Source organism: Astatotilapia calliptera, chromosome 3, assembly GCF_900246225.1.
Source record: "Astatotilapia calliptera chromosome 3, fAstCal1.2, whole genome shotgun sequence".
Taxonomy (NCBI): Eukaryota; Metazoa; Chordata; class Actinopteri; order Cichliformes; family Cichlidae; genus Astatotilapia; species Astatotilapia calliptera.
The window spans coordinates 9,888,305-9,960,393 of record NC_039304.1 but is presented as its reverse complement, the minus strand read 5'-3'; the positions used below and the strand labels follow the sequence as shown (position 1 = coordinate 9,960,393).

General features: G+C 38.1%; 1 protein-coding gene across 1 annotated transcript; it reads left to right on the top strand.

Moving 5' to 3' along the window:
• The first annotated feature begins 45,771 nt into the window (after window positions 1–45,771).
• syt4 (synaptotagmin IV) lies at window positions 45,772–53,513 on the top strand. The gene is made up of 5 exons (XM_026161673.1): window positions 45,772–46,106; window positions 48,020–48,636; window positions 48,734–49,057; window positions 51,694–51,814; window positions 52,236–53,513. The coding sequence occupies exons 1-5, from the start codon at window positions 46,073–46,075 to the stop codon at window positions 52,553–52,555; spliced, it is 1,416 nt and encodes a 471-aa protein (XP_026017458.1). The 5' UTR covers window positions 45,772–46,072; the 3' UTR covers window positions 52,556–53,513.
• The last annotated feature ends 18,576 nt before the right edge of the window (window positions 53,514–72,089 follow it).

Here is a 72,089-nt window from a genome sequence, read left to right as displayed (position 1 = left end):
ATAGGTTAATTGATTAATCTAAATTGAAAGAGAGTGCAAATAGTTGTCTGTCTTTGTGTGTTCGACTGGTGACCTGTCCAGGGTGTACCCTGACTCTTGCCCTATGACAGCTGGGATAGGCTCCAGCAACCCTGAACAGGATAAGTGGAAGCGAATGGATGAATGGACAATTTGGATTACATGTTACATAATTTGTAAATAGTTTACATGCATTTTAGTTGCTAGGGATATTAAATAAAAGAAAAAGTTGTTTATTTTTGCGAGAGATACAGTGTCTCACAAATGTGACACAAGCCTTTGCATTATTTTTGAGTTTTTTTAGTCTGTTTCTTATTGCTGAATCATGAACTCTGACATGAGACGTGTGAAGTTTGTTTCTTTAGATCATGGCACAATGCAGTACTTTTAGGGATCTTTTAACCTGCTTCACTTTATCAGAGTAGTACTGTTCAAATGATTTCTTGATTCAACTGGTCTGCCAGCAATCAGGCCTGAGTATGTTTAGTGAAACTAAACTAATTTAATCACAGTTAAATCACGATTTAACAAGACGGGCAATTACTTTTTCACACAGGACCAAGCTGGTTTGGATTACTTTTCTTCCTTAATTAAAGGAGTCATCATTTAAATCATTTGACCATTTATTCAAGTGGCATTTGTCTAATTTTTTTTTTTTTTTGATGATCTGAAACAGCTACAGTTAAGTGTGACAAATATTCTAATGTGCTAAAACACTAGTAAATGAGGAAGGGGACAAACACTTTTTTACACCACTGTAGATATTTTGACAACAAACAATACTAAAAGTCGGTATATGTCTTTATTATGTGTCAATTTATATAAACATTGCTTCCACTTCTGAAAACAAGACATGTCAGAAAAAGATGGGAGTACCACAGATGTACTCCCATAATATCCTCTGAACAGTTGTAGCTAATAGCAAAATTCTAGGTTACTTTATGTCAAACTGTAATGAAGGATGACAGAAAAAGTTAAACCATAGTTTTACAAAGTACTATATGACAGGGGAACTAAATAGATTCTATTAGAGAAAAGGAGAGAAAAAGAAAAAAGACTGACATTTAAGTTACAAATCAGCTTCCTGTTCCTCAAGAAATTCAATAAGTTTCTTAGTTTTTCCCAGTTTCTTTTCACTTTCCTCAATTTTTTCGCCGAACTCCTCGTGCTTCCTGTTAACATAAGCTTCTGTTTGCTTCACATAATTCTTAACGTTCTCCATAAATTTATCTAGTGGAGGAAAATCAGCATCACGTGATGCTTGCATGGTTTTCTTCATCAGTGCGATCATCGGGTCCATAAAGCTCATGTATTCAGTCATCAGCTCTGTAGTGGAGGCCACTTCTTCCTCATGCTCAGCCTAATAGGATAACATTTAATCACTTTAATAACATTACACAAATTCAGTTTACTGTTGCCACATTATAATTTTTTTAATATGTAAACAAATCACTTTTACAGCTCTCTAATACACCACTACTCTTAGACAATGTTTGGCAAGTATGTGAGAAACATGTACTGACCTTCAGTTTTTCTATTTGTTGTCGTGTTTTCTGATAGGTTTCTCTGAGTTGTTCCTGAAAATCCAAAGTGACCATTGAGATGGTTATTGTTCAATAGATGTATGACTGAAGTTATAAAATAGTGCATAATGTAACAAATACTAATGATATTAATGCTATTATGAAACCCTGTTTTCTGTTACATTGCTGCTTTGGTGCACAAATGGCCTACACCATTTCTGTCTGAAATATAACAGTTTTGTGTTGTTGTTTTGCTTATTTTTGTACTGTTTCTTTTGTTATAATCAGATAGAAATGTCAAAAAGTCTGAATAACATATAAAGAAATGAAAAAAACCCAACACATTTCATAAGAAAACGTATTTGTGGTCACTTGCAAACTCTGTTGACTTGCAAATTACTTCAATAAAGTCACTCAAGATTAAGCAAAAACTAGTGGTCCTTAAGTGTAAAATTGCTGACTGAGCAATGTTGAATGTACCAGTTGGTCCTTGTCTATCAGGGCACTTGAAAGGCAAACCAGACACAGCAGGGTGAACATGAGAAACAGGCTTTTGGTGCTGCTGGAAACAGTCACTCCACTGCTTGAGGCTAAAGCTGCTGCTGCCATCACTGTTCTGTTTAAGTCTGTTTCTAAAAAGAAAATGTACAAGTGTTAGGAAAAAGAGGTGAATAATACGTTTCCAGACTGGAGAGTTTTAAATTCTAGCTTCATTATTATTTTAAATCAAAAGATTTAAAACATCAAGATGTGTAAAGAACACACAACTTACAAAGAAATGCTGAAACTACTGAACTGCAACACATTTTGTACAATTTTCAAATCATTTTCTAAAAGTCTTAAAATAAACTATGAGATGATCAGTTTTAATTTTCAGACTTACCTGTAACGTGAAAAGAATCTGGTGAATGAATAAATGACCAGAGCTCCTTTGTCCTTTTAAATATACACTGCTGTTTCCACCTCCCATTTCCTCCATGTGTGTGGGTGTGTTAAGGTGTGTTCCAGTGCTGTTTGTATTATTTCGCTTGTGTTTTTACGTCAGGCTTTCACTTTTGTTTCACAGATATTTGCCTGTTTTACTTCACAGGAATTCTATGTGAAAATGCAAAACCCGAATGCTTAAAAAACACCCTAGCCCATTTACTGCTGCCACATCATCTGAAGAATCAACTTATTGTTGAAGCTGAGAAATTTATTTGACACATGATGGTGGTGAAATTGCTTTCAAAAAGTTTTTTGTTTTGTAAATGTAAGGAGTAGAACATACAGAGATTTATTTTAAAATGAGGGGAGTAAAAGTAAAAAGTTGCTAAAAAAAATAACTACTCAATTACAGACAAAATATTTGTACTTTGTTACTTCCTACCTCTGCCTGTCAGTAATGAGTTATAGTAACATTTTTTAAACATACACATCACATAAGTTTTAATATAATACATAGAAATAGAACTACACATACATACAAATAAATAAATAAAAAATCAGCAGCTTTTTTTGGTTTTTGTTGTAAATCACAGTATTTGTTGACTCGAATATTAGTGCAAAATCACTCAAGAAGGAATGTAATACATTTTTTAAAAATGAAGAGGTGGCATCACAATATGCTTTAATAGATTACACTGGCACGCCAATACTGGCTCTCCTGTGTGTGTGCTTGGGTAATTTGTTTCTAGGTGTGTTGCACTATGTTTTCTCGTATCTATGTATAAGACTTCTTCCATATTTGCATTTGAAGCTCAGGGTTTCACATTTGATTAACAAATAACTTTAAATGCCAATAACTAGGTGTGTGTGTAGGTGTGTGTGTCTCACAGTCAGTTTCCTAGTATGTGTGTGTAATGTTTGGGAAATAATTACTGTTCATCATTGTTTAATCCACATATCTACTAAATCATTGGGAAGTAATTATATAGAGTGCCTCACTCATAGAAAAGGCAATCACTGGAGTTAAGTTACATGAGTCTTTTGAAGTATATCTTATAATCAAACTCCCATTGAAAAATATTATAACACTTGCAATAAGTTACACACATGTTGGTGTACCTCATATAATTCATCCCACGTTTAGGTTTGTTATGAGCATGCGTAATTAAAGCAGCATGTTTGTAAATACTTTGTAAGAAGCAGTGAAATGTCTGTCTGAATCCTTGAATTCAAAGTCAAGCGAGAGGACAACAAAGCCCTCAGAAAAGTTTTAATAGAATAACAAAATCCCAGAGTTATGATAGAAGGAACATAGATGCAAGCACAGGGAACAAGGATGGTGGCAGTGAAGGACATAGTGCCACCTAGGGGTGAACAAGTTGCCAAGATCAAACACAGGCATGGGCAAAGTCATGGATGCAAGGATTAAATAATGTTAGACTGTTCCAGAGTAAAGGAGGGAAATGGCTCCTGTTGTTTAAGTAAGAGTTAGAATGAGTCCAGACAGTCTGAATGTGAGAGTTTGTCTTTTGTCTTTTGTTGAGTCTGTGTGCTATGACTTAACAAAGTGTGAGGCATTGTTCCTTTGGCTCCAAGTTTGACCTTGCTCTTCTATAAACTCTCTTGTCCAACAGAATTAGGTCTTTTTTTTTTTCCCCTCTTGTTTATTTGAGTGCCCTTTTTGACTCCAATAGAATAAAAGTCAATAAACTAATTTTGAGATCTTTTGAGAGAGAATCAGGCCTTCCAGCCACACGTTTATGAGTACAGCAGAGTACACAAAAATACCTAAATGACAAAAACAGAATTAAAAAAAAACTGTGAAAGAGTGCAGAAGGCACTACATTACAACAGTAATGTATAACAAACAAACAAAAAAATGTTTATACCAATATTTAAATTGGTTATGTATATTCTAGCTAATCCACTTCAGTGGCTGACAACTGGTATTGAAAAACAAAGTTGTTGATTATATTTAAGAGATACAAAACACTTTCTGACACTCCTTTTTTGCTTATTAAAAAAGTTATAACTATGTTTTAAAGACTGAAAAAGAACAACAACAATGTTTTATTTACATTTTACACAGCATCTCAGCTTTTCTGGAATCGTTTTATCTCCCTTTTCGTTTCAAGATATTCCTTAGTCGCTGCTTTTGACCTGAGATTGTCTCAGACAGCCCCTGAGCAACAGGTGTAGACACTGATGGGGCTACAGCTTGATCTGGCACTCCCCTGTGCTAACTGGAGAGAGAGCATAGCAGATACAATACAACTAAACAAGCGACCGGCAAACACACCAAAACTTAATCACTGTTCCTTCAATTTATATCCCGGACGAGCCCTCACATTGTTATGTCCCCACGAAGAGGTCCAGGGGTGTGAGTGTGGGGACCAGTAACAAATGGGTCCGGAAATAGAATGAATAGGAAAACAGATAGAGTTGTTCTATTCATTCAATCAAGTTGTAGAAATGTCTGACAGAGGACTAGTGGAAACAGCATGCACATGAGCTCAGTATTGAGTGTAATGGAAACGGTTAAGAATACTTGTGTACATTTTACAGCATATTGTAGTTTTTAAAAAAAAAGCTTTGCAAGAATTTTAAGCAAACTTTTTCTCACTTTGTCATTATTGGGTATAACATATAGAATCCATTTTAGAATAAGACTTTAACATGACAAAATGTGGAAGTGAAAGTGAAGCGCCGTGAATGCACTGTATGTCCTCTATGTTCTGACGATCAAAAATGTTTCATCAGACCAAAATCTGCCCTCACTGCCATGGTGTGACAGTTACACATGGAAAGCATCTATATAGATGTTAACTGAGCAAGTCTGTACATGTACTGATTATCTCGTTGAATTACTGTTTTTCTGAAACAAAAAGTTGGTTGTGACGCTGAGAGAGCACAATCTATTTTCAAAATGATTGGACTGGTAAGTTTTCCCTTTGATTTACTTCAGACGGTAAAGTCTGCGCTTAGAAAGAAATCAAAGGAAAAAACAAGCACAAGAGTAACTACAAAAAGTGACCAGCAGGTGTCGTACTTTATCAGGCACCCTCTCAATTGTCTCAATATATATATATATATATATATTTAAATATGATGTTGACAGTAACAGCAAACATCAACTTCCTGGTATTGTGGTCGCCTTTAACATAACACAGATATTTAATTTTAACTGACTAATATTCACATCCATTTTTTAATACTGAATATTTTTTTCATGATTGGAACTAGATTAATTATCACTTAGATTTAATCACAAACTTGACTCTGGAAACAGACTCAGCTCTCAGATATGCAAATATGTCCATCCAAACTTTCAAGCATTGGAAAGTTTATCAGTGTGGCATTTTATTTAAAATAAAACTCTGACTATTCATGCTTTACATCCTGGGTCTGAATTTGAATGTAAAACAAAAGTTAAAAAAACCATTTTGTTGTACGCATGTATAATTTCTAAGAGAGTGGCGCTGTGCAGGGTGATTCAGTAAAAGGACTGGATGTTACAATCCCTGATAATGCATTGCTTTAAATGGAGAAAGTCTTGAGGGACGACTGTTATGAGGAAAGGCAGTCCAGAAACTTTACCAGCGGGACACATCATTGTGTGCCTCAACTTCTCAGGGTGTTTCGGTCTTTTAACCAAGCTAATCTGCCATTTTTTTTTACCTTCCTTGGTTAGGTTAAGGGATTAGAGATCTGATCTAGATTATCATATTATAATTTGGGACACATCGTCAGTAGTGGACCTTGGATTCATCGGGTGTTTCGGCCATTATCACTAGATACCCTCATTCAAGGAGGCCCTGCCAGGGTTGATCAGGCAGTGGGTGTCTCACTGTTTTATGTTCAATTGTTATTTCTCTACTACTTTCTTCTGTTTAGTTTTCTACAGTTTTTTTTTCTCATATCAATTCACTGCAACTGAGAAGTAATGCTAACCTCTTTAATATTTATGACAGGGAAAATTAAGGAAAATTATAATATTTTAGCTGAAAGTCTAAACTTTAGTCACATCTTGACTGTTTGGTTTCAAATCGTAAATACATGGAGGCAAAACAACAAAATGCAGACAAGCACAATACAAAACGTAAAGACCTCACTGTATAAAAAGTAGCTGCATGCATTCATTATATTTGTTATATCAGAGGCATTTCCAATTCACAGTCTACACATCGTGTGAATCCTCAGTTTGTTTGCCTTTTGTTTTGATTTTTGCTTTTTTTCTTGTTGTTGTTTGCTTGTTTTTAAGCTTTTGTGCTTGGGGAAATTAAATCTGCACATAATATAATCCAGATTCCAAAGCAGAGATTTCCTAACCTGGATTATTAAGCACTACTCAAGACTTGAAATAGTATTTAGGATGTAAAATGATGTGTAATATTTTAAGCACACACTTGATTTACAGTTGAAGAATCATTGGTCAAGGATGTCATAATGTAAAAAATGTGCCAAACATTAACTAAAAGAATTCAAATATGTATTATTTGAAGGAATATGTTTGATTTTACTTGGAAACAAAAAGAAAGGCCCACCACCCGCAGGAGGCGCCATAGGGGTCGGGTGCATTGTGTGCCGGGTGGCGGCCAGGAGCGGAGGCCCTGGCGGACTGACCCCCGGCTGCCAAGACTGGCAATAGGGACATGGAATGTCACCTCTCTGGTGGGGAAGGAGCCTGAGTTAGTGCGTGAGGTTGAGAGGTACCGGCTAGATATAGTCGGGCTCACCTCTACACATGGCTTGGGCTCTGGAACCAGTCTCCTGGAGAGGGGCTGGACTCTGTCTCAGTCTGGAGTTGCCCATGGTGAGAGGCGGCGGGCTGGGGTGGGTATCCTAATATCCCCTTGGCTTGCTGCCGGTACGTTGGGGTTTTTCCCGGTGGACGAGAGGGTTTGTTCCCTGCGCCTTAGGGTCGGGGAATGAGACCTGACTGTCATCTGCGCTTATGCGCCAAGTGGCAGTTCAGAGTACCCAGCCTTCTTAGAGTCCCTGGGGGGGGGGGGGGGGGGGGGGGGTGCTGGAGGGTGCTCCACCTGGAGACTCTGTTGTCCTGCTGGGAGACTTCAATGCTCACGTGGGTAACGACAGCGAGACCTGGAGGGGCGTGATTGGGAGGAACGGCCTCCCTGATCTGAACCCGAGCGGTGCTCTGTTATTGGACTTCTGTGCTAATCACAGTTTGGCCATAACGAACACCCTGTTCGAACATAAGAGTGTCCATAAGTGCACGTGGCACCAGGACGCTCTAGGCCGTAGGTCGATGATCGATTTTGTAATCGTATCAGCAGACCTGCGACCATATGTTCTGGACACTCGGGTAAAGAGAGGGGCTGAGCTGTCAACTGATCACCACCTGGTGGTGAGTTGGATCAGGTGGCGGGGGAGGACGCTGGACAGACCTGGTGCACCTAAACGCGTAGTGAGGGTGTGCTGGGAACGTCTAGCAGAGGCCCCAGTCCGCGAGATCTTCAACGCACACCTCCGGCAGAGCTTCAACAGCATTCCGAGGGAGACTGGGGACATTGAGTCCGAATGGACCATGTTCAGCGTCTCCATTGCCGAAGCTGCTGCATTGAGCTGCGGCCGCAAGGTGGTTGGTGCCTGCCGTGGTGGTAATCCCCGAACCAAATGGTGGACACCAGAGGTGAAGGGAGCCACCAGGCTGAAGAAGGAGTCCTATCGGGCTTGGTTAGCCTGTGGGACTCCGGAGGCAGCCGACAGGTATCGACAGGCCAAGCGGAATGCGGCTCGGGCAGTGGCTGAAGCAAAAACTCGGGTGTGGGAGGAGTTCGGAGAGGCCATGGAAAAAGACTTTCGGACTGCCTCGAAGAGATTCTGGCAAACCGTCAGGCGTCTCAGGAGGGGAAAGCGGTGCTCTACCTGCACTGTGTATAGTGCTGGCGGAGCGCTGCTGACGTCGACTGAGAAAATTGTCAGGCGGTGGAAGGAATACTTCGAGGACCTCCTTAATCCCACTGACACGTCTTCCGAGGAGGAAGCAGAGTCTGGGGATGAGGGGAATGACCCGCCAATTTCCGGGGGCGAGGTCACAGAGGCAGTTAAACAACTCCTTGATGGCAGAGCCCCTGGTGTTGATGAGGTCCGCCCTGAGTTCCTGAAGGCTCTGGACGTTGTAGGGCTGTCCTGGTTGACACGCCTCTGCAATGTTGCGTGGAGATCAGGGGCAGTACCTGTGGACTGGCAGACCGGGGTGGTGGTCCCCATCTTTAAGAAGGGGGACCGGAGGGTGTGTTCCAACTACAGGGGGGTCACACTCCTCAGCCTCCCTGGGAAAGTCTATGCCAGGGTGCTGGAAAAGAGAGTTCGTCCGCTAGTCGAACCTCGGATACAGGAGGAACAATGCGGTTTTCGTCCTGGTCGTGGAACACTGGACCAGCTCTTTATCCTCTCCAGGATACTTGAGGGTGCATGGGAGTTTGCCCAACCAGTCTACATGTGTTTTGTGGACTTGGAGAAGGCATTCGACCGTGTCCCTCGGGGTGTCCTGTGGGAGGTGTTGCGGGAGTATGGGGTGTCTGGCCCATTGCTACGGGCCATTCGATCCCTATACAACCGTTGCAAGAGCTTGGTTCGCATTGCCGGCAATAAGTCGGACTCGTTCCCGGTGGGTGATGGGCTCCGCCAGGGCTGCCCTTTGTCTCCGGTTCTGTTCATAATTTTTATGGACAGGATTTCTAGGCGCAGCCAAGTGGCGGAGGGCTTTCGCTTTGGTGGCCTCAGAATCTCATCTCTGATTTTTGCAGATGATGTGGTTCTGTTGGCTTCATCGGGTGAGGGCCTCCAGCTCGCACTGGAACGGTTCGCAGCCGAGTGTGAAGCAGCGGGAATGAGGATCAGCACCTCCAAATCTGAGGCCATGGTTCTCAGCCGGAAAAGGGTGGAGTGCCCACTCCGGGTCGGGGATGAGTTCCTGCCCCAAGTGGAGGAGTTCAAGTATCTCGGGGTCTTGTTCGCGAGTGATGGGAGAAGGGAGCCGGAGATCGACAGACGGATTGGGGCTGCAGCTGCAGTAATGCAGACGCTGCACTGGTCCGTCGTGGTGAAGAGGGAGCTGAGTGTAAAAGCGAAGCTCTCAATTTACCGGTCGATCTACGTCCCTACCCTCACCTATGGCCACGAGCTGTGGGTAGTGACCGAAAGAACGAGATCGCGGATACAAGCGGCAGAAATGAGCTTCCTCCGAAGGGTGGCTGGCCTCTCCCTTAGAGATAGGGTGAGAAGTTCGGCCATCCGGGAGGGGCTCAGAGTAGAGCCGCTGCTGCTCCACATCGAAAGGAGCCAGCTGAGGTGGTTCGGGCATCTGACAAGGATGCCCCCTGGGCGCCTCCTAGGTGGGGTGTTCCAGGCATGTCCCACCGGGAGGAGGCCCCGGGGCAGACCCAGGACACGCTGGAGAGATTATATCTCTCGGCTGGCCTGGGAACGCCTTGGTATTCCCCCGGATAAGCTGGAGGAGGTGGCTGGGGAGAGGGAGGTCTGGGCCTCTTTGCTTAGGCGGCTGCCCCCGCGACCCGGCCCCGGATAAAGCGGATGAAGATGGATGGATGGACAAAAAGAAAAACAAAAAAATTAAGAAAATTGAATTTCATGAAATGTAATTTCACAAAAACTGAATATGCACAACACAGATGTACAGGGATACAGATGGGAACAAAAAAAAAATCAGATTGTTGTTTGACAGTTTTATGAAGCTCATCATTCATTTCTCTGCACCCTCTAATCTTCCAGAAGAATCAGTTTCATGTCTAAGTGAGCTCTGAGATTCTTTAATAATCGCGTCCCAATTGCAATTATTTCCCGCAGTTCTGGAAAATCAGCTGATAATGTTTCCAGTAGTTCCAGTTTAGGAGTAAGGAGATCAACTTTTTCATCAAAAACTCCTGAGAGAGTTACCATGTAGGAGTAGTCTTCTGCCTGAAAAAAACAAAACAAAACATTTAGCACGAATTAAAACATGTTACATTCTCCTTTAGGTGCTGCTGTTTTCAATAGTTACATGAGTTACAGTTCAGTGTGTGGTGTAACACATTAAAGGTATGCTGATGTCAAATGCAGTGCTGTTTTTAATTTATAATTTAGAATCTACTCAAACTGCATATTTTCTCAGCAAACATGTGAGTAACACGGAGACTGACTGACTTACCTTCAGTCTCTCTTCTTCTTCTACTGCTGTCTGGAGGATTTTCCTGAATATTTTCTGAGGTTTAGCAGAAAGAAGCAGAGCATAGTGAGAATGCCAGCTGCTCAACAACACAATGGAATTAAAGGAAGCAACAAATAATAATGAAAGAAAATATTAATTTACCAGCTGGTTCTTGTTAGGAAGTGAATTTGTGAATTCAAATAGCTTTGTGATGGCTGCATTTTTATAGTTTTCTTCTGCCTAATGAAAAACAATAAAATAACATTTTTTGAAACATTTAAATTTATTACAGTATATTGTGTTGAAAAGACCGTAGTCATAATATTTGCATGACTGTCAATGTATCACAGATAGATATTTTAATCTGAAATATAGTTATTGATAGTTTATATATATATTTTTTTCTAACTGCCTACACATGACAAACTTTCAAAGTTAGCTTGTGAGCAACTTGGACCCACTTTGTGTCTGTTTCTTCTTTTGCACTCAGCATTTATATTGGAATACATAAAATAACAGCTGCTTAAGCTTCTATGAAAACCCCTTTTAAGTCCAGAAACACTTCAGCAGTTAACAATTATTTGCAGTGTTTATGTGCAAATAATCATTAAATTTACCAGTTTGTTCTTGGCCCAGCTTGCGATGCAAATGAAGCACAGTATCGAGTAGATCGCCAGTAACACGTAGAGAAACAAGCACGTGATGACACAGACTCGCCCTCTTGTTCTGGTAGCTGCTTCTGCCATCACTGTGAGAATTAACACAATATCACTAAGGACTGTGGCAGACAAATTCTAAATTTGCGCTGGTTAGATCTGGCCCAGTCTGTTCCACCGAGTGAGTCTACCTCTGGTTCATGTACACCACGGCGTGTCTCACTGAGTAACAGATTTGACAAATATCGCAATTAAATCTGCGTTATGTGCTAAATTAACGTTGTTTAGTTGAAAACTCATAGCAGACCAACTCCCCCTCATCCCTGTTTCATCACAGTCACCAAAGGAAGATTACAACTGACTGCACCCCATTTTTGAAGCAAGTGAATAATTGTAATGTAATCCTTGATTGTATTCAGTAAAAAAACATCCAAAGGTACAATGCTGAGCTTACCTGCCAGGTGAATGGAAGAAGACCTGCTGCACTGTACAGGTGACGAATGAAAACAATGAGATGACACGTTGCAAATGCTTTATGTACTCTGGTTATGAGCTGCCCTTTCACTTTTGTTTTCAAAACTTACCTTAGACTCCTTTGGTTTTAAAAATGTGTTTAGATTTAAACTCAGTAGTTCTGCTACTATGCAATAAACAGTAAATGTTGATAGGTAATTCCTCATATTTAATTTTCCAAAATGTAAACAAATACAGTGTAAATGACACATATGTTGTTGCCACAGTTCAGCTAGGTTTAACACAGTATCCTGAACTGTCCATCAAAGTGAGAAACACTCCAAAAATCAAAAGTCAGTTGATTCAGAAGGATTCAACCTTAAGAGCAGAGAGTTGCCCGCGACAGCATAAACCTGCTGAAGCAAATGGTGGAGACCCTGTAGAGGCTGGGCAGCAGGATGATGTAGGCAAAGGTAACAGAACACCTCAGGGGGCTTGGCTGGCAGTCGCTGGGAATATTGAGAATACAGAGCCCTTCAGGACACCAGGAGCAGTGAAGGTGAAGTCCCTCAGGGAGTACCAACAGAGACAGATTGGAGACTGGTGACAAAGTAGACCCGAGATGATTTGGCAGGTGATAAACAATGACAGAGGGTGGTGGAAACCCATAGGTGACACTAGTGTTGGCTTGGATTTCACAAACAGTGTTGAACCCTCAGAATCTACTCTGCTGGATAGTGTAGTGGTAAGACCACACACCTTTGGAATGGAAGTCGCAAGTTCGATTTCCTCCCAGTATCCAGTAAGGGTCCTGGCTAGGCCCCCCATGCCAAAAAAACACCAAGCCCTGGAATGGCGCGGCTACATCTGCAGCCTTTGCGCAGCTCGGGCAAGACACATTTCACATTATGTTGTACTCTGTATGATTGTGTATGTGACCAATAAAGCTTGTTTCATTTCATTTCATTTCATTTGTTTCGTTCTACTCACAAGGCAAGAGAATCCCCAAGTTCAGGCTCTGTCAGCACAGCACTCTCAGGGGACATGGAAACTATCGGCTTGGGTCCTGTCAGTTGAGGCCGCAACACTGGATATGCAGTGACTTCAAACTGATCGCCAGCACTGGACTTCATATCAGATCACTGTCTGACACGTAACCCAGAAGGAGTCACAAGGAATGATCCTGCCAACAAAGCCAATAAATATTTTGGAAATCTACAACAAATAAGGACTGAGAGACTCTAATGGTGTCTTTCTATCTTATTTATTGAACATCTGCCACTGAACCACACAACCAAAGAGGACAGAAAATATATGATTTAAGGAATACTTGTTTTTGAGTTTATTCCTTAACCTTAGGATTTTCCCCCAAGGCTGCTGTTTATCACTATGTACTAACAAAAGAATTTCATGCCTAAATTATGTAGCACACCGAGCAGAAAAAGACTCCAATATAAAAAGAAATTACAAGTGGATATTTACACAACAGCGATTAACTGTATTAAATTGTATTTTTCTTCTACACTTGTTTTTATAGGAAACAAACAACTCTTCATTTGCTGTAAGTACAAATACTACAGTACATTCCAAAAATGAAACTGAAATTGATGGACACATTTATAACAACATGCAATGCTTTACTCTTTTGGGCTGACATATTTGAACAGTCACAGTATTGCCTTGTTGAACAGCCGGTCTGTCAAGTTTTGATCACAAGCCAAGGCTTTATGCAGCTCTCATAGTGATACAAATACTGGCTAGATTAGATCAGATACTGTGTGTATAAAGTGATACAATATGTACATTACCATCTCCGTCTAAAACCAAAATCAAATTTAAAAGAAAATGTGTGGTAATTAGGCTTTTTTGAATCAGATAGTGGAATGCATGACATGATCAGGAAGTATTAATCTAACATGTTTTTAGAGAGACACTGAAGCAAATCCCCAAGGCCATGTGGAGACTCCACACAGAAGACTCCTACCCAGGTTAGAACCCAAGACCCTCTTGCTGTGGGTTAACCACTGCTGCCAACAAATACAACTGTGTGTTTGTATGTTCTTTGACAATAGTTAGTGACCATACTGTATTATGAAGACCGTGTGGAGGTAAAGTATGGGGGCACATACGAAACAAACACTAATCCAATTTATGTGCTACAAAAAAGGGGTAAGAATTTTAAATGGATAGGGTTGCACTATTCATTAAACTATCTGCCTTAAAATGTTACCATTTAGATGATCTCAGCACTGCAATGAAAATGTACAACGCACTAAATAATCTACTTTTAAGCTGCTTTCAGAAGTTGTTTGAACTGTGGGAAAAGGCATGCTTATCAGAAGTAAGTGTCAGGACAAATATTAATAAAATATGTATGTCTGAAAAAGGGTGTAAATTTCAGTAGTTGTGATGAAAAAGAATAAAGAAATAAATTTTAAACTAAAATAAAATGAAAGTATAATTATCAATAACTATAAAAATAGATGATATAAATGTAACTATATATAAAAAAGTGTCCTGTCTTTTAATGACGTGAGTGTTATAAATAGTTTTTTGAATGAATGCAAACAGGCAAACTGCCCACCTGATCACTGTCAGTGTCCTCATACATGCCCGGCATCACTCTCACATTCTTCTCTGCCATTTCTGACTTCCTTGTGCAATATTACAGTTCCTCCCTATCATAAGCTTTCTCCATAATCACCAAAGACAGAGTTCAAGTCTTTCTGGCATTCTCTATACTTCTCCATCAACACTCCAAAAGCAAACATTGTATCTGCTGTGCTCTTCCTTGGCATGAAGCCATATTGTCATTTATCCAAATGCCATGGTTTTTTATATTCAGTAACTTTTTGTCAGCTGATATAGTTTTCTTAAAATCAAAAAGAAAAAACAAATTTCAGATTATTATGCAGGTGTGGAGCAATGTGACAGGCACCACTTTAAATGAACATTCAGCACTTCATAATCTGAAGGTTTTAAACAAGTCTCAGACGGCTCAGTCAGCTTATCCTCTCAGTTTGAGCTGCTTCCACCTGGCTGGAGATACAAATTGGAATAATGTGGGACTAAAGGCTTTAAGAATTCCTTCACTACTGAATGATGTAAATGAGAGACGGTATAGATGTGTTGTTGTTGTTGTTGTTGTTTTTCTTGTGTCTGTTTGATGTTAGGCATTGTGTGCTTGTTTGCGCTTGGCTGTAATTGCCAAGTTACCCTTGGGGAGAAAAAGCTTATCTTCACCTTAACCTTCCTACAAATATGTTCAAAGATGACTTGACATTAATCACTTCTACAATTTTAAATGCATCTCTTTTAACAGGCTGGTGGCTGTAATAAACCCCAAATTAAAAAGCCTAATATACAGTTTTACTCTCTGCAGCTTCTCTTCTCCTGTTATCCCCCAAACCCCCATCCCCTTAGAGACTGTGCCTGCTCTCAAACAGGTATAAAACAAACTACAAATCGGCAAAAAACAACTTGAACATAAGAAATCATAAAGAAAGAATAATAGAGTATCCATGTCTGCACCAAGGTGTAAAACTGTGTGATCATATGCTCCTCACATACAAGGTTTTGAATAATCAGATCAGGTTGCAGCAGAGAGCAGCGAGCACTGCAAAGTGTCAGCAAGAACTGTGAAAATGACAACACAGACATTGTGAATAAAATAATATAAAAAGCTGAAAATGAGCACTCTGAGCCTTGTGAGATCCTTCAGGGTTCCCGGTGCTATTTAGCAGATGCTCACTTTCATTACTTACCAGGACACCTGAAATTATGCCAAGTCAAAATGTGTGTCATTAGTTCTGTCTGTTGTTGACACAACTACCAGAGCATGAAGAGAATGTAAATGTTTTTATTCTGTATTATTTTGCATTGACATTGTTTTCAAACAGGTAAAACAAATATTTTCAGAGACTATTTTAGTGCAAATTAAAGGGATGCAGCACTTGTAAATAAATACTTATGTATTTACAGTTCAGTGTGCTGCTCCCCAAAGTTTTCAATCAATGTCTTTATTGTTCTCAGTTTCTTTTCCATGGATGCAATTTCCTCATCAAGCTCTTCATTTGTGCTGTCTAGTTCAGCTTTGGTTTCTTCCAAGGAAACCTTAAGGCCCTCCATATCTGTGTCAGGATCTGTTTTACCAAGCAGTGCGTCAAATTTCTTGATCACTGCTATCATTGGGTCCATGAGAGCCAGATATTCATCTACCAGCTCTGAAGCTTTCAGCATGTCTGACTTGCACTCCTAATAGGAAAAAGAAAATCTTCATGGCACAAGATCAATAAATACACAACAAAGTCATGCTTCAAAGTCATGCATGATGTTATTCTTAATGCACACAAGGGACAAACTCAGTATATTTTATATGCAGTGAGAAACTTTTACTGACCATCAGTTCATCCATTTCCTGTTGTGCTTCCTTGTAACTTTCCTTGAGCACTTCCTGGATCTTAACAGGGAGCAGTGACATGTGGTTACAGTTTATAATGGCTGACAGAAACTTAGTTTCAGCAACAGACGTGATTGTGGTGACTCACAATCACATGCATTAGATAAAAATAAAAGATTGGACTTAAAGCAAACATCAGTTTACCAGTTGGTTCTTGTTTGTCAGTGATGCTGAAAGGCAAATCAGACACAGCAGGGTGGACATGAGGAACAGGCCTTTGGTGATACTGAAAACAGCCACCCCTCTGCTTCTGGCCAAAACTGTTACTGCCATCACTGTTTGGAGTAAATAACGTGAATTTTTTACACTGTAAGAAAACAAATAGAATAGTTACAAAAAAGAAACAACATTTGAAAATTCCAGGGAATATATATTCTAATTGAAAAATGTACAATGTTAGCAATACACAAAAAATGGTAATAGAAATACTCAGTCGAATCTGCCACCCTCTGATTAGTGAAAAGTTCTAGAATAAACTATGATGTTGTAAATATTAGTTTTCAGCTTACCTGTGATGCAAATACAAGCTGATAAATGAAATGAAGAGATGGGACTTTACACAGTGCTTTTATGCAGACCTGCAGCCACCTCCCTGATGGCGCACCTCTGATATGTGTTTACATTGAGCACTTTCTGTTGTTTCACTTTCACAGAAATCTTCATGACGTATTAAACTAATTGCATCATTGTGTTACAATACCACCAATACACAGTCTGGGTTTCCAATAAGTACAGTTTTCAGTCAGTAATTTGTAATATGGTTATTTCAAACTTTCTCTAACAGTAATAATAAACCTATTAACTATCTATGTATATAGGTGCCTTTAAAAAAGAGATGAAGTTAAGAGTATATATAAAAAGAGAAAGTCAGACTTTTTCAGACCTAATAATGTATTTTTTGTAATTTGACAATTTAGAGAATGTTACTGTTCATGCTGGTTTTAGTAGACCTAGGATAGAAATATATAGTAGTTTTATTCCTATCAGTGCCTGAAGAGCAGAATGTTTTTTTTCTTATCATCATGTAGAATAAGATTTACACATGACCAATTTTGTGATTCAGACTGAGGCACAAATATTGTGAATGTGAGAGAATATTGCTTTAATCCAGCAGCAGACGATACCTTTATGTGATAATCCAGTAGCCTTATCACCTGGCAGTGAGGCATAAACAGACATATTTCAAAAGCCTGAGCCTTATGTTTCAGAGTGGTGAGGAATGAGTATATATTAAATTAATGATATGAGTGTATAAATTGGTTAGCCTTCATCATGTGACTAATTGACTGGTGTGCTACACTTATGATATATGATATATTTTATCAGTGAGTAAGCATTGGACAAATCGTTGATTATTAAACATGAGCTTTATTTGCAGACAGGGTTTATTCTTCCTATACATTATTATTAACTGTCAGCTTTAATGATACTACTTAAGACAACAAATTATAACAATGTTATAATAATGAGAGTGAAAAACTTCACACTGAATCTGCACATTATGGAAGAGAAGCTTTATGAATACAGTGGAATCAGCGAAAGAGACAGACAATATGCTACAGTTCATCTTTATGCCCCTCTAGTAATACTAACCACTTCATAATTCCACTTAGTTTCTCTTCATTGTCCTTGAGTTCTGCAGCTTTTAACTCAAGGTATTTGCCTTTGTACTTCTTGGTAGCATCCATGAGCTTCTTTAGGTCATCCATGAAATGCCGCAATGGCGTGAGCAGTTTAAACTCTTCCACTGTATTTCTCATTTTAAATAGGTGGTCTATTAAGCGCGTAGCATCATCATAGATTAGTGGAGTATAAATTCTATCTAGCTTGTTTTCAGCCTGACAAAAAAAAACCAAAGCAAAATCAATACATATATCCTTTTTATATCATTTATATATCAAAGATATAAAAAGATACATTGATGGATTTTATTTATAGTTATTTGTTTTTTTTTTGGCTTTGCTAATTCCATAACATTAGAAAGATTTATATTAGCAGTGACAGACTCTCATCCATAACATGAACATTGACACTGACCTTCTTTCTCAGTACTTCTTCCTGTAGTTTCTCAACATTTTCTCTCAGTTCCTCCTGTATATTCAGAGGGAATGTCAACAAACATGTGAAGCATGTGATTATGCCAAAATGGAAACAAAAACAGTCATTTTGCTTGGGTGGTCCGTGACCCAATACAAAAACAATGCAATTTTAAAAAAACAAAACTAATCAATAATTTTACCAGTTGATCCTCATCTATCAGTGAATTTGAAAGGTTAGCTGGATACAGCAGAGTGAAAATGATGAATAAGCCTTTGGTGACTGTGATCCCACTCACTTCTTTGCTTCTAGGCAAACCTGCTGCTGCCATCACTGTTCTGAAACAACAACAGAGAGCAAACTTACAAAGTAAACTTTTTCTTACTATGAGTCACGATATTAGAATACAATTTGACAACAAAATCTTTTCTTAATACAGCGTCACAGATCATACCTGGTATTGGAAGGAGAAGCGATGAATGACAAAATAATTGGATGATACACCACACATACGTTATATAAGACCTGGTGTTACCTCCTCTATGACACGGCTCACTTATGGGTGGGAAGGTCTGTGGGTGTATCCAGCTATATTTGTATTTACTTTTTTTGTGCATAATTATTTGTTCTTGTAATTTTATTAATTCAATATGAGTACAGTGAGCCAGTGAAACACAAACAAAATACTACAATAAGTTCTAAAAGTAAAAGAGAAAAAGCAGGTGGGTATCCTTTATGTTCACATACTTGAACTGTCACATTGTAACAACAAATATTGACACTGTCATAGTTAGCCACATGATGTTTTTTTTCCGTTTGAACAGAGTTTAAATGATCAAACAGACAAAGTGTAGCTGCGTAAGGGCCACAGACGCCTACACAGAGACCTCCATAGATTTTGAAATTTTAAAGGTACAGTCAGTTTTTTTGTAAGTTATGAAAACAAAGTGTCTAATTAAGTTTTCAAAAAACAAACAAACTGGTGGATCCTTATAAACTTAAAATTAATCAATTAAAAGTACAGAAGAGCAGACATCGGGTTGTGGAAGCCGCTAATGTGCCCTGGCATCTTAAATATACTGGCTTTTTATGCATGTGGCTAGAGAACGACAACACAGGGCTGGCCCCTGGCATAAAGTGCCTTTGTGGTTGTTTAGGTTAGCCCTAGCATCGCTAACCAGAAGTTAGCCCCAGTAGTGGCTGGGCAAAATTGGAACAACTGCATCATAACGCTACATCTCAATATGGACTTTTGATTATCCTAACACTGAATAAATGGCTCCTAAAAGAATATCTAGGTGCTCAAAAGAAAAAGAAATAAAAAGAAAATCGGAGATGGAAAAAATAAAATAAATATAGGATAAAGGTAAGTATTATTTATTGACTCTACCGGAGTGAATTTGACGATTCTTATTTCAAATGGTCAACTTCTTATATCAAAGTCGTGTTTGAATATATGTAACAGTAAATAGCCACAGTACCTGACCTGCTGGCTCAACATAATAGATGAGATGATGACTCTGAAGCATTTCTTCTGAGAACATACTTATTTTATGACAGTTCGTTCGCCAACCCAAGTGGATTTGTAACGTGCGGTGGAGATGAAGCCAACTGCGGAGGTGTGCAGGTGGATGGCAAATGAGCAAAAGCTTCTAACTTTGCAAAAGTACTCATTTATTTAAAATATCAAAAATAAAAGTGCTACCTCTACTACACATTACTTTTGAGCACACTAGTCCGTGTACACACGGAAGAATCCATTACAGAGAGATGGTACGAAGAAGAGCAAAAAATCAGCTCAAGAGGACGAAGGCAAGGAAGACAGCAGGTCCGGATGGAATCTGCTCCAGACTGCTCAGGGACTGTGCAGACCAGCTCTGTCAGGTGGCCCTGTACATCTTCAACCTGAGCCTGAGCCTGGAGAGGGTTCCTGAACTGTGGAAGACTTCCTGTGTGGTTCCGGTGCCAAAAATCGCACACCACAGGGAGCCCAACCACTTCAAGCCTGTTGCCTTGACTTCTCATCTGATGAAGACCATGGAAAGGCTCATCCTGCACTACCTTCAGCCACTGGTGGGCTCAATGATGGACCCCCTGCAGTTCGCCTACCGTTCTGTAGTCGGGGTGGATGACGCTGTCATCTACCTGTTACACCGATCCCTCTCTCACCTAGAGCAGGCGGGGAGCACTGTGAGGATCATGTTTTTTGAATTCTCCAGTGCTTTCAACACCATCCAACCTGCAGTACTGAGAAGGGAGCTGGAGGGAGCCGGAGTAGGCAAACAGCTGACTGCATGGACCATCGACTACCTTACCAACAGACCACAGTATGTGAGGCTCGATGACTGTGTGTCCTAGGTGGTAATCTGCAGCACGGGGGCACCACAGGGCACGGTTCTCTCACCTTTCCTGTTCAGCCTTTACACTTCAGACTTCTGTTATAATTCGGACGATTGCCATCTACAGAAGTTCTCAGATGATACAGCCATCATTGGATGCGTATCAGACGGCAATGATCAGGAATACAGGGGGGTCATCAGCGACTTTGTAGGCTGGTGTGAGACCAACGTACTCCAAATCAACGCCAGCAAGACAAAGGAGATGATCATAGACTTCAGGAGGAAGTCACCCCCTACAACACCGGTGAACATCCAAGGGAAAGACATTGAGATAGTGGACTCTTATAAGTACCTGGATGTTCACCTCAACAATAAACTGGACTGGACTACAAATACAGACATCCTGTATAAGAAGGGCCAGAGTCGACTCCACCTGCTGAGGACACTGAGGTCCTACGGAGTCTGCAGGACATTAATAAGGACATTCTATGACACTGTGGTAGCATCTGCCCTTTTCTATGCAGAAGCCTGCTGGGGGAGTGGATGCACGGACAGGGACAGGAGCAGGATGGACAAACTGGTGCGGAGGTCTAGCTCCGTGTTGGGATGTCCCCTGGAGTCTGTGGAGGTGATTGGCGAGAAGAGGATGTTAGTAAAGCTGACATCCATCATGAACAACCCACATCACCTACTGCATGAGTCTGTGAGTGGGCTGAGCAGCTCCTTTAGTCAGAAACTGAAACACCCTCGCTGCAGGAAGGAGCGCTTTCGCAGATCATTCATCCCAACAGCAGTTAGACTCTATAACTCCTCAATCACGATGTCATAAGTCACTGGACACTGTGAACATCCACGGTCACCACTTCATGCATAATGGACCTTCCATGTGTATGGACATGTGCAGGTATATATGTATGCATATGTATATTTAGTGTGTTCATGTGTGTGTGTACATGTCTATACATAGGAATAGTAGTGGTACAATAGTTATGTCAAGCTATATAGTTTATGTCTTGCATATTTCCAACCATATCCTTAATCACATACTGTGTATGCTACCATTGTATATAGTGTATTGTCTTACTTTTTTTTCATTGATTGTACTTATTTGTATTTTTGTATTTCCTTGTGATATCTGTACCTGCGCTGAGGTAACGCAAAAATTTCCCCGTCGTGGGATCAATAAAGTCTTGTCTTATCTTATCTTATCTTAAATAAGGGGGTGACACACCAGTCATGAGACAGGAGGCGCCATTATGCAGCGATACACTGCATTACAACAGCAACTGTTACAAATTGTAGACAAAAATAATGACCAAATAACCTCGTAGTGTTTTCTTGTATATACGGCAAATCTTTTCACCTGACAAACAGCAACTAGAAAGTAATAAATTTATCATTAATTTTTGCTAATGTCTTTTTCATTAGAACAAGATATACTTGCTACTCATTTTTTATTCATATTGATTTTTCATTGCTATTTATTTGTTCTTTTCAATGTTATGTTATTTTTCATTTTCTTTACTGATATACCTTTTATACAAGTTACTTTCTTTCTTCACCTAGCAGTGTGGTGGCTGTGCTGGAAGTGTTTTGGGGCTTCATATAAAATCTCAGTTAGGGCCATCGAAATCTTAGGGCCAGCCAGAAGGCAAAGGAGAAAAGAACTCATAAGCATTTGTGAGCTATGGGGACACTCAATGTAATTCTAGGCTAATCTAATTACTTGTAGCAATAGGAAATGAGCTGGTTGTCATACTGACACATGGATTTTGAAAAAACAAAAAAACAAAAACTAAAAGTTTGTCTTATGTGGTTATTATAGCTAGGATTATGCAGGGGTTAAGAAAAGAGAATTCAGCTGAATGATTGGAGAGTACAGTCTGCAATCTGATGACATCTAGTGGTGAGATTTTACACAATACAACAATCAATGAATTATACTTTTGTCTAATAAACTGTTATGATAACTGCTTTAAAGCCACTTCATATTTTAACAAAATCTTCACTGCTTTTTTTTTTCAAATTTAGTATATGTAGTGTAATAATTTAACTACCGTAGAATTGAATTCATAATAAGTTGGTTCACATTCTTTTGAACTTTCTCTTGTAATTTTATGTTTTGTTTTGTTGCCTTGATATGTCAATATATGAAATTTGTCATTTATCCAAATGCCAAGTTATTTATAATCAGAAACCTTCTGACTAGATTTGAGAAAAGCGGAAATGTGACAGTTGAATGGCGATAACAGTGACAGGAGAATAATGTAAACTTTAATAAGTCTGACCTGAATTCAGTGCCAGTTTTGGTCATTAAGCACAGCTTGGACCAAATCAAAGTAATGCTGCAGGTTTTACATGTTAAGTTGAAGAGAATCAGGAATGAAGTATTATTATATATTGTGTCACTTATATATAATTGTAAATAAGAATTAGTTAACAAAAAACACAGTGCTATCAATATAAATTGTTAAAATGAAGTAAAAAGGAGTTGGCCTAGAATCAAGTTTTCCACAGGTAATACATCCATCATATTTCAGATTTTATTTAAAGTGTATAAATGAATGAAAATGAATCACAGTTCAGGCAATAAATGATGTCCACCTCTTTCATGAAAACATAGTATATCTAAACAACATGTATTTATTTTGAAGATATTAAATAGAAACCGTTAGAGTTCATTTCGTTTCTCCTCTAGAAATTTGATGATGTTCTTTAGTTCTTCCAGTTTCTTTTCATTGTCCTTCATTCTTGCTTTATTGTGATCTTCCGCCCCATTAAACCAAACCCTGGATTTGTCAATGAAGCGACTAAATTTGTTCATCAGTTCCAGCAATGGTGGAAAATCCTCTGCCATTGATGATGTCTTTATTAGTTCATAAATAGAATAAAACTGCTCTATTTTTTCATCATATTCTCTTGAATTGGTTGCTTTACTGTACTCGTAGTCTGCCTAATGAAGAAAATAACGATGTTTAGTTTATATTCTGTTGTGGAATGTAGTTTCATGTCCACATTTGGCTGACAACATGTGATCAACATGAAACTGACAGACTAACCTTCATTCTGGCTGCTCTTTCTTCTAGTTTCCGAAGTTGTTCTTTGAGTTTCTGAAATTTGCAGAAAGAGGTTTTAAGTGTGTCAGTTGCTTCGCCGCACCACATACAAACATCTCGAACTGAATAAAAAAAAAAAATCCAACCATTAATGAGCTTGTGGTGACTTGTAGTGACAGATAAACATGTATTGGTCATATGACAAAAGAAGCTAAAAGATTTACCAAAAGTTCCTTATTGCTCAGTGAATTTGCAACATAAACCAATGACAGCAGAGAGAAGATGAAAAAAATCAGTCCTCTGTTTCTGGATAAGGCTGATCCTGCCATCCCTGTTTGAAAAAAACTGGTATCAGTTTGAAAGAAAATAACTAAATATTATTGAAAAAAGAATTCAATGGATGTGTCCTGTTTATTGATATATTGTATAGAATATATTAAATGTAAACCATCTCACTGTAGAGTGTTACTGATCTTACCTGCCTGGTGAATGGAGTAGGAGTTGCTTTACTGTACAAGTCAGGGCTGAAAACACAGTGAGACGACACGCTGCAAATGGCTTATATTCTCTGGTGTTAGTTCACTAATGTCACATCTCATGTGTGTGAGCTGCCCTTTTGCTTTTCTTTCCACAGAAATAGTGTCGGTCAGACCCACTTTACAGGAATTAAGGGTCATCAGTTACTCTTGTGACATTTAAAGAAAAAACTGACAGAAGCCACCGACAGCAAAGGCACGAGAATGTGGTTAACACATTTTAACCACAAAGACAAAAAGGAAACCAGTCATGATACAATGGTAGAACTGTCATTTTTGTTAAACAAGAGAATAGCAGAGTCTCAGTTTTTCCAATAATATCAGTGAACCAAATATGATGTAAGGTGATGTTAGGTTTGTATACTGTGTTCTACTGTTGTACTATTCATGCGTCACTAATTTTGTGCCACTTTTGTTAGTCGCTACAATCAACACAGGAAGTTAGTAATAACATATAATAAATGTAAATAGGTGGTTATCAGAATACAGTTTTTTCTTAGAGCTTCTACAAATACCAGGATCCACAGTTATTTTAACATGCACATCAATCTGATTGTCACTGATCATTTCAAATCATTTGAAATAAAAAAATATTTTACACAAAGCTTTACTGAAGCATCAAATATTATGCTGTGTATTGTTGCTTGTATCTTTCATGCAACGGGAGTATAACATAAACCTCGCTGATACTTTATTTATATAACTGAATACAATATCTAGTAGATTATAAGCTACTTTAAATAAATAATTACAATATCAGTATAATCCAGTTAATACTATGGAATAAAATTGCACAAACACACAAAAGTAAACAGGGACAGAGGTTTCATTTATTTAAATTTGAAAAATCCATTAAGGCTAGCACTCACTTACAATGTTGCTGTGCATTTAAAGCAACGAATTTTTCTTCACCTACTTCCAAGGTGCATGGAGAAGACAAAGATCTGATGACGTGGAAGACTCCAGCCACACTTATAGTATTAGGGAACAACTTTATTAAGTGACCAAACCTTTTTTGTTTAAACATTTTGTGTTTAAATAAAAACAGGAAACAGAAAAAAATCCAAGTGGACCAATCACACCTTCACAAATAAACCAGCTGACCAAATTAACATTTAACAAGGTGGCGTTGGCTAATTGGTTAATTGGTTAAGCAAAAGCCGAAATAGGTTCTGGACTGAACCACTACATATTGAAAGGGGAGGAAGGAAAAAAATCCCTGCATATATTTAAAGCAATACAAAATATAATGCGCATAAATGATAATGGGTCCAAATGAACATTAGAGACGTTTTTGTGAAACAAGGGAATAGTCCAGGTTTCCAGTATTTTCAATTTTCAGTTTGACATTTATTATATAGCTTTGGAAACATTCTCTATTATTTAGATGGATATCTTAACGATATCTTAACAGTTTTCAAATGAGCAATATAAGCATGGGAATGTAATAAATCATTTAACCATCCATATAAACACATTTCTTTATGACATGTAGCAAAACATTGTAAGTCATTGACTACTGCCAGATTTACTGATGCAGTTCAACACACAATCTATGTGTTCAGTGGTTTTTGTTTATATTAGCTCTCTAAAATGAAAATGTCTACAAGCTGATCAAGTCATCACACTTTGTAGCACACTTGTACACAAAGTCTTCCTCAGTGAAAACATTTCAAAGCCACTTTTCAAAAAATTTCAAACTAAAGCTGCTTAGTATAGAAGAAGTTTTACACAGGCAGTACATACAATAGCAGAAACAGACCAATGTGTTGTGTCTGTAATGATTAATATGTTACAGTTCGCCTTTGTGCTTCTCTAGGTGTGTTATCCGCTCCATCACAACACTTAGTTTCTCTTCATAGCCCTTGATTTCTGCAGATGTAGTTTCAAGGTATTTACCTATGTACTCACTGAATGCCTCGAGGAATGTCTTTAGGTCATCAATTATCTCCAGCAGTGGTGGAAAATTCAACACTGGTGCAAAATTTTTCCTTAGCACTTCAGACAAAGACTTCATTATGTGTGGCATATCATCTAACAATTCTGGTATGTATGTTCTGTCAATCTTGTTTTCAGCCTGAAGGAAAAAATAAAGCCAGAGGAACAAAAAAAAAAACAAGAAAGAAAATAATTAAGTCTATTATGTTACAAAAAAGCTTTGCATGATGGAAAATGTTGATTTGCTTTGGTGGTTTATAGTTATAGACCCTCCAGATTGCTCCTCCATTTCCACAACATGGATACTGACTGACTTACCTTCCATCTCAATGCTTCTCGTTGCAGTTTCTGAACATTTTCTTTCAGTTCCTCCTGCAAATAAAGAGGAAACATCAACAAACATGCACGTGAAGCATGTGATTATGCCAGAAAACCCCCAAAACACTGTACATTTGAATGTAATGACTTAGTTGTAGAAGTGCTCAATTTAGCTGTTCGTTTGGAAAGTCAACAATCGCTTTACCAGTTGGTCCTGCTCTATTAGTGAACTTGAAAGGCGGATCAGACACAGAAGAGTTAAAATGATGTATAAGCCTTTGGTTGTTATGACACCACTCAGTCCTTTGCTTCTGGACAAATCTACTGCTGCCATCACAGTTCTAAAACAACACAACGAAGTAAAGTCTTTAAATTTCACTGGACATGATGTATTAAAAATCTGCATACACTATCTTCTCACAGTACAGTGTTGCTCTTCTTACCTGCTACTAAAAGGAGTCATGAATAATAGCATGAATGTTGAATGACAACACAACACAAAATGCTTTATAGACTCCTTGAAAAGGCTAGCCTGTGGGCGGGTAGGTGGGCGGGTGTTTAGGTGCACTGTGGTTCTGTCAAAGTATGGATTTTAACAACGCTTTATCTAATAAGGAAGTATAACTTTTGAGGTTAGAAACCTCTTTTGAACCAGAGTCTTGGACAGGCAGCTTTTAACAGGCATGTTTAATGATTCCCGTTTAATGTTAACTGAAGAAAACTCACCTGACCAGGGAGACGCATTCAAACTCAACATAAAAGGCCATGCTGCTAACTAATGCAAATGCAATGAAGAATTAAAAATAATAACAGTTTGCTTTTTAAGTTTGTGCTTTCTGTTCATTATTATTATTATTATTATTATTATTGTTGTTGTTGTTGTTGTTGTTGTTGTTGTTGTTGTTGTTGTTGTTGTAATGACAGACTTTCACCTTTGGCACTGACTGTATAAAAATGGATTTATATCATATGTTGAGCCTGAAGGGTTTAAAGTTCACAGTTAGAGGAACTTGGAAATTAGGAAAAGACTGTTGCTGTAAATCTTCATTATATGTGTGTTACAGAGGATGGGACAGTCTCCAAAATCAGCGTGAGGTCCATTAGTATTTATAGACAAATAATCAGAATAAATAATTCTCTACTAGTTTGTCATTCATTTTTGGTCACACTGAAGAAAAAGTAAGTCTTGTTAATACTATGTTTCAAAAGGGAGGAATGAATTATGATATGAAACCCTGGATGATCTTCTTTTGGCTTATAACCTAATGACTTTGTGACAACATATTAGACAATGAATTTCTGGTTTTCCATCAGACCCACCCTTCAAGCCTCATATCAAGACTTGAAAATCAGACTTCAGAAACAAAAGATTTCCCATTATGACAATTATTTCAGAGATTCAAAAAAGGACGCGTAACATGATTTATTAATTTTTTTTACATAATATATTTATTAAAATTGTATTATGATGTCAAATCATTGGACAAGAGCGGCAAAACTAAAAGAAGTTCTCTGGGAATAAAGATAACTTTTATTGCATCAAACATTTACTTATTTAAAAAAGTTGCAGATAATTTCATAAGAATATGTTTGGAAAATTATATAAAAACAATATTTTTCCACTGAGACGTAGACAGAACGTAACTGTTACAACTCAGTAGCTTGTTTCTCTTGTTCTTGCAGCAAAGCCAGTCTCTCGTCTAAATAAATTCTAGCAATCTTTAAGGCTTTCCTTGCAATGTTAGCCATTTCCATCAGGTCTGAAGAATATGGCAATGTCTTCACTAGTTCCAACTGAGGAAGAAATTGCTTCTTTTTTTCTTCAAATTCCTTTGAGGCAGTCAGCATGCTGTACTTGTATTGTGCCTGATGGGGAAAATACAACTTTTAGCATTTAAATTCATTGTTCAGTCTTACTTTGTGCCACATAGACTCCTGTTTCCTACACATCCATGTATTAGACTTATACTGATGTCATATCGATTTTTTTTTACTTCCTAATTTTATGAATTCATGTTGTATATTTCTAAACAAATGTAATCTGCAGACTGACTGGACCACCTTCAGTCTCTCTTCTTCTTTTACAGCTTTGCGGAGTGTTTCCTTGAATAGTTCCTACAATTTCCCAGAAAGAAGCAGAGCACAGTGTGTGGGCTAATATAATGAAAACACACATGAAAACAAGTAAATTCTTAATTTTCTCAAAATTAACTGTTAGATTTGAACATTAACAAAAGCAAAATTATTCATTTACCAGTTTTTCACTGTTAGCCAGTGAATTTGAAAGCTCGAATAATTTTGTGATTGTTGCATTTCTATGCTTGTGTTCTGCCTGAGAAAAAAAATCACAGTTACATGTTAGTTTATTAGTTACAGTTATTAGAGATGCATGACATATAAAACTTGGAGACTGACCAACCTTCATTCTGTTTGTTTCTGCTATTGCTATCTTCATTTGTTCCTGAAATTTGAGACAATGGAAACTGCTCAGCGAAGTATAAAGCCCATTTCATTTAAAGAAAAATGCTGATAACTTGCAGTGTATGTTAACAAGTTAACAAATAAATTGCAAGGATGTTATGCAAGGATGAATTCACCACATAGTCCTTGGTTTTCAGTGAATTTATGACGCGAACGAGACACAGTAGAGAAAAGATGAAAAACAGGCACTTGTGTTCTCTGACACAAGCTTGTCCTCTGGTTGCGGATAAGGCTGCTGCCATCGGCCCTGAAGTTAAAACAGAATATCAACAATAATGGAAAATGGAGAATTGTAGTTGAATACGTATGCTGATATTTTTAAATATTTTGATCAGACAGAGCTAAATGTAGGATGTCGAGACCGGCTTCACCTTTCATGAACATGAAATCAAGTAAACATGAGGTACAGTAAGTGGTACGTGCTGTGCTGAACATAAACACACAACCAGAATGCAATCTTTTACTCACTCAATCAGACACACACACACACACACACATACACTGACATGCTGTACAATGCTATCGGTCTTACCCATTTGTGACTTGAAGAAGAAGTAATCTACCGTAGGGGTAAGGAATGACAACACGGTGAGATGACTCGCTGCAAATGCTTTATGTTCTCTTTTGTCACTTCACTTATCATCATCTCACATGTGTGAGCTACCCTTTCAGTTTCATTTTCAGTGCTTTACACTTTTTGGGAATAGACAGCTGCCAGTTATTATACTATAAAAACCCTCCAAAAGCTTTCCACTCTAAGCTCTTCTTTCATTGTATAAAAAGTGACTAGGAACCATTTTATAAGATTTTAGGGTAGGGTAGGTAATTAGCAATGTTTACTAACTTTTAGTAAAATTTGTTATATCCACCCATGAGAAATAGCTTTTGCACAAACCTATTTTGAAATGAATTCTCTGTAGTAATAATGTATTGTAAGCTGATAAAAATATACTAATAATAACGTATTAGTATTTGTTAAATATGAGTAAATATTATTTTCCATTTAATAGTAAAGATATATTTGATCAGTAAGGATGTTTCCCAGTCATTCAGTCAGGAAAATATTGTGCATGGATTTATTTTAAAGCAGTTACACAAGAGAATGCACATCTAGAGCTCAGATTCAGTAACAATTGCTGGTCATTTCCAAACTGTTGCAGTTGAAGGAAGAGGTTTCTGGAACAAAACAGAGCTTGTTATAATTTCTTTAGAGTAAACAGAAACTATAACAAGCTATAACAGCATACTGTTTAACATTTAGAGATTGTTTTTGATTGAAATTTACACCTTTATGGAGAAACATAGTCCTTGTTGTCCAGTCCAAGCTTGGCTGCAAAAGGCAACCCTGACTTTTGGATTATGTCAGTGGTGTTACCATGTGTTTGGTATCATGTTTCTGAAAGCAGTTAGGAGGAACTGTGTGGCAATGTCAAAGTTGGTGCCACTTTGATATTGCTTTCAGATCTCTTTTGGTTACAGCTCTCAGGGTCTGGAGTTTCTACATGTTCCTAAAAACAATAGATGCCTCTTTTGTTTTTAGGGATTTTTGTCTCTGCAATCTGCAAGACTGGAAACACAGTATTCACATTGTTGATTGAGTACATTTATTAGTGCATCATTCAGTGATCTACATAATGTCGTAGGCTTTATCATGCACATCTGACCTAAATGTTATTGAACATAACTGGAAATTAAGGAAATAACACATGCAATGGATTTTTTTTCTTTCTTTCTTTCTTTCTTTCTTTCTTTCTTTCTTTCTTTCTTTCTTTCTTTCTTTCTTTCTTTCTTTCTTTCTTTCTTTCTTTCTTTCTTTCTTTTAATAAAACATGCCTCTTACACAGTTACGTCCAAGTTTTTGGACAATGATATATTTTTTTGTAATTTTGCCTCTGTACACCACAACGGTGGATCTTTAAAAAAAAAAAATACACGTGACAGACTTGTATGCTTGATTTAACCTTTTAGAGTCCAGGGATTCACCAATTCACATGACTGATTTAAGATGGCCTAGCAGTGACATGGAGTATTCGTAGAAGTGTTAAAATGAATTCTGAAGTGTAGAAGTTCAGCCAAATACTGCATAACTGAGCAGAGAGTGCTTAACAGTGCAAATGGACAATGACCCAATGACCCATTATTTCTTTACAATCAGCACCAGGGGGCAGTATTCGACTGTGTTAAATGTGTTGCTTTTCAGAAGAAGCTGTTTGCGCTTCTTAGTACAGCAATTCAGTCACATATGCAGGCATGTATGTGCGTGTATATATAGACCAGAAAGTCCTTTATTTAGTTTAGCTGATGACAAATAAACACATCATGAATAGTATCATTCATCATGACTGACAGTTCATTGTTTTTAGTGTACAATGTGATTAAACTGTAGAATAAACTTTGCAATCCTGATTGATCATTAGACTGCGATTTGAAAGCTTTTGATCTCTAATCTGGAATCCAACCTGCTTCAGAGCGTCCCAGGTTCACAGCAAAAGTTAAAATACACCCTGTAAGAAATGAACAACCTTGATAGCAGCAAACACCCAGCGTTAACCCTGAAGTTTCATTTTGCTCTTAGTTTTTGAGTAATGTTTTAGTTACACTCTAGTAACTTGAATTTTTTAGTTTTTGTGTTTATCTTAGTTATTTAGATTCAACTTTTTGTTGAGTGTTTATGTTTTGTATTTGGTTTCCTCAGTTTTCCTTTTTTTTATCCTGTTCAGTGTAATTTTTTTTTGTCTTTCTGTTTAGTAGTTTTTTGTTTTAGTTGTCTATTGTGTCCTGCTTTGAGTTTTGGCTCCTCCTCATGATTTTCTTGATTGTATACACCTGTGTTTCACTCTCCCGCTCGTATGTAGTTCTCCTCAGCGCACGTGTGTGTGTGTGTGTGTGTCCTTGGTTCCCTTAATTCACTCCCTTGTTGTATATCTGGACTTTAAAGCAAACAAAAACATTGGAGAACATTTAACTTTTTAACATTTCAGTGTAATGTTTATTTCACAGATACATATATATCTACAACACAGATCAACAGAGATATGGATGGAAATATAAATTGTTGCAGTTCAATTAGATTTTTCCTCCTATTATTTTATGGAGTTTTTTCTGGCTTCTTACTGTTCTTGCAGCAAAGCCATCTTCTTGTCTAAATAGGTTCTGCTATTCTTCAGTGAACGCATCACAATGTTTAGCATTTCCCGTAGTGGTGGAGAATCATACATCTTCACTAATTCCAGCTGAGGAAGAACTTGCCTCCATATTTCATCAAATTGTTTTGAGGCAGTTCGAATTTTGTGCTCGTATTCTGCCTGATGGAGAAAAATACAACTGTTATTGTTACATTGTGTTGTGTACACTCCTATTACCTACACATCCTTCAGTTGCAGTTCTGTCAGTATGCTGTGTGTAACATCACTAAAGGCTTTGCAAATGACAAACTGTCTTAGTCAACATGTGAATAACCTGGAGACTGACTGACCCACCTTCAGTCTCTCTTCTTGTTTTAGAGCTTTGCGAAGTGTTTCCTTGAACATTTCCTGAAATTTCCCAGCAGGGAACAAACCATAAGGATTATGAGCTCAGTGAAAACAACTGCAAATGTAGGAAGGTCTAGTAGTCAATGAGGTTGTCGTGATATAAAAATACTGGAGTTTATGATAGAAATACATTTGTAATTGTTTCACATCAAAATAAAAGGTTAAGAAAATATGAAATTACCATCTGGTCCTTGTTAGTTAGTGAACTTGCAAGATCAAATAGTTTTGTGATGGTTGCATTTCTGTACTTCTCTTCTGCCTATAAAAACATATATTAAATGTCACTAAGGCAGTGTGATGCAAAATGCAATTGTTAATTTATATTTTTAAACATAACCTTTCTTCCTACACATATGGAAGACTTTCAAAGCCAACTTGTGAGCAACTCAGAGACTGATTGACCCACCTTCTGTCTTTCAGCCTCTTCTAATGCAGTTTTCATTTTTTCCTGAAATTTGAGAAAATAACAGCAGCTGAAGGATCTATATAACCTTTTGCAGATAAAGAAAAATTAATGAGCCCATCATTACGTGGGGTAAATCTGTAAAAATAAGTCTATAATTCGATTTATATTAAAAAAAAAGGAAAGTATTCAAGAATTATTCACCAGTTGATCCTCGGTCTTCAGCGAACTTGTGACATAAGCAAGACACAGCAGAGAGAAGATGAGAAACAAGCCTTTGGTAGTTCTGGCTGGTTCTCTGGTTCTTGATAAGTCTGCTGCTGCCATCGCTCTGAAAATGACAAGAGCTTGAGACAAAAAGGAAACAGAAAACTGTGGGTACATAAGGTTAATTCAGTCTTACTGAACAATGTTAATGAAATTACCTGTTAGATCAACTGAGCAAGAGCTGCCGTGCGGGTGAAGAATGAAAACATAATGAGAGGACATGCTGTAAATGCTTTTATATACTCTTGATATCACCTCAATCATATTACAGGGTGTGTGTGAACTGCCCTTTCACCTTTGTTTTCAAAGGAGTAGTATTTGTCTGAACACTTTACTGGAATATGTGGTTGTCAGTTAACATAAAACACTATAAAAACACTCCTTTAACTTCCTGCTTCATGCACTTTCTGCCCTCCTTTTACATTTACTATCTATATGGTGTACACAGCACGCTGGAGCTTTCCATTCAGCAGGGTCCACTTGTCCAAAAGAATGAACAGTCTTAAAATTTTGAATGAATCATAAATGATAATGTGTCTTGTATCAAAGCTGAAAGCGCGTTGATGATTATATTCTGAGTACAATAGGGCAGACTATATTTGTCAATGATTGGCAGACAGTAGTTGTAGTTGAATTCGAAAATCATTTGCACTGTTTTTCACTACTGAAAATGATGCAATGAATAGAAGATACAAAGACAAGATGGAAGAGTAAGACCACAGTGTGGAAGCACAAGTAATTAAGAGATTAAGATTCAGATAAAGTGACGTTCAGCAGACTTTGACAATGCAGTAAAAATAAAATAAATAAAGGGGATTTTGTGTCTCCAGTTGGAAATAAACAAGCAACCTTTCATATGTAAAACAAATGTGTAAACCACTACACTATGGAACCACATACTATATATATTGAGTATTTTCAGATAGAGAAGGAAAATCAGTTAAATCAAGCATGGACCCATGCTAAATGTTTTGTAATCATCAGTTTATGTTAATCATTCATCTTTCAGGCTGCAGTGCAAAAATTCTAGGTGAATGAAGTATAGTAACTACAAGTAAGTTTTCTATGCTTGAGTTTGGTATGACTTAAAGTACCACTGTAATATAGGAGTATTGCAAAATGGCAGCTTTCCAGAAAAAACTATAATGATATTACTGTCATAAAATATATCAAGCTGTCCAGTAATACTGGACAGGGCAGCACGGTGGTTAGCACTGTTGCCGCACAGCAAGAAGGTCCTGAGTTCAATTCCACCATCAGGCCGGGGTCTTTCTGTGTGGAGTTTGCATGTTCTCCCCGTGTTTACGTGGGTTCCCTCCGGGTACTCCGGCTTCCTCCCACCGTCCAAAGAAATGCAACTTGTGGGGATAGGTTAATTGGATAATCCAAACTGCCACTAGGTGTGAATGTGAGTGTGTGTTGGCCCTGCAACAGACTGGCGACCTGTCCAGGGTGCACCCCGCCTCTCGCCCTATGACAGCTGGGATAGGCTCCAGCGCCCCCCATGACCCTGAAAAGGATAAGCGGAAGTGGATGGATGGATGTCCAGTAATAACCCTGAGGGGTTAAAAGCAGCTTAAAAGAGGCTGATGCGTGCATAAATCTCTACAATTCAGATAAAACATGTGAAAGCTAGTGTTGCTAATTTAACTGGGTTTTATTACCATTGGGTAGTAACTTGGAGATGATTAAAGTAATTTTACAGGGTTTCATTGACAAGTTAAGTAGAATTAACGTTAAAGTACCACAATGAATCACCAACAGAGCAATTAGTTTAAAACAAGACAGTGCCATTAATGAATAACTATAATATCAACGACTAGATGTAAAAATCAAGCTGTATCAGCTCAATGAGCTCTGGTATCAGTTTTGCAGAGAATACACCCGTCACGTGTTGAGGCTGCATACATAGTTATTTCATGTAATGGACATATTAATTTAAGTTTGATCTACTTTTGTGAAATACATAAATTTCATACTTGTGAAATTTAAGTGTATAAATAAGTAAAGGTTTTATTACTTAACAGAAAACAAACAGTCAGGAACAGTAAAAGCAAAATAAAGTTAAAAAATGTTTAAAATAGAAGTTCTGACCACCTTATTAACCAGAAATATAATAATAACAACAATAATAATAATAATAATAATTACTCAGTATTCTAAACCAATGTGTAAACACAATATTTTATATTATATTTAATTCAAAGAAGTTACACGGAAACTGTTACAGTTCATCATTTTGCTCCTCTAGGAATCGTAGGACGTTCTTCAGATTTTCCAGTTCCTTTTCATTTTCAATTACTGCCGCAGCGAAGCTGTCGTCTTGCTTTTTTAACCAAACCTTGGTTTTGTCAATGAAGCGACTCAAACTGTTTGCCAACTCCACCAGTGGTGGAAAATCCTCTGACCATGACGATGTCTTCATTAGTTCCATAAAAGAATGAAGCTGCTTCATTTTTTCATCCAGTTCTTGTGAGGATGTTGCTTTTCTGTATGCCTGATGAAAAAACATTTCGGACACAGATCAGATTTACTGGTATATGTATTGTGTGCTCTCTCACTGTACGTCAACATCAACAAAGATATGACTAATATGCATTTCTTGTTTCAAATTCCACTGACATGTGATCAACATGAAACTCACTGACTTACCTTCATTTTGGCTGCATTTTCTTCTGCTTTCCGAAGTTTTTCTTTGAATTCCTGAAATTTCCAGAAAGCGGTTGTAAGTGTTTCAGTTGCTTCAGCCCTACATAAAAAAATGCCTACCTCAATGAGCTCATGGTGACTTGCAGTGACACATAAAGGTGTAACTGCTGTAGTGTAAAAGCAGCTTTAGCAAGAATTCATTTACCAAAAGTTCCTTGTTGCTCAGTGAGTTTGCAACATAAGCCAGGGACAGCAGAGAGAAGATGAATAAAATCAATCTGTTGGTGTTTCTGACGCCAGTCACTCCTCTGTTTCTGGACAAAGTTGATGGTGCCATTGCTGGAAAAAGAGATGTATCAACTTGAGAAAAAAATGACAGAGGATTATTGATGAAGGAAGAATCAAATGGATTTTTCCTGTTGTTAAATTATTGATATAATATATAAAATCTACTAAATATTAACCATCTTACTGTAGCGTGTTACTGATCTTGCCTACCTGATTAATGGAGGAAGAACTGCTGTACTGCACAAGAGAGGGCTGAAAACATAATGAGGTGACATGCTGTAAATGCGTTATATACTCGTGTTATATCTCAGGTGCGTGAGCTGCCCTTTTACTTTCATTTTCACTGAAGTAATGTTTGATCCACTTAACGGGAATAGAGGCAGATTAGTTATTAACATGACATTTAAAAAAGTTGCTATGGAGACGCCCCAACAGCAATCCACTTTTAATGATAGATGATAGTAGTGGATGACAGAAAAAGCTTGAGAAAGTAGTTAAGGGCTCCAACTCAGTCTTACAGCAGAAAAAAATTAGAGCATTCTTTTGCTTCAATGTCTTCTGTATGACTTTATCAGTCTTTCACATTACTATCGAGTAATTTTGGCCCTACGTTCTTGATAGTGGTGCGTAATTGAGGCTTGGGGGTGTTAGTTTATGCACAGCGGATTGATCTGTGGACTTTGACTGGTTTTCTTTATCCACCATTCTGATGTAGATTTGCTGTTGTGCTTAGGATAACTGTATTGTTGCATGAGCCAACTTCAGCCGAGCTGTAGCTGTCAGACATATGTTCTCACATTTGACTCTGGTATGACTTGGTATAAGCAGTTCACGGTCGACTCAATGACTGCAAAGTCAAAAACAAAATGTATCACCTCTCTGCTACTGTGCTACACAGTCGGCACGAGGCTTTTGTTCTCATATGCTGTGTTTGGATTTCAACAAACATGACAATGTACATTCTGGCCGAACATCAGTAAGAGATTCTTACAGTTTCTCAAATAATTCTCTAATAAAAAAGTTCCTTTTTCAAGTGTATCCTTTGGATCACAAAGAAAAGAGGCATGGAGGCCTTCTTGCACAGTGGTTAATGAAGTGTAAACTAACTTCAGGAGAAGCTGCACAGTCATACACTACTCCTCCTCAACAATGCCACAGTGGAGGGGTTCAGCAGCACCAAGTTCCTGGGGTTGCAGATAATGGATGCTCTTGTCCTGGTCACTACACATTGGAGCTCTTGCAAATAGAATTCTGCAGTGAATGCATATTTTGAGCTGCACAAGGAAGGCTTTTGTGTTTTTATGTTCTGTAATGTGATTGGGGAATAGCAACGTACTAAACTCGCCTTTTCCTTTATTCGCAGCACTGAACATAAAACTGGGTAAATTGACAGTCACTTTAATAAATGATTGCACCATAAATGTCTATAAGATAGTGTTTAATAGAAATATGCACATACACAAAAGTACAAAAGCACATAGCAAGTACAATAGCAAAACTTACAAATGAATGGTGTTTGTTTAGTGAGCTAGTTTCACCAAGTACATAGAGTATTAAATGACTTGTTCAGCAGATAAAACTTTTTCCGTAAATGTTTATAATCAAGTTAAGAGAAGATGAAAATCCAGTAATTAGTGAACAAATGATTATAGAATGGTCTTTAGATGAGTGGATAATTTAGTGGGTTACTATGAGTGTACATTGTATTACTGGGCTCTGTGATGCAAGGGACTCGCTGTTGCCATAGTGAAGAAGTGTGTGTCTATGTGTGTAGTTTTTATGATACGACTAAAGAACAACACGTAATTCTAATACAATATATTGTGTATACTAAAGTTTATTCTTGTGTTACTCATGCATTTTCCACCTAACATCACTAATTCATGAACTCATAGAGTCTTACAACAAAAAATTTACTGGTTATCTGGAAAGTAGTCAAGGTGTCTCTTTGTTTAAAAAGCAGCTGAACATTAAACAAGCTTAATTTTTCGGCCTTTTTGTATTGATGCACATTTCCAGAGTTTATGACCACGCTCCTGAGAGTAATCAATATTAGAGACATTTTTATTTTTTAAAAACAGAGCAGTCCAGGGTGCTAATAATTTTAGTGTCAGTTTGTCATTTTTATTCAGTGTGGTGATCTTTCTCTATTAATCAATAAAATATCTTACCAGTGAAATAAAAAATATATGTAAGAGTATAGAATGAGCAATTCAAGCATGGGATGTGATAAAAAAAAAATTCCTATTTATGATAAAGGTCTTTGTAATGTAATGCAATACAAATTCAAATTCACAAACAGATTTGCTCACTGAATCAAAAACATCCAAGACTACTTTAAAAGAACTTCAAAGTCAGGCTGAGACAGGTTTTAGAGATACAGTGAGTACAATATGTGAGAAAGTCAATGACTGATAACTTACAGTTCATTTTGCACTTCTAGGTGTGCTATCTGCTCCATCACACCACTTAGTTTCTTTTCATAGTCGCTGATTTCAGCAGCTGAATTGTCAATGATTTTATCTATGTAGTCCTTGCCTGCTTCCATGAATGTCTTTAGGTCATCCATTAAATCCAGCAGTGGTGGAAAATCTTTCACTGGTTCCTTCACTATTTCAGACAAAGTGTCCATCATGCGTATAACATCATTGAAGATTTCGGGAATGTAGATTCTATCTAATTTATGACTAGCCTGAAAGAGAAAAAGTAAAACACAAAAAGAGTATATATATATATATATATATATATATATATATATATATATATATATATATATATATATATATTACAGGTATTTTTTTAGAATATATAAATAATAAAATACTTGATTGGCAATTTTGTTTTGCTTTGCTTATTTAATAGGAATGTTTATATTAGCATTAAGAGACTCTCCAAATTACTCATCCATAGCATGAACGCTGATAGACTCACCTTCCTTCTCACTGCTTCGTGTTGTAGTTTCTGGAGGTTTTCTTTTAATTCTTCCTGCAAATCCAGACAGAACGCCAACAAACATCAAAATAAAGCATTTGATTATGACCTCACAAAAAGAAAATATATATATTTAGAAAACGTGATCATAAATCTGAGTGTGATGGCTTAGTTATGATTAATTTATTCAAATGACTTAATTAAAACAAAAAAGTTATTCTACCAGTTGTTCCTCATCAGTCAGTGAACTTGACAGGCAAGCCAGACACAACAGACTGAAAATGACAAATAAGCCTTTGGTAGTTGCAACACCATTCCCTGCGTTGCTTCCGGCCAAACCTGCTGCTGCCATCACTACTCTAACAGGAAACCAGTATAAAAAGAGATATAAGGAAGATTTGCAAACTGAACTGAATGATACGATGGAACGAATCCTTTATTTCGTTCTAGTGTCACCTCCTCCCTGGCACGACTCACCTGTAGGCGGATATCTAGGTCTGTGGGTGTGTCTAGCTATTTTAATTCCCAGAAGCCTGCTGTTATATTTTACAGGAAATTACCACCTTAATTTACCGTGAGCCATAAACACACAATAAACACATAAACCACAATATACGAAAACAAATAAGAAACTGTCAGAAACCACATTTTATTTAATTTTTAATTTCGATATATTTTACCATTTTATGCAGAACAAACACCAATCCAGCGTATGTCCTACAGAATATATTGTTTTATAAGAATTGTAATTGCACAGGGTTTTAATGTACCAGCTGTCTGACAAATATAATCTTCAAAAGAATCTTCCTGCAAACTTTGTTCAGGGGTTATTTGAAAATAAGGACAGGCATAAGCTAATGGACAATAAATCAGGAAAAATATTTTTTAAAAGTTGAGGAATTACAAATGTGTAGTTGACTTTGTAAATTAAAAATAATTTTTTTACATAAAGTGATAAACTTTATTTGTAAATGGTGAAAGTGGGAAATTATTGTTATTATTAAACTTCATTATTAAAGGCTTTTTCATTTCAAAAAGTGGAATGCAAAATTATGTCAGGTTTTTGACCTATTTCAGTACAGTACAGTGTACTGTAGTTCTTTCCATTTAATTAAATTCTTTAATTACAGCCCTTACTCTGATTACTGTTAAGCTGTGGTTTTTACTTTTGTTTCTTTTCCGGTATTTTGACGCTTTAGCTCTTGTGATGTTTAGGTCTTTTTTGTTTGTTTTGTTGAGTGTTTATGGATTTTATTATCTGTGTTAAGATTCAATTGTTTTCCCTTTGTATGCCTTTCAGTTTCTTTGGTTGGTTGTTTTGTTTTGTTTTGTTCTTTTCAGTAGTTATAATATAGGATATTTCCTGTTTTCCTTTAGCTGGCTGCCTATTGTGTCTTAGGGAGTTTTGCCTTCCCCTTGTGATTGTCTTGATTGTATAAACACAAAAATCCCCTATTCAAAATTGTCTTGTGACTACCTAATTTGCATGTGAATTGTTCACCTTAATAGCAGCTTAGTGACATCATTAGAATCATTAGAATCCCTTTTGTCATAACTCATAAGTAGGCAAGAGAAACTTTAAGGTTAACCATTTTAAGCTTTCATGTTTACAGCTATCAATCAACATCGACTAAGAAAAATTTGAAAAATTTTATTGAGCTACTAAAATGTCTCTGAAAAAAACAGCCAAGAAAAAAGGCTCACCCCATCGAGTTTGATTAATGTAGTGAGGAAAAACTACACCTGGAGAAAACTCATGCAGAGGAGAAGTACACTGCAGTGCAAGCTCCACGACATGGAGAACAAAAATAAATGCAAAGGAAAATAATGTTTGATGAAGTGCTGGGAAGGAATACAGAGAAGCTAAAAGAGAAAAATGAGCAGGAGGTAATACAGTGACGCAGTACAAACTTCAATATATGGAAGCTCAGCTGGAAGGTGTACACCAAGAAATGCAGATCATGATCCAAGACATGGAGAGGAAAAATCAAGGCTTGCACACAATGTTCAATAAAATGCTCCAAAGAAATACACAAATGCTTAAAAGAAAAAGAACAGCAGGAGGCAACTCACCAACTGCTACAGTGCAAACTTTATAAAATGGAAGTTATAGGCCAAGAAATACAATGCAGGGCAAAGTCCCAGAGAAAAATAGCGAAGGCATACGGGTCATGTTCGATGAAGCAATGCAGAAGTACTGAAAGAGAACAGCAAGAGGCAACACACCATCTGATGCAGTGCTAGGTCCAAGACATGGAGTGGAAAAATCGAGGCTTGCACACAATGTTAGATGAAGTGCTCTAAAGAAACAAATTTGAAAGAGAAACAACAGCAGGAGACAATACACAAACAGATGCATTGTTTTAAAACATCACTGCTGGAAATGACCATCTAGCAGTCATTAAGAAAAGCTCAATAACTTAAACTGATTTTTATTTCACATGACTCCGGTATTAAGATCAGTCGACAGGGTTGAGTTTGATAACAGGAACCAGTTCAAGAATAATTGGAAAATAAAGCTGTGGTGTGAATAAGGCACAGCGGGACCACAGATCCGTGTTTTGAGCCATCTTTATTTTTACATTTGTCACACCACCACAACAACACTCTCAACCAGGGGCGGACTGGGCATCTGTGGATTCTGGAGAATCACAGAACAGCCGGTGCTCCAGGAAGGCCGGCGGGCCGGACCACCACTCTCCACGCATGCTTTCAACACCTGTTTTTTTCCCCCACTAATCTCTTTCACACTCCAGTACTCTAGGGGGGACCACTGCACCTCTGAGTTGGATGCCAGCTGCATTGGCTGTGGCCACCAGGCAAGGAGAAGAAGAAGTGGAGTAGGAGGCAAAGACGGTGGAAAGAAACGATGCAAAACGCAGCTGTGAAGAGTACAAGGTCAGGATGGTAGGGGTTGGCTGTGATGGTGATGAAGAAGAGATCACAGATGTACTAAACAAACAGTGCAAATCTTGTAAGGAATGCCCAGTCTGTTGTTATCTGATTCTGAAACGATACAACCTCTTCACAGATGCTTATCATATTCTTGGCTGGGGATAAAGGTACCTCCTTACTTTGCCTGTGACACAGGTAGCAAGTTTCTCTGTTCTAAAACACATAAAAAGTAGAATAAATTTTATTAAAACTTTTATTAAATGTGTAGTTGTAGTTATTTTTATACACACATTGCAAATGTGCTCATTAAGAGTTGGCGCTCAGTCCTTTTAAGGTCATAAGCTTCGTCTGGCGTGAATGTCCAGACGATATATTGTGTAAAGGTGACTCAGAGCGCAGAAAGGTCAATGCAAACACGCTTACAGACACAAATAACAGTAGATGAGTTTTAGGTCAGAGGTGAGATATATTTTTGCTTGTAACTGCATTTTGTGCCTGCATAGCAACAGTTAGGACAGGATAGGCTAAAGATAAGCATAAGAAGTGTAAATCAACAGGAAACATCTGGAGGGTAAAAGATGGTTAAAAATGCCATGTATGGCAAAAATGTTGCTGATAACGGGAACTTGTTTAACTGACATTAACTGTAACTAATGCATGTTATATTATTTGCTGACGCAAGAAGGGGCAGAACCCTGACATACAAAACCAATTTGAAGTGTGTTTTTTAGTGGAGATCTATGCTGATGATGTCACTGTGTACATCTCCCCACGCACATGTTCAATAAAATCATTGTTTGACTGAACTCATCTGGACCAGTTTTTATTTGTTCTCATCCTCAATATAAAAGAATCAGGACAAAGCACACAGTCACAAGAACACCTGGAAGCATTCATGCTTATGACTACAGAGAAAGACATCCTCGTGTCCCTTGACAATGACTTGGTCATAGACAGAGTTGCAGAAAAAAGCAACCTGTTGAAGAAAATACTTATCCCCCAACATTGAGTAAGGTGAGTATTCAAGTTAACCTGCATACTAAAACCTCTTTACTTTGTGATTTATCATAACTCATACAGTACTATGTGTTGTGTGTTTCAGATAACTGTTTTGTATTGGTTCAGCCAGAGGGACTGCAGTATGTTGAGACCTCCATTTCTATATGAGTATTCAAATTAATCTACCATAATATACTTTTAATACAACATCTAGTCAACATCAGTACTGTTGCTATAATTTTGATGGTTTGATCGCATAAGCCACAATTAAAGTCTTGTAACACTCATGCCAGTTTCCACACGCCAATTACTTTGGGCCGGGCCCAGTCAAAGTCCACGACTGTTTTTAGTCCCAGTCCATCCCTGCTCTCAACCCTGCTTCCCCGTGATTTAACACCACGCGCGTGATCTGCAGATGCCGTGCAGGTGCGTCTGCACGGCATTTAACACTCTAATAATGTTTTACCAATTTAAAGATCCTTGAACCAGGATTCTTGTAATGGCCAGCAGTGGGCGTCTTGTGTGCTTTCAGAGAGACCTCATTGTATAGAAATCTCTGTGAACAAGGGCGAAAACGCCCTCAATCTCTGACCTGAAGAAGCACTAGCCAATCAACTAGTCTAAAAGTAAAAAAAAACAAAAAAAACACTCAGGTATCAAGTTAAATTGGAGATTTAATGGACAATGTCAAAAACTCTCTGACAAAAGGCATCACATTCTTCAATAATAAATTATTCCACTTAACTGTGCGGCACCTCACATCATGCATTATGAACTATGCAGGTTATACTCCAAACAGACGGTGAAGAAGGAAAATTCAATGTTAAATATAATATGGTAACCTAATTTTTTCTTAAAAACTAAAACAATGCAACTGAATGGTGTGGTGGCGCATTGTGCCGTGCATTATGAATGATGCACATTGACTGAAAATGTATGACAACCATTTCAATAAAAGTTAAAATCTAAATAAAGGCAAACAATAAATCATCAAGGCAGTTTCGTCTGATTATCTGAGGTCAGGACAGCAGGGAAGCCCACCAACATGGCATAACAATTTACTGGCAATGGCAAAATTTGCACAATACATTTTTATGCAATAAACTGATATAATACAATTTAAAATGCATATATGCAATATTTTTATTGCTTTAAAATGTTTTTGTAATTTTTCAGAAGGTTGATTAATCTTGTTTTGTTAAGCATGTGTCCCTTTTAAGTGCACAGTCTGTTAGTTGAAGTCACACTGCCAGTGATTTTTTTTTCATTTTCAAGAGAAATGCATTCTTTACAATCAACACCAGAGGTCAGAATTTGACTGTATAAAATGTTAAATGTGTTCATATATATTTCTTTTTCCGAAGAAATGATCTTGTGTATGCACAGCCAGTCCTTTTTGTGGATACAGGTATAAACATTAAGCCAGTAAGCCTACTTTGACATATATGTGGATATATTGTAGAATTACTATAAACCCTTTATTGAGTGTAACTGTAGAATTTACATAGTTTGGAAGATGGCAAGTAGTAAAAGTAACACTATTCAGCATTATCATCATCATCATCATTATCATCATCATCATTATCATCAGTGAGAGCCCATCATTGTTTTATGTAGACCGTGACTGAAGTGTAAGTTGCTCACTTGTACTCAGTCAAGTTTTCCACATCAGTTGCATTGTTTGGCCAAGTAGTTGGAAGTTATGTTCCAAATGATGTTTGCAGCAACATAGCGTTGTCGACATCTGTCCTCAACAGCATTAATAGTTGATTTGACAATCAACTATTGCACCAATTTGATCTCTGTATTTCTTGTGCCTCCCAGGTTTCAGGGTCCCTGTGTGTTTCAGAATGTTAAAATATATTTCTATGTATCTTATCATATCTTTTGGTCTTCCCTTTGGTCCTTCAACAGAAGACAATTCTCCATAATAGATGGCTATAGGCAGCCTCTCTGCAAATTCTATTCCAGCCCACCTGAGATGAACTGCTGTGATACAGGCCTCTGTACTAAATACGCCTGCTTGCTCAAGCACCACCTCTAGTTTGCAGACTTGCTGTGTGCATGTACTGCAGTTGTGTACTTTTGTTCTTTTGTGTATGAAGTGTATGAATGTGTGTGTGAATGGGTGGATGACTGGATATGTAAAGCGCTTTGGGGTCCTTAGGGACTAGTAAAGCGCTATATAAATACAGGCCATTTACCATTTCTTAGTTTAAGAGGTTGTGAAAGTGTTCCTTCCATTGCTCAGTAATTGCTCATATATGTAAGAAGTCAATTCCTGTCAGCTGTCTTCTCTCATGCAACTGAATTGGTTCATAGGTTCATAGGTGACCCTCAGTGCAGGGCCTACATCATGCTCCTATAACCTGTCTGGTATTTTTCACGTACATTATCCTAGTGAATAAGTTTTGTTGTGGTCAAGACTTTATAAAACAATTGTTTTTCGTAGTTTCTATTATTGTGTTTTCTGTTTCCTGTTGTTTCCTATAGCGGTTGCTATAGCCCCTACAGGACTGTAATATAATCACCTTTTACTTAAAAATTATGATTTCATCAGAGTAAAGCATAACTGCATAAATACATCTCAGTTATGATAATGAATGATATGACCACAATAACAAAACAGTATTCTTATGGACTAAGGATGCACACACACACACACACACACTTACAAATACACAACCACATCACATAAACACGGATGAAGAAGACGCACAAGGAGAATGTTCAATTCCTAGCAATCAATTGGGAAAATTGGCAACCCTGTTGTGCTGCTTCACCGGGGGTCCTGATTTCACAGCCAGCCTCCGTCACTACTGCGTCAGCACTGATGAGCTCAGCCTTACCGTAGGGGAGGGGGGGCTGGGGAACAGTGAAGAGAAGGGAAGAGTGAGAGTGAGAGAGAGAGTGAGAGAGAGAGAGAAGAAACGGGGTGTTGCCGCCTCAGAGACACACTCACGCATCACGGAGTAACAGCAGCAGGCTGAGAACAGAGCATCCCCCATACTTCTCTCTGGGAAATCCTGTTTGTTTTTTAATTATTGAAGCATTACAAAGACTTTTGTATTATTAATAAAATCTGAGAAAAACCGCACGAGCATAGCATCAGAGGAGCGGCTACTACAGAAAGCAGCGCCGAAGCTGAAGCGTTGAAGCAGACGGACATTGTTCAGCACCTTGGATAGCGACCATGGCTCCAATGGTGGAGGATGGAGCTCAGCTCGGTGAGTCCAAATCCTGCTCAAAACTTCACGGATATCGTTTTCATCGAGAAAACCCCACCGTGGATGTCTAATCTGCCGCGTGACTCATCCTAAAATTGTTAGCTAGCACTGGCTGGAAGTGGCCAGAAGCTAATTTATGGATTTCAAATTTAGCTGACTTTCTAAATGTCGGCTTCTTCTTTTTTTTCTTTTTCTTCTTCGTTGTTTGCTATTTTTGTAGGGCGTGTAACTAGTGTAAAGTGAATGGCTCGCGCAGTGTGTCGTAAAACAACGTGTTTGGGTGGACTTCATTCCTCCATTTTGCAGCTGGCCAAAGGGCGACAGCTAATTATCAGGAAAGGGTGGAGCTCATTATTCAGTGCGATATTAATGGGTGCAATAATGAAGTCACTATTTTTGCATTCTAGGTGTTACTACAACGCAGGTAAAGCCAGGAAAGCACCTGTTTCTTTTCTTTATTTTCCTCTCGGTTCAGCTGCTACCTCACTGCCCTCCCGTTGCCTCATCCATCTGTCTGTTGTTGCTGCCTTGAAAGCCATCCCACCCAGGGATGCTACTGGGCTGAAATATTCATGAAAAAAGCAGAGAAAACAATATGTATAAGTGCTGTGATCTAAAAGTGAAGTGAACTGCTTACTCGTGGATAAAGTGAATTTCGTTGTATTTTCAGATTATTACACAGTTGCCAGAGCAAAATCAGCCTACAATATTAAGAAACTATATGAATGGAAATTTCTGCAATATTATTAGATCACCCCAATCCCATAGAAGAAGATTACATATTAATTATTTAGGGTTAAGTGAGAAGGGAACTATATATTCTTATTGCTTGCTGTGTGTTAACAGAACACATTTGCTATACAATAACCCCAGCACAAAGGCTGTCTTAGGAAAGTGTGAATTAGTGATACTGTACTGATTCTCAAATTATCAAAAGCAGAGCCATGATTGTGTTGACAATATGAAAAGGCAGATTTTAAAGATAAGTATCAGAGTGATTGATTACCACAACCACCACCTTGCCACTTCCACCTCTTCCTTCTTTTTATGGGCTGATCTGAGTGCTTTTCCACTATGTCGCCTGCTTAATTGCAGGAAATGGTATGCATTTTCTTCTGCGAGGCAACCCTTTTAAATCTGGTAGCATGACAAGGCAGCTTGATTGATGGTGAGTCACAGCTCAGCACTGCAAAACAAAGAACTGAAGCATTCACTTGTAAATATCTCCGTCTCCGGCAATACCATAAAAGGAAAACTGACAGGAAATAGGTCCCTAAATATGCCTTAGTAATCCCAATAGTAGTGACCATCATCCTTGATGAGTATGACTAAAGATATCTGCGTTATTAAGTACTGTTTCTAAATCAGGACCACCCAGCTGGTTGAAATAAGGATTTGCCCAAACCACATGTATTAAATTCTCACTGCAAATATTTGAATTTTCAACATTTCTGCCTGTTTCCTTGTAATAGTGTACACTGATCTTTATAATGCTTTTGTGACAATGATTGGATCTGAGTTTAGCTGTTTTTATAAAGCTGCTATGGAGAGATCGCCTTGTCACAAAAGACGTTGTGTAGTTTTCCCACAAGTTCATTATTTTTCCACCTGTTTCCTGTTCATAAAGAGTAACCATGTTTGGATTCTGAAAACAGTGATGCCGAGATTTGATCAGAGTTGAACAGATTGCGTTGTTCTCCCTCTGAGTCAAGGCTGCAGCTGCATTAGTCAGAATCACAAAATGGACTCACTTGCCTCGGTGTAACAATAAAATCTGTGAGATAGAAATTGTTTTACAGTTGCTGCTTAGTTTGTTAAGTTTTTATTTTTAATTTTACTTTGCTGAATTATTTTTCTCCATCTGTCCACCCACACCCCCGCTGTCCTTCCCTTCATTCTTTCCTCCCCCACAGTGGCAGTGCCAGTAGGTGTTGCTGTGGTGAGTGTCTTCGGCCTCGTATTCACTGTGTCAGCCTTTGCGTGGATCTGTTGCCAGCGTAAAAACACCAAGTCCCAGAAGACACCTCCGTACAAGTTTGTGCACATGCTCAAAGGAGTCGACATTTACCCAGAGAGCCTCAGTGGCAAGAAAAAGTTTGCTGCGCCTCCCACCACAGCAGCTAACGACACCAGTAAAACAGATGTCAATGGAAACTGCCACACCGCACCACCAGTGAATGCAGCTGGCACAGACAAACTGGCATCAAGCCCAAATGGCTCCAGGCCAACTCTCCATCTGGACCTGGAGAAACGGGATCTGAATGGCAACTTTACCACTAAACCATTTCATCACCACCAGAAGCTGCGGAGCTCCCCAGATCTGGAGCTGCCTTCTCCCCATGCAGGGTTCACCCAGCCTGGTGTGATGGACCGCCGTGACCTGCCTTCACCATCCAGTACTCTCTCCAGCCAAGCACCCACCCCGGCTGTGGACAGGCCCCAGGGGGAAGACAAGGAGGCTGGACTAGGGACCCTCCACTTTTCCCTTGAATACCAGGAAGAGAGGAAGGCATTCATTGTTCATATCAAGGTACTGTATATGTTTAAGATTATTTTTAAAACATTTAAAGTAATACTTATTTTTAATACATACAGTCTTAAATACTTGATTGTTTTCACTTTTCTAGGAAGCCCATGGTCTGACTCCAACTGACGAGCAGTCGCTGACCTCTGACCCTTACATCAAGCTGACCCTACTGCCGGAAAAAAAGCACAGGGTGAAGACCAGAGTCTTGCGAAAAACTCTAGACCCCACTTTTGATGAGACCTTCAGCTTCTACGGCATCTCACTTGCTCGTGTGTCAGAGTTGGCCCTTCACTTCATGGTGCTGAGCTTTGACCGGTTCTCTCGTGATGAAGTCATCGGCGAGACCCTTGTTCCCTTGTCTGGGATCGACTTGTCCGAGGGGCGTGTCCTCATGAGCCGAGAGATAATCAAGAAAAATGTCAAGGTAAGATTTGGAACAAATGTTTGAAGCCTTAGTGTTGTATTTCATGTATAAAGTCATTCAGTGAGCTCAATTTTAATTCTACAACTGCTCTGATAGTGACTCAGCTTTTTTTCATCACACCATCTCTGTCTACACCACCACTCCCTAAAAGCATTACAGCAGAACAGCTTAGTCAAATTCAGCAAAGTAAGCTGATTACTTCCACTGTTACCATATTAATCAATGAATAATCTTAAAAGTCATTTAAATACTAAAATATAATAATATGTAAATCATTCAAATGCAAGCCCACCATTTTATCGATTCCAAATTCTCTTAATAAAAATGATTAATCTCATTCCGTGTGTGTGATTTCTATCTTCGATGGAAGTTTTAAATTAACATTTCATTGGTATATACCAGAGGAATAACTATCATAACAGCCTCTAGTTGGTTTAGAAATGATATTAAATATCATGTGAAACCAGAGGAGAAAGCAGAGAGGGTATATATCTGTGGAGAGAGAGATGAGATCTGTTACAGGAATATGGATTTGCAAGTTGACACTGAGCTGCTTTGGATACAAGGATGCTTTTGGTATTTATTGTTTACGTTTTTCATCAGCTTTTTTAGGGTTCGTTATTTTCTTACGTCATTTCATCTGCTCATTGCATTTAACAGCTGGAACTGCTTTACATGACATCCTCCCTACATACCTTTCCTTTAGTGCATCACACAGTTAAAACGGTAATGGCAACCTGTGAACCAGGCTATCATGGCGACATTTCCCATTCCACGAAGGTCAGACGATAACAACACTACATCATTATAGATCTGTGGGCAGGCGGTCCAGGCTTGCTGTTCCTGGCATCTGTGAGGACCACAAACATGCAGAAGTAATGTTTATAAGTGTCATTTAATGTATTGAGTACTTTGACACCCATGAGTACATTATGTCTTCATTTCCTCTAAATGCATTAGCCTAAATGATTCCTGGTTTGGCTAAATTAAATAAAAGTAAAAGGATATCCTTGTGCTTATCATTGGTCTGTGGTATAGTATAGAGCACCACTCTATAGACTGGTATTAAATGGTATGGCCATGCATGAGCATCTCTCATTGTGTAATTATAGACGTGTGAGGTGATATTGTGCTCTTCTAAAATGGAAGCTCTTTCCCTGTGTGGTAGTTGTGGATATGTTCATGCATATTTGTAGTTTCTCAAAAGGAATATGAGCTACGTGTAATGTCTTTAATGGTCTCTGGTACCATATCGTACTCTAGGGAAGTGCTAGGAAATGGAAGTCTGTGAAGTATAAAGGTTTTATCCCATCTCCACTCGTCTCTCTTCAAGAGGATAAGATTTCTTATCTCTCTTCTCTTCACCCCATGCTGAGACAAACTGTATTTCATCAATTCCATTTCTCATCTGGGTCCCAGAGGAGAGAAATCTCGCAAAGCTTTATAGTAAGGGGGAATAAGAACCTGTGAAATCAGCTAAAAATTAGTTTTTGAATTCATGAAATTGCTTTGCAGGTTATTTCTGGCTTCTTTTGCTGAAGAAAATCCTTAATCTCTTTCATTTATTTGCTATGCCGCAGCTGAACTTGTCAGAATGAGAAACATTTCATATGCAAATAAAAGGGCGGAGAACGCAGCTTGTTGGTCTTGTAACATGGATTTACAGTGCACAAAGGGACAATAATTAAACAGAACCATTTTCTCCACATCAGCATGAGAGACGCATGCAGTTGTTTCTTAAAAGTTGCAGCCCATGCCTTACAGGGTGGTGGCTCTCTTTGTCTGTGTGACATAGATTTTGTCTCACTGCTTTGTGTAGTTTTGTGTATGTGTGACCACCCAGTAGTTTAAAGAATCAATACACCAGAAAATAAGAGACACAGGCATCACCAACATGCTTTCGCTCTGGAAGTACAGAAACAATAAATACATTAATACACAAATAAACAAACTAATTAGACTAAAAATAACAGGCAATCCTTTTGGATTTAGACCTGAACATCAGGTCATTGCTAGAAGTTGTCTGTGTGCTACTTCTCGTTGCTGTGGCAACCATGAGACTGCGAGCCTCTAAGGTGCGATCGCAACCATCTGAGGTGCCGACTCTCACGGGGCGCGGGCATGGATGTGTATGTGCATGAGCAAACTGTGACAGCAGCAACAAATTGTAGAGAAGATCGGGAGCTTCTCAGTGACACATTTTGTGTGTGTTAAATATGAAAATCTACCACATAAGCAGGTGATGATTATTTAGCCGGCAGTGTCTCAAGCTGTCAGGACTGGCACCATTTGCTGCACGGGAAGCAGCAGCAGCACCACAAACTGTTTTGTAGCTCGTAATTTTGTAGGTTATTCATTATTTAATAACTACCACGCCCTATTGTGTTAATTCTTTTAATACATACTAAGTGGATCCATTCTTCTGATTAATTTAACCTACTTAAATGTATTAACTTGAGAACCGAATAACAACTTTACAAATGTCTGCTTATTAAGTAGAATTGGAAAACATGAAAGGACAGGCTGGATTTAGGGTTTCTTTAGTGTAAGTTTCACTTACAAATGTTTGCTCTGTTTGCTCTGCCGATTTTTGCTTTTTTTTTTTTAAACTTTATCCATTCTTCTCTTCTCCACAGAAATCTTCAGGTCGTGGTGAGTTATTGCTGTCCCTGTGTTACCAGTCCACCACCAACACTCTGACTGTAGTTGTTCTCAAAGCTCGCCACCTCCCCAAGACTGAAAACAATGGACCTACAGGTACACGGGCTTTTAACTGAACCGGTTTAATATGCAAACCATGTCCATATAACTGCAGGCTTGAATGTATTTCTTCTTCATAACGGTAAAGGGATGAAACCAAAATCATTTTGCTCTTCCTGCTGTGCATCCCAGACTGCTTTAGATGCTGTGATAGTTGCACTAATGGCACCGCCACCGCACCAAAGTAATCTGATCAGGATGTGATAGAGCACTTTAGTGACAAGCACACACACACACATACACACACAGTGTTTACACAGCCAGCCTCTTTTGTCCTCATCACTAACATCCATCATTTCCGCTCTATTGATTGCTGTATTGATCTGGTTTAGAAATAATGTGCCACTCTGCAGCTGCCGCAGGCATGGATAGTCGCTGTGGCTTTTCTTGCTCAACTCTTATCGTTCTTCTCCTCCAGATCCATATGTCAAGGTGAACATGTATCATGGAAAGAAACGCGTGTGCAAGAAGAAAACCCATGTGAAGAAAAGCTCGCCTAACCCGGTGTTTAATGAGCTCTTTGTCTTCGATCTACCCTCCGAAGAGGGCCTGAGGGACACCAGCGTGGAGCTACTGCTGATGGACTCAGACATGGGCAACTCACGCTGCCCCAACACCGTCATTGGGCGCCTTGTACTGGGCACATCGGCGGCAGGTACTCCCGGGGAGCACTGGAGGGAGATCTGCGACCACCCGCGTCGCCAGATCGCCAAGTGGCATGTCATGTCAGAGGATTAGAAAATTGGGGTGTTGGTGGCTCCTGTCATCCATATCTGATCTGGTTCAACCACGAGAGGGACGGAAGGAGGATGGGTGGGATCCAACATCCTGCTTGCCAGTAACCAGTGGACTTAAAATGAGGGCGGGTTGAATAAGGGGGGAGTGGACTTTGATGTGTGTAGGAGGGGTTCATTTCAAGTGATGTCATCATTCAATCTTTCATTCATTCAATCACCTATCTTTGAAGTATTTGGGGTTCAGTGGGAGGGCAGGGGCATGACAAAAGGAACCCCAAAGCTTTAAACGATTCCAAAGACTGTCACTGAAAATCACCTGGAAACATGCAGCATCATCTACATGCAAGCAACCAATTGTCACTGTAGCCGTGTGCAGTGCAGAATGTCTTTAATGTTGCTATTACTCTTCTTCTTTTCCTCTTCTTCTTCTTCTTCTCTTTCTTCAGCTCTTCCTCCTATAAATAGTAACCTATATTCCATCATATGAAAACCAGAATGAACCACATCTGACACAGCTGTAAAAAAGTGGATTATTATTAAAGTTTATTTTATAATGACAATGTTTTCATCATAAAGATGTAGACTGTTTTTATTTATCTTTTTTTTATTTGTACTCTTGGTTTGTTGAACATGTTTTGTAAGTATAAGTGGTATTTCATATATCATTTTCTTAAGTGCAAGAAAGCCTAAATTAGGTGGTTGGAGAATAGATTGGAACTGACTGTCTGCATCGGGGACAGTAATGTGGATGCATTTACACACGTGTGAGAGGGTGCGCGTCTTTCGAATAAAGTGTCCTGACACCACTGTGTGAGTTTGTGTGTGTGTTTGTGTGTTAAAGAGATGGGAGCCGCATAATATTTACGTTGTGTTTTGTCCCCTTTACTGTGAGCACAAAGACGGCTGAAATGTAAATGTATGTACTTATAAAATATGGCAAGTTCTGAGAAAGAAAACGAGTTTGATTTTTTTTTCTTTTTTATTTAACTGTCAGTGTGTTATTAAAAATACATTAACACCACTTCTATAAAGGATTTCAAGGGTTGAGTCTGATGCAAGAAACTAAGGTAACAAAGTTAAATATTCTTATTATTTTCCTGGCAACAGCCACCATCTCCACAGAAAATCTGTCTAAGCTAAAAGCTTCTTTAAAATTATACTACTACATTACACAGTCTGTGCACAGATGTGCGCATCACCTGCCCCACCTCTAGGGATGACATCATTCGGCTCAATTCCAAATCTGATGATGTAATAACTGCTGAGTGGCTAAGTGCTTGGGGATGAAGTCATCATGTCTGAATTTAATATCAGCTAAGTGGTTCAACAAGAGGACAGCTGCCTCAGCATGCTACTCCCCTCTTTTTCCCTTCCTTTCATAAAATTATAAATTCAACTGCAAATCTAAGTCTTTAAAACTGTTATTCTTCTATTTCTCCTCCCACCCTGTAGTCTGTAGTCTTGCACTGAGTTGCATCAGTGTCTGTTGGTCTGTCCCCTTGCACTTCTTCTTCAGTGCTTCTAACACTGTAGCTGGTTCCTATTGTAAACACCTGTCTGTCATTATTTAAGAACTCAAGGTTATTTTGTGCAAGATACCGAATCCATGCTATCCTCGTATTCTCAGCTTTTCTAGCTATACAGTTACAATTAAGAAGGTGATTGGCTGATGCTATATATATGTGTGTGTGTGTGTGTGTGTGTGTGTGTGTGTGTGTGTGTGTGTGTGTGTGTGTGTGTGTGTGTGTGTGTGTGTGAGTGTGTATTAATAATATGATTAATATTATACCTTGCTACATGGTACAACTCATCCAAGAAGTCTTGCCTCACTTTCCAGTGTTTTAGTTTTAATTAGGACTAATCAGCTACTAGCCAGTATTTTAGTATCTCAGCTAGTATGTTTATCTATGCATTGCATAGTATCTCAATGCAGGTAGTTAGCCAAGATTGTCCACATTAGTTGCTAACTTCAGTAATTTCATATAACTAAGGTAACTTTTGGGTCCAAAAACAAACAAACATGGTGGTAGCAACACATGGACACTGAAGATTCAAAATGCGTAATCCAGTAGCAACCGTGGCTTCATAACTTTGACTTCAACCAAAGGAAGAAGCAGATAGATGGCCACAGGAGGTTGAGACAGGAGTCAGGCCACCTGACTGCTGCAGAGTGATGTGTGGAAAGTGATCACATAAGGCCATTCTGACATATGACTAAAAGAAGTGATCGGGGGAAGAGATGAGTATACGGCTAAAGTTAGTTTAGGAGTGTGTGAGATGAGTTTATGAATAGCTGATGTGTGTGGGTTTGCAGACAGCTGCCTGGGTGTGTATATTTGAGTGTCAAGAAGACAAAGTAGTGCAGTGAAGAGGCAGAAACACTGAATGACTGAGATATGATTTCTGCAGGAGAATAGACAAGAGAACTTGAACAATGACTTGAACTTGTGAAGGACAGAAAAAGCAGTTCTCAGAGAAAAAACTTTTATAATCCACTGAAGAAAGGAAGAAATTCCAACCAGATTAGTTGTCTATAAATTATAAAGTTTAAATTGTAGCATTTTTATAAAATACTGTGAAGTGATAAGAAAAAAATTAATCTTGTAAATAACTGAATTTTCAGCTTAAACAAAAACACCAATAACACACGTCTCATTTCATGTTCTTCATTTTTGTTTCATTTCCATTGTATTTCTGAAGTCAATCTTTCTTTCTTTTTCCTTTTATCATAATTACAGACAAGCAATTACATTATAAGTTGCAAAAACATTACCAACACTTTATTATTCTACATGCAGTAATCCATATTAAGCATTGTAACAAATATACCTTTCCCACCCTTGTTTTGCTCCTCCAATAAAAAAGTATCAAAATACTCTTTCATTATGTCAACAAAGCAGCTCATATAAGACATTTTAACTGTTATGATTTGTTTATTTATGTCCCAAACTATCCAGCTAGTCTGCATCAGATCAGACATTTAATCTCATGCAACATTTCACTTCAAGGTTGCTCTATTGTGATGACAGCAGAGGAGAGATGGCAGACGTGGCTGACACTGTAGAGAGGGAGCTTATTTATATAACCTGTTATCAGTGAGGTAGCTTTACCTGAGGTAGAGAGAGACGAGAGAGTACAAAACATATGATGGTGAAACTTCAAAGCAGAGACTACAGTCTTACATAACATCCTAGTCAAAGTATTTCTTGAACTAACGTAACGCTAATAATTGCTGTTGAGACATTCATTCTCACACCCAGAGAGGAAGGAGCTGTTGTTACTGCAAGAGAAAAAATGTAGATACAAGATAGCAGAATTATCACTACTGCACTTAAAAAGGTAGGATTTGATACTTTTTAAATATTCCAGCTAGGTTGCTGTAGAGACCACTGTGGTTTACACCTCATTGTTCTTATTGGTCTCTATCCATCATTCTGTTATGAGATACAATATTTCTGTGTGGCAGAAATAAATAACCCCAGAGCCACTGTGTCATCTCTACCACCCCATAATAAAAACAAGTAGAGGAACAAAAACCCAACACTCAGGTACCTCTGACAGAGGTGAATCTTTTTTCATCAGTCACGGCTTTTTCCCTCAAAAATATGATTATGAATTATTACTTCATCCCGAGTCTTTTGTTTTTCAGCTTCAGAAAGTTTGTTGCTTTTTTGTTAAGTGATCAAAAGGAAACTTTGTTCATCCTTCCATTTCGTCAGTCACAACTACATAATATAGTTAAGATGTAGATGATATCCAATAGATGGATGACTTATCATCTCCCTACACTGTGTCTCAAGCTTCATAAGAGGACAGAATAATAAATCACGTCTTGATGCGTAGGGAGTCAGCATAAGCGCAACACATACTGTATTACATATTGTGATATCAACTGATGTTTGAGATTTTCAGCATAAACTGATGCAGAAAAGTTTCAAAGGTGCATTAAAATTGACCTAACTACAGTCAATAACCTGTCTAATCCTCAAATCCCCATTGCTTCATGTGTTCCCCGCAGAGCTAAGATGAAACCCATCCATTAGATTAAGAGCAGGGATTCTCTAAAGGAACAGTTCAGCGCAAAAGTAACTTTGTTGTCATCTTTTCATGTGTATAATAATAGCACATTATCTTTTGTGATGCTAACATTGATGCTAGACTAGACAGTGGTAATGATATTCGGTATTAGACCCATTAGAAGGAGTATCTTTATAAATATCACACTTGTTGTTGTGTTCCTAATTGTGATATCATTGTGTCTGATCAATGACCTTTTTCAAAAGGTGACTGGACAGGTTGCCTGGAGAGAGGCAATCTCCATCCACTCATCCATGATCTTCTGTTTATCCAAAGCCAGGTTCTTGCTGGCAGTAGGCTAAATAGGATATTCCAGACATCCTTTCCCAGTTACTCTTGGGGGAGGTAATCCTGTCTCCAAGCAATCACGGTCCAAATCAAACTGACTGCAATCCTTTAAGACAGATTGGTAAATATCTGCAAATAACTGTGATCTAATTCAAATGCAGGCAGTTCCATTTAATCGAAGCCTGAACACAACGTGTCTGTCATGCACCTCTTTGTAGTTGTAGACTGGAGTCAAATGATTACCAGGTTATTCGTGTTCTAGTTACATTCCTATACAAAAGCAAGGTTGCCAAGTGCCTATGTCATTTTGCAGTTGAATCGCCATCTTGCAGCAACTATGTCTCAATATCATAGTGAATGTGAATTTCTGTTTATATCCAAGGCAGCAGATTCACAATTTTCACTGATTTATCATAGTCGGTTGCTGTATATTTACAAATAGATTGCATCTAATTGTCAATTGTCTTTCAACTGCAAACTGGTGGCAGTCTGAACGGAAACAGACTGCATCTTATTTCTATTATAATCTTGATACACCAAAGTATTTCGAAGATAGCAACTGATAGAAAAGCAAATGCAAGCTCACTTCCCACCATTGCATGAGTTTTGGTTGCCTTCTCCAAACGCTGTTTTTCTCTAGTGTGACTGTAGCATAAAGGCTAACAAAGGTCAGTTGCACCACATCCCCTTCACCACAGTTACCTACAGATTTATGTTTAGGTCTTTCTCCTTATGGGCCTTTGCTTAATGCATGGTTTGGTTTGGGCTTAGGCATAGCTTTATTCTTTGCTAATCCAATTAGCTTCTGATTGATCCCAGTCTATACAAACTACATACTATTTAGTTGTGGTACTATAGGATAAAAGTTCAGCCGTGTTAACTTTAGTAATAAGGATTAACTTTTACTGTTTATCTCTGTGCTCAGCTTGTGTTAAGGTTCATGCAGTCTGAGTCATGACCGTGTTTATACTATACTCCAGAGCCTTTCTAATCTTTCAGCATGTTCCTCTTTCAAATGACCTGTCTGTGTGGAGAAATCTGTCCCTGGTGCACCGTGGGATGGAGGGGATGAGTCATTGTGCAAACGACTTTCAGTCATGCAGACATCAACAATTAAACATGTTTCACTGAGACTCTTAGGTTTGTCCTGCAGGTGCTGCTTGCATACCAGAATTTATCCCAGACAATTTTAGTGCATATTCCAGACAACTGAATCATCAACTATAGACTGATAAAAAAGAAAGCTGATCATCCACATCAGACCTGATATTTGTGTCACAACACATATAAACAAACAGACACTAATTACCTCATTAAAATGGGGAATAGAGATTGGCTATAAGTCAGGCTGTGAGAGCTAAAAGGAATGATGCCATTAGAGAGGAAAGGCTTGGCATTGGTTAATGGGAATAAACAATAACTTTCTGGGAGTAGAACATGTGGCAAACTCAGTGCCTTCCTAATTAAAGGTCAGTTTTAGACTCTTTAGACATTTTTGTTGTTGCTAGTAACATTTAATTAGTTAGTTTGATGACCCATGAATGAAAGTGCTTCGTTTGAATATACCAATTAATTTGTGATGGGCAGCACTATTCTTTGGAAGGCTGAAAGGCTGCAGGCTTTAATTTCAAGCAGCAGGCAGTCTCACTGATTAACAACTATGGAAGGAGGAATTAATCAGCTGATTTTGTGTTTGGTTAGAATACATGCTGGTAACTTCAGGTCCATTGTCTTACCCAAGGACATTTTTACATGAGAAGGTGCTGGGGAACAAACTGACAACCCAGGAATTAGTAAACAAGCGTCGCCTGAGCCATAGCTACTGTGACCAATGGATCAAACGTATGGCTGCTGTCAGTCTTTTAGACATTTATTTGCTAGCATGCACTAATTATGCAAGTCTATATAAATCGATACAAAATGTTGAACAATCTGAGGGAAATAGCCTGGTAAGACTTCATATAAATGATGCAAAGGCAAGCCAGCAGCTACCTTTCTCTGTGGGAACATGAACAGTGCCAAAGCCTACCATGAACTCTGTCATCACTTTCCCATAAAAATACAGACAGACATGGCACGTACAATTTCAAGACTCCCTAAAATCAGGCCCACGATGTTGGCCTAAAATAGATTACAGTACAAAATAGTCAACAGCCTCAATTCACATACATTTGTAGCGCTGTGTAAAACTTTTAAGTATTTAATTTTTTAAGTATCGTAGGTCACTATAGGAAAAGTCATAATTTAAGATGGAAGGAATGATCTTTATGTTTTATTGTTTTAAATTTCCTAAATCAACATTTACTTAGTGTCTCAGTATATGATAAATTCATGTTAGCATTAGCTCATCATTTCTGTCCTTTCTTCCAATAATGACCACGTGTATTTTCAAAAGACCAAAAGGTCAAACTCAAGCTTTACCAAAGTGTGGTGTGTTTTTATAGCTTTATTTTTAAACAGAACTGGCAGGGAATACAGTGCAGTAATGTGCTTGACCTATAGCACTCCCTCAATAAAAAAACAATCCAGACAAAACACAGAGTGCTGAAGGTTAGAGTTTATTAACTGTAGCCTCCACCATTCGAACCAATCAAAACTACGCCAGGGGCATTACAACCAAAGAATTATCAAATAAAGGATCCATGCGCGTTACCATGGCAACAGAATGAAGGCCACACGTTCTCTCTGTGAGAAAAACAACCAGCTCCTGTTAGGTCTGAGAGACCCAGCCTGTAAAGCTAAGACCACCTGGGGGCTGGAGAACGTGTCACTGTGTCTCTGTATGATTCACAGACACAAACAAGAGGTTAAAAACAGGTTCGCTGATCTCTTGCCTTGACATTACCTTTGCTGTCATGGCAACAGAGCGCTGTAGTGCTTCCAAGGCGGAGACCATGGAGAGGATAACAAATGGGGGATGATATTTTGGAAGAGACGGAGGAGGAATTTTTAGCAGGAGGCAGGAGATTAGTGAAACTGTTGACGGTTACTTGCAGTTCAAATTTGACCCATTTTGACATTTTACAACAGTGGAAAAAACAAACAAACAAAAAAAAGCCCTAAATGTCATCCTTTTTGCTGAAGTTGGAAGACTTTCTTTTCAAATGACCCAAAATACACAACTATTAAAATATTATAAGTAATTGTTGTTGAGGTGTAATGGATTTTTGTACAGTGAGACTGATCCTGATCACTTTTAAAGCTTATCTCTTAATACTGATTTTAAATCAATTAGTGTGGGTCAAGTCAAGGAAAATGAGGGATTTAAATAATCTTGAAACTTTGAAACGGTACATGTCATGTGTTTATTTTTGTAGGACAGTCGTGATAGAGTTCGAGAGGGAGATTGACAGTGCCATGACCACCTTTGCCTATATTCATGCAAAGACAGGCACTAGCTAGTCGCTGAATTAGTAAAAGCTTCATTTGCATTTTCATGTTTTATGTTTCAGGTGTTATATAATTAGTAAATGTACAATAAGATTATTGCGATAATTTCTTTGCTATGATGACTTTTTAAGATATAAAAGATAATGTTTGATGGTTGTTGGATATATAAAGTTCAAAATCCTAAAATGTTCTTTCCATTTTAAGTTTCAATAAAATGCAATTAAAATCATTATGGCTGTTATGTTTTTATGTCTTAGGGAAAACAGGACATGATATTGTTTGATAGTAGACATTTGTCTCTGAAAATGACTGTAAAACCTACAAAATAAAACACTGCTCCTGCTCTCATCCATTTATTAATGTCAGAGAACCTGTTTAGGCACCAAAATAGTTCAAAATAGTTCAAAATAAGGAACAGATACCTAAGACGGAAGTATCGGCCAAAATTGATGCAGCTCACACTGTGAAGGTGTGGTATATGAACAGCACTAAGGGTTAAACAGAGGTGGGAAGGAAAGGCTGAGACATTACAGCTTTGCTCAGTCATGCTGGCGAGAAAGGAGAGGGAATGGAAAAGAGCCAGAGTGAGATAATGGGCATGAAAAGAAAAGGCTGGCATGACTGCACTGATAAGTGAAGGTTCACAGTTCATAAAGTCTATTCCTTGTTTTCACAGAAGAATATATGTTGAGGTGTGAAAGAAAGTCAAATATGTATGTCCAGTGGAACTGCAGGCAGAGTATGTGGGAGGTTTATTGAAGGAAAATAGAATGAGAAACACAAATGAAAGGATTAAACAACAACATTCCAGCATTCCCCTGGGTTCAATTTATGACCCTGCTGATCTATGACTGCAGAGACCCAGGAGACGGAGACAAAGAGAAAGAAAGGTGAGTAGTCACAACCGCGTCTTCTACTGTTCACAAAACAAAAGCTCGGGTAGCAGGAAGGTCTTTATGGCGAGGGAATTCTGATGGACCGAATGCTATAAGTGCAAGATGCAATAGCTGCAACACATGGCAGTTTAACATGTATGACTTTATATAGTTATGCAGCTCCACAGTATTCTACAAGTAGTCTAAAAAGGTGCAAAACACAGAATTTTAGCTTGAAGATGAGCAAACTCTAGATTTGTTTCAGAAATAATGATCAATTCTGTGCATCAAGTATGAATGCTTCTTTAAAACAAATAGAGTACTTTCTACACTGCACTGCACAGCTGATGTTTTTTTTCTAGACCTCTTGCCTCAGGCTACATTCTTGTTTCATTTTGGGAGTTAGGAAAGTTATCTTCATGCTTAGATCTCACAGCACTCCCCGAGTCTGGTCTGATTTTACTGTACTATCAAGGAGTTTGAGACAAGTAATAAAGATGAAATATAATTTTGGGCTAATCATTTGTCTACTCTACTGCATATGATACATTCAACATTACAACAGTAAATCCTGCTATGTAGGATCATAGCACTGCTCAGTTAGAATGGATTGTAGAAAATCCATACAATGCCTGATGATGTGTGAAGAAATGTGTGAATGCACTCAGTAGTAGCTGTTGAATTATTCAGAATAAGCTATTGTAGACATTCATCTCTGAGCAAAAATGAAAAGCCAAATTTGTTTTGTGGATTAAATCTCCAGTCTGCCACTCCATCATTTTTATCACCTTGTATTTCCACAGTCGCTGACAGAGACAGAGGAAAGGTGCGGCTGATGGTCTGCAGAGAAGCGGGCAGAGGAAGATTACAAGAGCAACCAGACAGTGAGAGTACTGGAGTGATGGGAATTTCATGTGTTGCTAACCTGGACTTCACCAATATGTCTCCTAACAGGGATCAACAGCTGAACTGTATTCTCAGATACATATTGATGCAGATGCATTATGCATGTGTCATATCGCAAATATATGTAAATTGCAATCGGCATTTGTGGAATTTATTTTCGGGTGTTCTTACAATCATTTACTTTGAGACAGTGACTCATGTATTTGAAGAAGCATGTTCATAAAGGAGGAGAATTTTCAAATGTGGTAAAATGATCATTTGCTAAATCAAACCAAGTAGATTTGGTGCCTAAAAAAAAGTCAAACAATACAAAATACAAAAAGTAGAATACAAATCCACTGACTCAAACAGAAGCCTGCTGAGTAAAAGTCTAGTGACAGCTGGCCTCCATTAATCTAAATGCCTTTTTAATTGTGTGGAATCGTGCTTGTGGAGAAAGAAAATGTGTTTCTTTGTTACTCAGTTTTTGTAAGAACCTAATTGATCCCAGAGGAAAACATCCTTTTGATTTTCCCATCCCACTTCCTACACCTCCTTCCTCTTCTTCTTTGTATTTCTCTCATTCAGCCACTTTCTGTGAAATTCCTTTTTAAAAACAGATAAAATCTCTCCACTTGCTCGTTGCTTTTTCTTTCAGATGCTACTCTTGTTATGCTCTTTTTGTACATTCCCTGTGGCCAGCAGTGGCTTGCCATGAAGAGTTATCACTCACTCAGTCCCATCTACACACAGACACACACACACACCCTTGATCCCTGCTCCCTATTTCTCATGAACGTAGTCTTCTGCCATGTTGTTAAACTGCAGAGCTCAAATATCCTCACTCACTCCAACTTCCACCCTTTGTCATTTTTTTCATCATATTTTTCCGTCTGACTTGATCTGATCCACACACACTCACATCTGCACACATCATCTCAAGATAGATGAAGAAACAAGTACAACATATCTTTTTTTCTAAATTAATAATTAAAATTTTTAATATGCAATAGCCGATTACACTCTTAGATGCCACAACATGAATGCAGTGCATAAAGGGGAATTTATTTTGACCTCCCTTAGCCCTTTTTCATGAGCCAGCGTTCTTCAAATGGGATGCTCCGGTCCAAACAGCCAGTGGAGCTTTTTGAGAGCACAGCCGGAGTTATGATGATCATATTCGGGACATCCACCCTCACTGACATCAAACAGGTTCAAGATTAGAAAAAAAAACCCTGTTTGAAACAAAGAGAGTAATCTGAGCTTGGATTACTTGCACATACATTAACCTCATAGTTTGAAACTTTTGCCGTGTTTAATTTGAGTAGTTTGATGAAAGGCATAATAACCTTCAACTCCTCACTGACTGTACAATTACAGTGCTGCAAATAAGACGGATAATCTGCCTTCTTTCAGTTAACTAGATGGAGCGTATTTCCTTGTGATTTTCACGTTGTCTGTAATGAACTGCCTTTAGAGAACAAATTAAACTGACTGGATGAAACGATTAAATATTCTTTCTAGTTCAGCAAGTGTTAGTGTTTTGTTGATCATACAGACATTTTGGGTGGAAGTTAGACGTTTCGATGTTTTATTGCTTTGCCTAAATGTGAGCCCTATGATAGTTCAAAAGAGAACCCAAGTGCATTACATAAAGGATTTGTTTCAAGAGCAGAAAACTAGCTTTAATAACCGATACAAATCACACAGCAGGGAAAGAACTGCACAGGGAACAGACACAAAGCACAGCAGGAAGATATAAAAAACTAAACAAGACACAAACAAAAATGAAAAGGAAAGGAGATTAGACTGTACATCACATTCATGCACATATATAAAGAAACGAGCCGGAGAAAGCAAGACAAAGAAAACAGACACTGAAATAGAACATGGGGCTGATTGCATAAGAACATGCAGGTGAATGGAATTAAGGCTGAGATGAGACAAACACAAGTACAACCCCCCACCCCCCCAAAAAAACAACCAAAAAAAACCCCGAATGGATTAGGAGACACACACTGGAGACATTTACATGAATCCTAATATACACAATCTATTTGGTTTGCAAACACCAAGTGGAATATAAATAGTCCACAAAAACACCTCTGTGAGAACACAGAGGACAAAAAATGTAGGGTTTCAGAGGGGTGGAATAAAGCTTTTCACAAGCCAATCAGAATAAAGGTTGCACCATGTAAATGGTCTTGGGAGCTTGAAAAGAAGGCAACTTTTTTATATTTTTGAAGTTTCTCCTCTCCTCTAATGTTGTGCTATGCATTTGTAGAGCTGCGGCTTAGTTCATCCTATGTAGAGCTCAGGGCATCCCTCACTGTACTCTGCTGTGTTGTTTAGCCTGTATCACTGCATTAATCACTATTAAAGGAGAAAGGGACCGTGACTTGGCTGCCTGAGAAACTACAAAGACATACTATGCAAACGATTCAACCACATTACTTCTTGGCTGCATGTTTTGGTGTTCCTATTTTTAATCAAATCAAATGGATGTAAGCTTCTGCCCTCTTACATCAGAGAGTTAATCACAAAACCTTTTAAACCACGTATTTACGTATGTCACGCTTTTCAGATTAACTGCTTCCGTATCTGTGGATGTAAACAACAGATATGAGGAACGCTTTTGTTTTAAAAATAAAACAGAATACAAAAGTCAATGATGCAGTAAGTCCTTGACACAAACCCACACCATAATAGACCCCATTGTTAAATTACAATATGATCAGGGTTTTTAGCATCCATATCCACAGAATACATTTGAAGATATATACATATTATTAAATGCAATTACATTAATTGACTAAATGGAGAAAAATTTTGTATCAGTGCTACACCACTGATAATAGGCGTAATATCTTTTTGGATGGTCTTTGAACCTCACTTTTGCTCGATATATCTTGGAACTCACATGTTAGCATGTTCCAGAAAAATCCAGGAAAAACAGGATTTATTTTGTTCTCAGGTAGAGCCATTCAGTTATCACTAGCAATCATACAGAAAAAGACTTTAAGCTCAGTTCCACCATCTTGAACAGCTAACTCGGGGTTTGTTGGTCTGCTAGAACATTCCAAGTGGTAAATCTGAATTAAAGTGACATTCCATAAAAAAACAATTTACCTTGATTTAAAAGTTCCATTTTTACACATTACTATAACTTAACTTAATGAAATTATTTGCCTCAGTGTCATAGAGTTGGGTTTTCTTTCCTGTGTTGAGATGAAAGGCTCTTTGGAGTCCATGGCTGCCAGGCTCAGTGGATTAGCAGCTGAAGCATGCAGTCATTGCAGTTGGTACTGAAGAGGCTGTTTGCATGCACATAGCTGCTTGTGCCACAGCTTTATTTGCATATCAAAGATTCAAAGTGAACACAACTGTTCACTTTTAGACTTTTATCTCTAACAGCTGAGGCCAGAGTAAAACAAATATTACACTTCTAACAAATTGTTTGTGTGGCTGGATGGTTCAGCCTATTTACAGTTAGCTATTACTCCAAAACAAAATCCTCTATGGGTAGACGTCAAGCCTGCAAACTGAAGCCAATTTACTTCTTTTGAGATTCTATTAACTCTCACTCTGACACTACTAATCCATCCTCCTCTGCTTCTTGTTCTCTCTATTTAGAAGTGTCGACCTGGATTTGAGAGGGTAAGTGTGGGCTAAGAACTGCAGCGACAGCAGAGACAGGCAGCTGCTGTGGGCGTAGCAGAGGGTCAGTGCTGGTTTGTCTGAAACACAGATGACATTGACAGCAAAGACAATGTGACCGGCTGGTCATACAAAAACACTGACAGTTCAGCAGACCGAGGATGTGTGAATGTGCTGATGCTGCATCAGAAATGATAAAGCACTATCGTCTATTTTGAAGGGTCTGATAGAGAACTGAGTTATTAGTCCCAGGTGCTGTCCTCTGCCTTCTAGCATTCTCAGTATGCTGTCATCATCCATTGTAATCAGTAGTAGAACACAACACAGATGTAGTGGTCATCTAGCAGATTTGTTAAGAAACATGCAAAAGGCTAACTTTGTTTTTGACCCAAGCCATATTTTCATAGTCCTAAGAAAGTCCTGTTGTTGCCTAGCTACATTCAGCTGCTCCCTTGTCACCTCTCATGGTAAGAGAGCAGCTGAGTTTTTCTGCAATGCCAAAGGGGACTTGTATCTCCATCTGGGATTGAACAAACAACCTTTCACTTGCCATGCAAAAGTGTTGAACTCTACATCATTACACTGTGCAAAGTGATGTCAGACTGACGTATTTCATAAATCATTTTTAAACATACAATTTTGGCCCACTGAAGGGGTTGTTTTGTAACGTCAGGTTACTTTTTTGTACTTTTTCGACCTCCGTGTGCGGGCTATTTAGTGGTAGTTGTTGACGTCTTTTCAATGTCAAACTTAGACTCATTTTGGATGTTGTTTTTATAATGCTTTTACATGTATAGGCTCTGTAGTCACATGTTTCCAGAGGATGGAGGGAATGTTTTCTGTACAGAAACAGTTTTGCATGAAGGAATGCATAGTGATCAGCGGACATCTCCAAAATGACGCTGGGGTCTTGAACTAAAACAAAAGCAAGCAGCTGGTGGATTTTGAGCAGAAATGTCCCCAGCTTCTTACAGGTAAAGACAAGGACTGATGAGCAGATGGTCCAGTTCCTACATACACACTTGAAAAAACTTCTCGTATTTTCCATCACAACTTATCTTAGTCCTGCTACCGATCACAAACACACTCACTTCCTCTTACAAAGCTCTTCACAATAAGACAGGATACCAGCTTCACTAAAATAAAAAGGAATCATATATAATGCAAATCCTCTTTTAAACTTGTTAAAAACATTGTGCTCCTTTTAAAATTAATTCCAAAATGTTTCTAAATACTTTAACCATTATTATTTTACATTGTAACATGTAAAAGTAGCAGGATTTCAGTGTTTTTAATAGTTAAATGAAAGTTTTAACCTGGTTACAAAAAGATAAGTTGATTAATTTAAATAAATAAACCAGTTAAAGAAAAAGTTTAAAATTAAAAACAACAATCCCCCCCCCCCCACACACACACACACACACACACACACTTGTACTGAATAAATCAATAGGTAAACATAACCAAAAAGAAAAATGAGTCCAAAGTTCAAATGTTGAATGTCATGTTGACGTCCAGGTTTGGTCATGTTGGACGTCCAAATTGTGGACCTGGTTTGGATGTCGTATAGATGTCCAGAATTGATCAAGAACTGATGGACTAGATATAGACGCGATCAGCACATCTATCCGATGTCCAATGTTTAGTGGGCTAGTCTTAACCAAACCTAAAAAGACCTCTATAAAGGACACTGTATAACCTGTATATTGAATGTAGCAGGTTCATCTCTAACTGGGAACTCAGTGCTTTTTACTACAAGGCACATTCAGCCATCTAGTATGGAAATTTAAAGTTAAGCACTTTAAATGCTTTAGTTTAATTTCATTTTTGGATGGACCTTGGATCAGATTTATTGTATCTGTAGAGTGCAGAGTGAAAAGTATAAGACCCAAGGAATGGCCAAGTCTAAAGATTTTGTGTTTTGTTTTCTTGTATCTGTGTTTATTGACTCAGACACACACACATGCACACACCCATTCATGCATACACACACAGAGAGAAGAGCTGTAATGTGCTCTAATTATCTAGTTTCTTCACCTACAGCTGCTTCTTAATAACTCTCCCCTGGAGAGCATGGAGGCTATCGACCGTTGGACACAATAATGGAACTCATCTCAGTCTTACAAATATGTAAGGAAACGAAAGGTGGAAACATTGAGATTAAAACATCTCATCAAGGCCTCCTGAAGAAATTATCATGTCTACAGTAACGCTTTTTTGACACGTGTTCATGTATTTACACATCTGATAAGATCAAAGAGCACTAAGAACAGAAGGCTATGAAATCAAATATCAAGTTGATTTTAACATCATGTTGCTTCTATTGATATTTGCAAAATCCAAGTTTGGACAAATTGATTTTTGGTTAGTTTTTTAATGTAATATTCATTGTATCACTTTTGCCTCAAAAGAAATATTTTTTGCTGATGTTGCCTGACAGAAAAAAGACTTCTGTGCATAGTTTGAAGTTCTCTCTATGTCTAGATGGGTTTCCTGTGGGTGTTCTGGTTCCCACCCACAGTCCATACATCCATACATCTAAATGGTGATTTTTAAATTGACCGTAAATATGGATGCAAGCATGAACATCCTTCTCTCTGTGTTGGTCTTGTGATGAACTGGTGACCTGTCCAGGTGAAACACACACACCTCTTCCCCAATTTCAGCAGCTACAGGCTGCAATTTTCCTGTTTTTAAATTCAAATTCAAATGCATTCATATAATTTTACTTATATAGCACCAAGTCACAACAACAGTAGCCACTTCATATTGTAGGGTAAAGACCTACAATATGAAAAAACTTCTTTAAAACATTAAAGTTTTGAATGGACAGAGTGGGGTGAGATCAGAAATATTTTTCTTTAGCCGGCTAAAAAAATGTGAAATATTTCAGAATGTGTGCCATCAACAAAATCCCTTGCAAATAAACAGAAAATAGGTTTAATATTTGGGGCAAGCTGATGCAGCAGAGAAACAGTTTCTAATTATTGTATGACTCAGTTATATTATTCTTAATATCTTTTTTATTTTTATTATTATTTAATAAGGAACGTAAGATAAAAACAACCTATGAGAACACAAATAAACCGAAATAAACAAGTAATGAAAAATAAACAAACGGGTGTACCATCTAGTCATATATACATATATACACACATATACACATGCATATACATATACATATACATACACACATATACATACCTACATGCATACATATACGCCTATACATACTTACATACATACAGACATACACATATATACACATAGCAGTTCGAAAATATAGCATACAGAATTACAGAGATTCAAACAAAATCGGGTCTCCTTGACGAAATGTAATGTTTCCATTTATCCCAAATCTCAATGAATATGTCATATTGAAATCTGTTAAAGAAGGTAATTCTTTCCATTTTAAACAACCCATAAACAGTCTCATGCCAGTCATTTAGTGATGGAATTTTCACACTTAGCCATTTCTTAGTAATAGTCTTTCGGGCAGCCAGACTCAGAATACCATATAACAGCTTGGACATTTTATCTGCATTCGCTGAATATAAATATCCAGATAACAGTTCATCCCAATTAAAGGGCAGTTGCATACTAAAAATGATCTGTAACTCAGAATGAATCGATACCCAAAAAGTGTTGATCAATGGGCAAGACCAAAACAAGTGGAAGTGTTTTATTCCTTGGGCCCCACAGTTTCTCCAGCAGCTAGAGTGATTAGAATAGTGTTTACTTTGTGCAGGTGTAATAAAAAACCTACAGAGACTCTTCCAACCAAAACATCTCCATATATTAGAACTAGGAATTTTCCACTGAAAGGCACATTGCTGATACCAGATATCATTTGAAATTGCTATATTTGTTTTCCTTTCCCATTTTTGTTTAATGTAGATAGTGTTCAGCTTCTTAACCTCTTGTAAACCCTTGTACAATCTAGAAATCTATATTATTCTTAATATCAATGATTAAATCCCTGATTTAAATCCCCCATTCTGCGTATTCTATTGATGCTCATAAATTAAATATTTTGACTAAATTGTGCCTAGCCTTTAAGAGTAAGAAACAGACATGGCTATTTTTGTATGATGCAACTTATTAAACAACCCAATGTGTCAATTAAATGCTCAGAGAAGTGCTAAATGGGATCACAACCTGGTAGAGTTGTGGTTTTCACCAATCATCAAGCACCAGTTGGGTTTTTCCTGCTCTTTGACATCAGGGAGCTATAATGAACTCAGTTTGATTCTGTGCAACTCAATGAGGCAAACATATTTGTAGATGCAACACAAATAGTGAGATTGGAGTTGTTCAGTAGTGTTTTCAGACAGTATTTCACAGTTTTGCCATAGAACAGAGTTTGGTTTTGTGTGAAACAAGTTGTTGTGGGTTGGATCTTAATGCTGCAAGAGTTTTTGTGCTTTTCAGCTTTGGCTCCGGGTTGAAAAGTGATTGTGGTCTGACATCCCTTCTTCCACTGGCAGAACATTTCAGTCATGAAAATATCTCCAGCTTTTGTTTATTTCCCAGATGGATTTTGCAAGAAATAAAAGAAGCCGTTTTCAAGTCAGGAGCATTCAACTCAGTTCACCCCTCAGGATTTGATATGCTTGCAAGATGAACAAAGAGGTTTAAGATGAGGAATATATGAAGTCAAAATCAGAATTAGACTTGATAGTTTACTCTCCATCCAGGCTTCAAAGTATTTATGCATTTCCATTCATCTTTATGTGCAGCAGTAGCTCTGAGAAAAGAAGATAAAATGCTGATCTAACACGTGGCCTTTGGGAAAAGGCATCCCAAAAGCCCCTGTCAAGCTTTCACTGAAAGCTGCTGTTTTCACAGCCAGAGATCAAACAGCTGACGCAAACTCAATACAAACTATTTTAAGATCAAGGACTTTATATGAAGGCTTTGAGTTTTAACAGGGTAACTAAAATTGCTTAATATTTTAACAGAGCATGGCCACTTTACACTGAGCAAAAATCTAACAGCTCACAGAACACATTTTAAATAAACACTTAAATTAAAATTGCATTCATCTCATAAACTAGTACTTTTATGAGACATAAAAGTGAAAGAAAATATCTGCAGTATGACTATCGAATTATCCCCAAGTTGACCTGCCTGCAGAAGCAGAATTGAATAAGTAATCTAAGACAGATGGTCTCTTACTGCTGTACCAACAAATGAAATGATCTAGTCAGTTCTACAGAGAATTGAACATTCATGACTTTCACAGGGGAGGTCAGAGTTCCTTTCATTGGTTTTGTGTTCAAGGGCATGTTATGTGAGATGGAAACTGAATCCACCATTGGGATTCCAAAATAAAAGACCACAGTAAGAACCACCAGGAAATACTACTTACTGTCCTTTAAATGCCAGTATGTCACTGTTAGCCAGTTTGGAGTGCAAACTTTAGGCTATCTCATTGAAATTATTATTGAAGCTTTTGAGGCGAGTCTGGTTTATTTTAGTTGCTTTATTTTAATCTTATGATGTGTACTGGATCATAATTTTTCTGTATACGCTGAATTTTACTGCTGGGTAAAACCCAAAAAGGTTTGATTTCTTTTAAGGACAACAGTAGTTTTGTGTTTGGCACGATTCTCTAATGAAACTAAAGCACTTAAACCTTGCAGTGTTAACCTTGTAAACATCAAGTGTATCATATTTGATGCATATGGTTTGGGGAGTTTTTGAGACTTCTGCATAATCAGTGTGAAAAACCAAAATATATTGCACAAAATATGCAAATTACAATAGATTTTGTTTGGTTTTTCAGTTATCAGAAGGTTCAATAAAGACTCCAATTTCAGGCCTTATTGCTGTTGGTTTGTATTTCACGTTTACTGTGGTGGCACATTTCTTTTCTGATGTATTAATCACATATTTTAATCCTATCACATTAGTAATAGTAATATCACTTTCTCACTTTAGTATAGGAAGATCACTCTTGTCACCAGCTGTATGCATAGATGTAGAATGTTATCATAAATGGGCTCCAAGTTTTATTGCACCTTCACAGTGGACTCTTGGAGGATAGCTCAAGTCTCTTGGAGTGTACTCTGCATAGTTCATTTGGTTTTTGTCATTCTCTTGTAGCTCAGGAGGTAGAGCAAGTCATTTATTAATCAATCATTAATAAATGAATCAATAATAAATATTAATCAATCATTAATAAAGTGTAAATAGGCAAATGAGACATGTTGTATAAAGTGCTTTGAGTGCTCTGGGAGAATAGAAAAGCGCTACATAAGAATCAGTCCATTTACCTCTGGCATTGTGAACAATAAAAGAAAATAAATAAAAGTAAATACATTGACTAGCAAGAAGAACCTTGAAAGAAAATGTTTTGGC

Coding starts and splice junctions, on each gene's coding strand:
- syt4 (XM_026161673.1), top strand. CDS start 46,073: ATGGCTCCAATGGTGGAGGATGGAGCTCAGCTCG. Junction 46,107..48,019: donor GGAGGATGGAGCTCAGCTCG/GTGAGTCCAAAT, acceptor CCTCCCCCACAG/TGGCAGTGCCAGTAGGTGTT. Junction 49,058..51,693: donor TAATCAAGAAAAATGTCAAG/GTAAGATTTGGA, acceptor TCTTCTCCACAG/AAATCTTCAGGTCGTGGTGA.